General features: G+C 42.8%; 2 protein-coding genes and 1 pseudogene across 3 annotated transcripts; all 3 read left to right on the forward strand.

The window, feature by feature from the left end:
• Positions 1-19374: 19374 nt before the first annotated feature.
• Positions 19375-24213, forward strand: Tmed9 (transmembrane p24 trafficking protein 9). The gene is made up of 5 exons (XM_046468106.2): positions 19375-19590; positions 19761-19861; positions 20577-20702; positions 21933-22079; positions 23354-24213. Exons 1-5 carry the CDS (start codon positions 19407-19409, stop codon positions 23501-23503), a joined length of 708 nt encoding a protein of 235 aa, XP_046324062.1. The 5' UTR covers positions 19375-19406; the 3' UTR covers positions 23504-24213.
• A 4806-nt stretch (positions 24214-29019) lies between these two features.
• B4galt7 (beta-1,4-galactosyltransferase 7) lies at positions 29020-38969 on the forward strand. Of its 2 annotated transcripts, none has more exons than XM_046468070.2 (6): positions 29020-29164; positions 32625-32987; positions 35610-35835; positions 36918-37001; positions 37326-37430; positions 38096-38969. In XM_046468070.2, the coding sequence occupies exons 1-6, from the start codon at positions 29115-29117 to the stop codon at positions 38249-38251; spliced, it is 984 nt and encodes a 327-aa protein (XP_046324026.1). In that variant the 5' UTR covers positions 29020-29114; the 3' UTR covers positions 38252-38969. The 2 variants fall into 2 exon arrangements, with proteins under 2 accessions (XP_046324026.1, XP_058442621.1); XM_058586638.1 differs by lacking the exon at positions 29020-29164 and adding an exon at positions 30118-30962.
• A 9481-nt stretch (positions 38970-48450) lies between these two features.
• LOC124109385 (barrier-to-autointegration factor-like) lies at positions 48451-48716 on the forward strand (annotated as a pseudogene).
• The last annotated feature ends 22865 nt before the right edge of the window (positions 48717-71581 follow it).

Here is a 71581-nt window from a genome sequence, read left to right on the forward strand (position 1 = left end):
TTGCCTTTTAGCATGTGATTACATTGTCTGTTAATCATTTCCAACTGAAGGTTAGGTGGAAATTTCTCAAATGCACAATTAAATGGATTTAGAAATACAGAAATTTCCTTTGCACTTTCGTCCAGGTCCCCAAAAATGCTGCTTTTTACTGTATTTGAACTTGGAAAATATATCCCGAAAATTTGTGTGGAACAAGAGAGATCTCACTTCTTTAACCTTTGGTACCAGGTGAAGTGAACAAAGTAGCTTGGCATTGTGATTCAAACAATGTAACTTGTCAGAGAAATTACTTTACTGAAATGTAATTTTCTAGGCAGTAAAGATTTAGCCCTGCAGGTATAGGATGTCCAAATCCTGCATATTTCAAAGAAATTGGCCCTTTGGAGACAACTTAGTCTGGGAGATAATTTCTAGCCTTTAGAATATCATACCTAAAGAAGTACAGCTGTCTGGGCTGGGGATATAGCTCAGTTGGTAGAATGCTTGCCTTGCACGCATGAAGGCCCTGGCACCACACACACACACACACACACACACACACACAAAAGTACATCTGTCCCTCAGTATCTGCACAGGGTTGGTTCATGGAGAAATCAGCAGATGCTCAGCTCAAGTCTCTTACATCATCAAATGGTGTAGTATTTGTATATAATCTATGCAATCATACTGAACAGTTACAATTCCTTACTAGATTATTGGTAATCCCTAATACAATATAAATTCTATATAAGTAGTTGTTATACTGTATTATTTAGGGAATAATGACAAGAACAAAAAGCTTGCACATGTTTAGTACAGATGCATTTATTTTTAGATCCACAGTTGCTTAAATCTGTAAATGCAAAATCTGTGGATATGGAGAACTGACAATATATTTCTCTACCTGGGCTCTTGGGCCATGTGACATAATTTGTGGTGCTAACAGTCTCATTTATGGTGGGGGCCGCAGGCCACATTGCTTCCGTTTTGGTCTCTGGAGAGATCAACCACATGGACTCACCATGCCCAAATCCCTGGACACCAAACCTCTAGTGAGCTTCCTTGGCTGAGAATATTTTGTGTGCCAAATGTCATTGCTGAGAGAATTAAACCCTGTTTGTTGAACTCCAATGGGCGAGGCCAACTGGACGTTTGCATTCAATCTCTCCTAGACTCACTTTTTCTTGATTTTAATATGTATTGTTTTGGTGTAATAAACTATAACTATGAATATAATAGCTTTTTGGAATTCTGTGAATACTTCTAGTGAATCATTGAAGCTGAATGTGGTCTTAGAAACCCCTAATATAGTTTCAAAGAGAAGAGATATTTTGCCTTCTAATCTTAGGTTGAATTAATGAAGAAGCTTTATCTAGTGAAAAGTAAAAGCTGATTTCCAGGTAACAGTAGTTGAGAACAGTTCTTCTCACTTCTAACAATTTTAATTTGTATCTGAGCTCAAAAAGTCACAGTAAAACCTTACCAGTGCCAAACCATTAACTTTTATAGTAGAGCAAGACAGCACATTCAGCCTTGCAGCCCACACTCATGCATTCATTGCACTATATGTTAGTCATCTTTCTGTTATGGTGACGAAATACCTGAGATAGTCAACTTAAAGGAGGAAGGTGTATTTTGGCTCACAATTTTGGAGGTTTCAGTATATGGTTTGTTGGCTTGTGGTTTGGGAGCACATGGCAGGAGAAACTGCTCGCTTCACTGCAGCTGGGAAGCAAAGAGAGAGAGGAAAGAACTGAGATCCCACTCCCCCTTCAATGGCCCATCCCAGGGTCTTAACTTCCTTCTATTAGGCCCACCTCTGTGGTTCCACACCTCCCAATAGAGCCAAGCTGAGGACCAAGCCTTCAACACATAAGCCTTTAGGTGACACTCTAGATCCAAACAATAGCACATTGTATGTCAGAAATTAAAAACTCTCTTGATTCTAGCTTCTCTTATCTGAGGTTGAATACAGAAAGGGCCAGCATCTTCTGTTTAATCTGGAGAGAAGTTACCCTTGAGGGAAGAAGTTCTCCACTAAAAATCACCCTGCCTGGGGACAGGAAGGAAGGTTTCTGTAAGGACCAGTAGAATATGATTTTTTTGCGGGGGATGTTGGGGATTGAACTCAGGGGCACTTGACCTCTGAGCCACATCCCCAGCCCTATTTTATATTTTACTTAAAGATAGTCAGCCACGCGACCAGCACGCTAGCTTCATACTAGAGGTTTGAAACATAGAAATTAACTAGTGAGTTCAAATTAAAGAAACACAACTCTCAATTACCTTTTTTGCCCAGCTCAGAGACAGCTCCTCCCAGCTCCTGCCTCTAGCCACCTGATGCAGTAGTGAGGTTTACACAAGAGGCCAGCAAGAGAGAGAAACAAGCCAGGGAGTGAGCTTTTATTGGGGAACAAAAAATTCAGGGGAAAATTCCATCCAATGAAGGTCAAGGGGGGCAGCATTCCAAGGTCAGGGTCAGTGATTGGTTTTCAGGTCAGTGGTCAGGCACACCCCCACAGGGACAAGTCCTCGAACCTGGGGAAGGGTGGGGAAGGCTCTGACACAGCTGGTCTAAGCACCTCACACCCAGCCAGGGAGGTAGCTCAAATCACGTGTGAGAACTGCTTCCCACAAGACAGGGTCTCATTGAGTTGCTTAGCACCTCACTAAGTTGTTGAGGCTGGTTTTGAACTTGTGATCCTCCTGTCTCAGCCTCATGAGCTGCTGGGATTACAGATGTATGTCACTGTGCCTGGTAGAATGTGATTTAAATATGGTTTATCCCCTCTGAAACTCATGTTGAAATTTGGCCCCCAATGTAACAGGGTTGAGAAGTGATGGGACGTTTAAGAGCTAATTAGGTCATTAAGAGAGATAAAATACAGTTCTCTTGGAACTAGACTAGTTACTGTGAGAGTGGGTTGTTATAAAGCAAGGTTTCCCCTTGTGTCTTGGCTTTTCCACACAAGCCTACCTGCCATTCTGCTTTTCAGCTATGCTATAGTGCAGCATGAGGCCCTCACCTGATACAATTACCCACTCTAGGACTTCCGGCCTCTGGAGCTGTCAGGGAAATAAACTTTTTTACTTTATAAAGTGTCCACTCTTGGATATTGTTTTATACAGTAACAGAAAACAGACCAATATAGGTTCTAGACATAGTCGGGAGTCTGGCTTTATACTTACTACCTCAAGTCTTTGCAGAGACATTTCTTGAAATACAAGGGACAGAAACTTAAGGTAGGTTCTGTCTTTCTGATATGATTTTATATAAGATCTATCTGTAAGACTTGGAATATCCAAAGACTGGTTTATACTTTTTTACAAGAGTCATTGATAATTTGATTTTTTTTTCTGTGTGAATATGGTACTGTGGATTGACCCCATAGCCTTGTACATGCTAGGCAAATGCCATAACACTAAGCCATATCCCAATGCCTTTAAAATTTTTTTTTTTAGTTGTAGATGGACAGCATGGTTTTATTTTGTTTTTTAATTATATGGTGCTGAGGATCAAACCCTGTCTCACACGTGCTAGGCAAGCGCTCTGCCACTGAGCTACAGCCCAGCCCCAATACCTATGCCTTTTTAACATTTTATTTTGAGACAAGGTCTTGCTAAGTTGCTCGCTGGTCTCAAACTTGATTTTGTGGGGTGTGTGTGTGTGTGATTGAACCCTGGGGTATTTAACCTCTGAGTCACACCCCCAGCCCTTTTTATTTTTTATTTTGAGACAGTGTCTCTCTAAGTTGCTTAGGGTCTTGCTGAGTTGTTGAGGCTGGCTTTGAACTTCCAATCTTCCTGCCTCAGCCTCCTGACGCTGGGATTACAGGCATGCACCACCACCGTGCCCTACTTCAACCTCCCAAGTAGCTGAGATTATAGGCATGCAATATTGCACCTGCTGATAATTTGATTTTCAAAACTTTAATTTTATTTTCATTGAAAATATAAAAGATGTACATGGAAAAATATTTAAAGAGCAGAAACAAGTATATAATTCAAAGCAAAGTCTTCTTGATCTGCTATCATACTTTCCTCTAATTTGATTTTGAGGTCACTCTCTGAAGATTGACTAAAAATTCCAGCTTTGCCCTGATGGAGCTCCAGGGGAGGTGTTTACAGAGTGCCTTTCATAGGATAGTTCCTTATCCTTGCAGAGAATCTAATTCCTAATTGTGTAGCCTATGACCAGTAGTCCCTTTCAGGAAAGTTTTTTATGTGGCTCTTGTCTAACCTGTGTCCTGTTTATTCCTACCAAGGCAGTCACTCTCTAAGGGAGTCCTGATCAGGAAGACAGTTAGATTTGTGTGTGCTGATTGGGTGATGAAGGCAGCTGACAAGACACACGAAATAACAGAAGCAGTGAATCACTCACAGATCCACAAGAGAAGCAGGGTGCCTGTGAGGTGCATGTCTAGAAACAGCAGAGCACTCAACCAGTGGGGTAGGGAGGGAGAGAGACTGGATTTATGGGACTTGTGGTATGGTCCATCAGACTTTCCCTTAGGGGTTGCAGATTGGTTAGTTTAAAGAAAAGACACATGAAAGTGGAAACTTATTTACATGACTCTGGCATTAATCACTATGTTCTTTTTTTTTAAAAAAATAATGTTACTGTACTTTTAACACATTTATTTTATTTATTTGTAGGTGGTGCTGAGGATTGAACCCAGTGTCTTGCTTGCTAGGCAAGTGCTCCACCACTGAGCCACAGCCGTAGCCCCTTCGTTTATGTTACATATGATTTCAGAAATATTCTTTTTGTATGTAAGTACATATGTGTACATATGTGTTTTATTGTGGGGTATGTTGAGTTTTAAGTCAGAGAGATGAGGAATAAGCTTGGCTGTATCACAAACCACCACACGTGGAGCGGACGTTCTCACTAGGCCAAAGGTGTCTGAGTATGACTGGGTTTCAAATAACTTATGTTAGACCTAAAATAGATGCTGAGGCAATGACTGTATTAAACCAACTGATGACATCTGGTGTTGCTCATGTGGGTGTATTCAGATTGTGAAAATTCACCAAAATATAAATGTTTAATTTATACACTTTTCTGCATGTGTTTTATGCTTTAATAAAAATTTAAAAATAATTTTATTTCCTACCACAGATCCAGATCCCTATCTCTTGCCCATCCTTTTCTTTTTTTTTTTCTAAGTGCTGAGGATTGAACCCAGGGACGCTTAATCACTGACCTACATCCCCAGCCCTTTTTATTTTATTTTATTTTTTTATTTTGAGACAGGGTCTTGCTAAGTTGCTGATGCTGTCCTGGATTTTTTTCAGCTTCCAGAGTTCTGGGATTACAGGCATGCACCACTGCACCCAACCCCATTTATCTTCTATATAAGCAAGCAATAGAATATAAGCAAGATACCAGTATATTACATATGATTTCAGAAATATTTTTTCTGTATATAAGTACATACATGTACATGTATCTACCTCTGTTTACACAAATGAAACTGTTTTATGCACTGTGTGTGGGTGTGTGTGTTCAGAAATACATATACATTTTGCTTTTGGTTTTTTAGGATTTTTTTCTCTTAAGTTATAATTATTAAGTCATATTAATTGCATGCAATAATGGGTTTCACTGTGACATTTCCATTCATGCATATATGGTATTTTAATCACATCCACCTCACTACGGCTCTCTTCTGCCCTCCTTTTTCTCCCCCACTCTCTCATGTCTTTTTCCCTTTCCCTGACAGTACTGCTACTTTCAGAAAGTTCATTGTTTTTTGGTTTTGTTTCAGCTACATTTAAAGCTACATTCTTCATATGATATCTACAGACCTACCACTTTCTTTGTCATGGCTAAATAATAGTTGATTATAGGAATAAACTAAAATTTCTTTTAAAAATATTTATTAATAGAAAAAATATAATAGCTGCATCTGGGGAGGGGAAAAAGGAGGGAATAAAGATTCAACTTTGTTTATAACAGCTTCAATCTTTATTTCCAGGAAGCTGAAATAGAAATACTTTCTCCCATTCCTCCTATTAAGTACAATAAAAATCCCATCAGAAAGTCTTTTGGTGTGTGTGTGTGCTAGGGATTGAACACAAGGGTGTTTAACCACTGAGCCACATCCCTTTTTTATTTTTTATTTAGAGACAGGGTCTCACTGAGTTGCTTAGAGCCTTGCTAAGTTGCTGAGGTTGGTGTTGAACTTGTGATCCTCCTGCCTCAGGCTCCCAAGCTGTTGGGATTACCAGCGTGTGCTACTGTGCCCTGCCCAACAGAAAAAAAAAATCTTAAATTAAGAATCTTGGACTGGGATTGTGGGTCAGTGGTAGAGCACTTGCCTCACATGTATAGGCACTGGGTTTGATTCTCAGCACTACATAAAAATAAATAATAAGATAAGGTCTATCAACAACTAAAATTTTAAAAAAAAGAATCTAAACTGCCACTTTAAGAAATTAGGAAGAAAAGTAACCAAGCAAGCAGAAGAAAGGGAAAAGTAAAGAACAGAAATCAATGAAATTGAAAACAGAAAATAGTGAAAATGAATGAAACAAAGATCTGATTCTTTGAAAACTGACAAATCTCTAACAAGGCTCACATTAAAACATGCAAAAGCAACTTAACAGAGGAAAGATAGCCTTTTTTAAAAAAGGAATAAACGTAGCCTGTGTGGTGGTTCACACCTATAGTCCCAGTTACTTGGGAGGCTGAGGGCTGGAGGATCACTTGAACCCAGGAATTTGAGGCCAGACTGGGCAACATAGCAAGACCTATGAAAGAGAAGGAGGGGTGGGGCAAGGAAGGAAGGAAAGGAAAAGAAAAGAAGAGGAAGAGAGAGACTACTTTTTAGGGCAGTTTTAGGTTCACAGTAAAATTGAGTGGAAAGTACAGATAGTTCCCATATAATGCCCCCTCTCCCCACACACCAACAACCCCCCTGATATTAACATCCCTCAAGAGAGTTGTAGATTTGTTACATCGACACATCATTATCACCCAAACTTCTTAGTTTACTTTAGGGTCACTCTTAATGTTGTATATTCTATAAGCTTTGGCAAATGTATGGTGACATGTATCTGTCAGATCACTCGGGGCAGGCAATGGCCAAAGGAGGCAGATTTAAAAGGACCGCTGAACAGGCTTTATTGAGATATCACTCTCTGGTGGAACTAGATCAGACCCACAGAGAGGACAGGAGAAGGGTCTGAGGAGAAACCGCGTGGAAGCTCCACAGGACTGGACTTTTTTGGGGCTTACAGCAGGAAGGGAAGGGCTTGGGACAGGAAAAGGTGTTTCTAGGGTCCCTTGCCCCCTTGAAGTTGGTCAGGGGAGTTGGCTGAACTCCAGGATTGGCCAGGGGGGTCCTGTTGATTGACAGGCGTTTGTCAGGAGATCTGGCTGATTGACAGGCGTTTCCGCTGGCATCTGATTGATGTTCTTTTTCGGTGCGGGCTGCTTTGTTCTAAGTTGCCACTAAGTCGCCACCAAGTCGCCGCCACTGACCTAACAGTATCCGCCATTATATCATCATATATGTCATATAACATGTAAAATCATTACAGAATCTTATAATATAGTGTCACTGCCCTAAAAATCCTGTGCTCTGTCCATTCATTCCTTCCTCTCCTCAACTCCTGGAAACGTCTGATCTTTTATCATGTCTGTAGTTTTGCCTTTTCCAGAAAATCATCTAATTAGACTCATACAGTACATAGCTTTTCCAGATTGGCTTCTTTCACTATTTATATTCACTTCTTTCATTACTACATGCAATAAAGTTTTTGCTGTGTGTTTTGTGTTTGTATGATTTGATAGGTTGCATTCAGAGGTTTTTTTAATATTTATTTTTTAGTTGTAGCTGGATACAATACCTTTATTTTATTTATTTATTTATTTATTTATTTTTTAAATATCTTTATTTTGTTTTTTCATTTTTATGTGGTGCTGAGGATGGAACCCAGTGCCTCACATGTGTGAGGCAAGCACTATGCCACTGAGCCACAACCCCAGCCCCTATTTTATTTATTTTTATGTGGTGCTGAGGATTGAACCCAGGGGCACTTTACCACTGAGCTACATTCTTATCCCTTTTTATTTTGAGACAGGGTCTCACAAAGTTGCTGAGGCTGCCCTCAAACTTGCAATCCTCCTGCCTCAGCCTCCCAAGTTGCTAGGATAACAGGCATATACTACTGCATCTGGCTTCATGCAGGTTTTTGTGTACACATAGTTTTCAATCATTTGGGTAAATACCAAGGACTGTAATTGCTGGATCATACAGTAAGAATATGTTTAGTTTTGTAAGAAACTGCCAAAATGTCTTCCAAAGTAGATATACCAATTTGCATTCCCACAAGCAATGAAGAGTTCTTTTTGCTCCACATCGTTGTCAGTGTTCTGGAGTTTGGCTGTTCTCATAGATTTGTAGTGGTTGTTATCTTCATTTACAATCTTTCATGACATGAAATGAACATGTTTTCATAAGCTTATCTGTCATCTGTATATTCTTTTTTTCTTTATTAAATTATTTATTTATTCTAATTTGTTATATGTGATGGAAGAATGCAATTCATTTCATATTACACATATAGAGCACAATTTTTCAAGTCACTGGTTATACACAAAGTAGTTTTACACCATTCGTGTCTTCATACATGTACTTAGGGTAATGATGTCTATCTCATTCCACCATCATTCCTACCCCTTTGCCCCCTCCCTTCCCCTCCCTCCCCTTTGGCCTATCTCAAGTTCCTCTATTCTTCCCACACACATCCCATCGCCATTATGAGTCAACATCCTCATATCAAAGAAAACATTTGACCTTTGGTTTTTTGGGACTTACTTACTTCACTTAGCTTTATATTCTCCAACTCCCTCCATTTACCTGCAAATACCATGATTTTATTCTTTTTTTAATGCTGAGTAACGTTCCATTGTGTGTATATACCAAAGTTTCCCTATCCATTCATCTACTGAAGGGCATCTGGGTTGGTTCCACAATTTAGCTATTGTGAATTGTGCTGCTATAAACATTGATATGGCTGTGTCCCTGTAGTATGCTTTTGGGTATAAACCAAGGAGTGGGATAGCTGGGTCAAATGGTGGATTCATTCCAAGTTTTCCAAGAAATCTCCATACTATTTTCCAGATTGGCTGTACCAATTTACATTTCCACTGGCAATGTATGAGTGTGCCCTTTTCCCCACATTTTCACCAACACTTATTGTTGTTTGTATGTAAGGGTCCGGCGAATGTCAGAGGAAGAGACCACCAAGGGACCTTGACTCATGCAACAGCAAAAGGGGTTTATTGAGATTCCAGCATGCTGGGGCTCCGTGCCCACTCGAGAAATGAGAGCAGCCCAGAGCCCAGAGCAGGGGTTGTGCAATGCTTAAGTACACTTTTTGGGAAGGGCGGGACTTTACATACATCACAGTCTCCTTTAACAAATCACCATACACCGCGGGAAAGTCAAACAACAACTCCCAAACATGATTAGTTCATTCATTGGCGGGAACAGGTCGGGCGGGGATGATAGGTCATTCTTAAGGAGGGGGTTACATTCAAACTGATTGGTCCAGGCCGTGCGATGCCTACGTGCAAGATCGCACAGGGCCCTTAAGTTATTAAACAACCAGGCGGTCAGGGGAAATATTTACTGGGCGGTTCCAAGCATTGTCTTAACAGCTACAGGAATTTCAGGTTTTGCATGTAGCATAGGAACTTAACAATACCTAGTCCTTCACTTTTTAACTCAGGCCTTGCAGCTTAGGAACTTTACAATGCCCGGTCTTTTACACTTTAACTTCAATTTCTTTTACCCTTACATGTATTCCTAATAGCTGCCATTCTGACTAGAGTGAGATAATATCTTACAGTAGTTTTGATTTGCATTTCTCTAATTGCTAGAGATGTTGAACATTTTTTCATATATTTGTTGATTGATTGTATATCCTCTTCTGAGAAGTGTCTGTTCAGTTCCTTGGCCCATTTATTGATTGGGTTATTTGTTTTTTTGGTGTTAAGGTTTTTGAGTGCTTTATATATCCTCGAGATTAGTGTTCTATCTGATGTGCTATGGTAAAGATTTGCTCCCATTCTCTAGGCTCTGTATTCACCTCACTGATTGTTTATTTTGCTGAGAATAGTTTTTTATTTTGAATCCATCCCATTTATTGATTCTTGGTTTTAATTCTTATGCTATAGGAGTCTTATTAAGGAAGTTGGGGCCTAATCTGATATGATGGAGATTTGGGCCTGATAGACCCAACCTGATCTTTTCTTAAAATTGGGAGCCATTGAAAGGTTAAAGAAATTGAAATGTAAAAGATAAGATTTGTTTCAAGTTCTGTAAAGTTTTTAAGTTCTGTTAAGTTGTATTTGGAACCTGAAATTCATGTGGAAGTTTAAAACAACTCCCGGAAAAGCCACTGAAATATATGTTGAAATCTCCCCTGACCATCTGGTTGCTCTGTAAAAACAACCCCCTCCCCACCCAGAAACTGTGCAGTCCGGCACGTACACACCTCAGGACTTAAGCCAATCAGTTCAAATGTATACCCTCCTTTGTGCTGACCATCACCCCTACCCGACTTGTTCCTGCCAGTGAATGTACTAATCATGGTTAAGAGTTGTTGTTTGATTTTCCCGCTGTGTGTGATGATTTGCTATGCTGTATGTGAAGTCCCTGCCCTTTCCAAAGAATGTATATAAGCTCTGCTCAAGCTATTCTGGGGGCTCTTGGCTCTTTACCCCTTCGAGGTGAGCTTGGAACCCCAGCATGCTGGACCCCCAATAAACCCTTTGCTGTTGCATGAGACAGTCTCTTGGTGGTCTTTTCCTCCGACGTTCGCCCGACCTTTACACCGTCTTGCCACAAAGCCATGAAAAGATAATTTTGGCTTTACTATAAATTACTGCAAATTCTGAACCTGCTTGGAATGCCTGCCCGTGCCTTGAACTCACCCATGCCTGGCTCTCTGGCCAGATATCAGCCCTCTCTGAAACTTAGTGACACCTCATAAATATTGGCCTTCCCTGGCCAGACAACGACCCTCTCTGAGGCTCTAATGGTCCTCATAAATTCTGATGTTAGGGCCAGCAAAAAATGTAAACTACCATTAGTGTGATGCTTGTCAGAGTTTTGTTATCTGTAACCCCCCTTTGTGTAACTTTCTGGGCTATAAAGCTGGGCTGCAGAAAAGCTGGGGTTGCTGTCTTGTTCCCGCCGTTTTGGGAGGGAGAGGCAGCCCGGCCGGTTGAAATAATAAGCTTGCTTTAATTTGATTTTAATTGGAGTCAGTGGTCTTTTCTTGCATCCTGGTCTAACAGGCCTACTTTTTTTTCCATTAGGCACAAGGTCTCTGGTATAATTCCTAGGTTCTTGATCCACTTTGAGTTGAGTTTTGTGCATGGTGAGAGATACAGATTTAATTTCATTTTGTTACATGTAGATTTCCAGTTTTCCCAGCACCATTTTTGAAGAGGCTATCTTTTCTCCAATATAAGTTTTTGGTGCCTTTGTCTAATATAAGATAACTGTAGTTATGTGGGTTAGTCTCTGTGTCCTCTATTCTGAACCATTGGTCTACAGGTCTATTTTGGTGCCAATACAATGCTGTTTTTGTTACTATTACTCTGTAGTATAGTTTAAGGTCTGGAATAGTAATGCACAAGCTTCACTCCTTTTGCTAAGGATTGCTTTGGCTATTCTGGGTCTCTTATTTTTCCAGATGAATTTCATGATTGCTTTTTCTATTTCTATGAGGAATGTCATTGGGATTTTGGTTGGAATTGCTTTTAATCTGTATAGTGCTTTTGGTAGTATAGTCATTTTGACAATATTAATTCTGCCTATCCAAGAGCAAGGTAGATCTTTTCATCTTCTAAGGTCTTCTTTAATTTCTTTCTTTAGCATGCTGTAGTTTTCATATAGAGGTGTTTCACTTCTTTTGTTAAGTTGATTCCCAAGTATTTTATTTTATTTTTTAGGCTATTATAAATAGGGTGGTTTTCCTAGTTTCTCTTTCTGAGGATTTGTCACTGATATACAGAAATGTCTTAGATTTATGAGTGTTTATATCCAGCTACTTTGATGAATTCATTTATTAATTCTAGAAGATTTCTGATGGAATGTTTTGTGTCTTCTAGGTATAGAATCATATTGTCTTCAAATAGTGATAATTTGAGTTTTTCTTTTCCTATCCATATCCCTTTAATTTCTTTCATCTGTCTGATTGCTCTGGTAGAGTTTCAAGAACTATGTTAAATAGAAGTGGTGAAAGAGGACATTTTTGTCTTATTCGAGTTTTTAGAGAAAATGCTTTCGATTTTTTTCCATTTAGAACAATGTTGGCCTGGGGCTTAGCATAGATAGCCTTTACAATGTTGAGGTATGTTCCTGATATCCCTAATTTTTCTAGCATTTTGAAAATGAAGGGGTGCTTTATTTTGTCAAATGCTTTCTCTGTATCTATTGAGGTGATCATATAATTCTTATCTTTGAGTCTATTGATGTGATAAATTTCATTTATTGACTTCTTTTTTCTTCTTTTTTTTTTTTTTTTTGGTGATACTGGGGATTAAACCCAGGGCCTTGTGCAAGCACTCTACCAACTGGGCTATGTCCCCAGCCCTACATTTATTGATTTCCGTATGTTGAACCAACCTTGCATCCCTGGGATGAACCCTATTTGATCATGGTGCACTATCTTTTTGATAAGTTTTCATATTCGATTTGCCAGAATTTTACTGAGAATTTTTGCATCTATATTCATTAGAGATATTGGTCTGAAGTTTTCTTTCTTTGAAGTGTCTTTGTCTGGTTTTGGAATCAGAGTGATGTTGGCCTCATAGAATGTGTTTGGAAGTGCTCCCTCTTTTTTTATTTCATTAAATAGTTTGAGAAGTATTGGTATTAATTCTTCTTTAAAGTTCTTGTAGAACTCAGCTGTGTATCCATCTGGTCCTGGGCTTTTCTTGGTAGGCTTTTGATGGCGTCCTCTATTTCTTTGCTTGAAATTGATGTTCATAATTGGAGTTTTCTCTCTCCTCTTCATTAGCATTGCTAATGGTTTATCAATTTTATTTATTTTTTCAAAGAACTACCTTTTTTGTCAATTTTCTCAGTTGTTTCTTTTGTTTCGATTTCATCTTTGATTTTTAATTATTTCCTTTCTTCTACTGCTTTTGGTGTTGATCTGTTCTTTTTTTTTTTTCTAGGGCTTTGAGATATAATTTTAGGTCATTTATTTGTTGACTTTTTCTTCTTAGAAGGAATGAACTCCACGCAATGAACTTTTCTCTTAGAACTGCCTTCATAGTGTCCCAGAGATTTTGATATGTTATACCAGTGTTCTCATTTACCTTTAAAAATTTTGTAATCTATTCCTTGATATCTTTTGCAACCCATTGTCCATTCAATAGCATATTATTTAGTCTCCAGGTTTGGAGTAGCTTTTATTTTTTATTTTATCATTGATTTCTAATTTCATTCCATTGTGGTCTGATAGAATGCAGGGTAGTATCTCTACTTTTCTGTTTGCTAAGAGTTGCTTTATGGCACAATATATGGTCTATTTTAGAGAAGGATCCATGTGCTGCTGAGAAAAAATATGTATTCGCTCATTGAAGGATGAAATATTCTATGTATGTCAGTTAAGTCTAACTTATTGATTGTATTGTTGAGTTCTATAGTTTCTTTGTTTAGCTTTTGTTTGGAAGATCTATCCAGTGGTGAAAGAGGTGTGTTAAAGTCACCCAGAATTATTGTGTTGTGATCTATTTGACTCTTGAATTTGAGAAGAGTTTGATTGATGAATGTAGATGCTCCATTGTTTGGGGCATATAATAACTGTTATGTCTTGTTGATGTATGGTTCCCTGAAACAGTATGAAATGTCCATCTTTATCCCTTTTGATTAACTTTGGCTTTGTTTGATATGAAGTCTGTTTTATTTGATATGTATATGTAGACCATGTGAATGATATAGTTTATCCCAACCTTTCACCTTCAATCTCTGGGCATCTTTTTTTTTTTTTTTTAAATAAGATGAGTCTCTTGAAGGCAGCATATTGTTGGGTCTTTTTTTTTTTTTTAATCCAATCTACCAGCCTATGTCATTTGATTGGTAAGTTTAGGGTTAACATTCAGGGTTATTATTGAGGCATGATTTGTATTACTGGTCATTTTTGTTTATTTTTGGTATTTAGCTTGACTTGGTTTCGCGTTTGGTTGGCTTTTCCTTTATTGTAGTTCTTCCCTTTGCAGATTTTCATATTTTGCCGAGAATGTTCTGTAGTACAGGCTTTCTTGCTGTAAACTCTGTTAGCTTTTGTTTATCATGGAAGGTTTTTATTTCATCATCATGAAAGACCCGCCGATTCCCTGTCCAAGAAAGACACACGAGGCACTGGCTGCAAAAGCAAGAGGCGATTTATTGCTACACAGGCGCCTGCGGGTGCTCAGCGAGACCTCAGCCGGAGCTGCGGCGAACTGGCACACCGGGCTCTAGGGCACAGATTTTTTATAGGGAGCAGGGGGTTAGTTTTTAGCTTAGCACAGTAACAGTTATTCTATTGGTTCCTCTGAATTCAGCCTTTAGGTCCGGGGTTATCTATATGGAACATCTTGTGGTAACATTGTGCGAGACTTGAAGTGCTACGTGCAGCTGGTGGGGTTTTGACATGGGGGTTGGGTAAGGGAACATCTTGCAGCTTCAGGGCACAGGGGTTAGTTTTCCTAATGTTGGGCCTGGGGCCTTGGGGTCCTTCAATCAAGTCTGAAACTTAATTTTGCTGGATATAAGATTCTTGGTTAGCATCCATTATCTTTTAGAGCTTGATATATGTTGTTCCAGGATCTTCTGGCTTTGAGGGTCTGGGTTGAAAAATCTGCTGAGATCTGAATTGGTCTTCCCTTATAGGTAATCTGATTTTTCTCTCTTATAGCCTTTAAAATTCTATCCTTATTCTGATGCTTAGGCATTTTCATTATAATGTGTTTTGGTGTAGATCTGGTGTAATTTTGTACATTTGGTGTCCTATAGGCTTCTTGTATTTGATTTTCCAATTCATTCTTCATGCTTGGGAAATTTTTTGATATCATTTCATTGAAGAGATTGTGCAACCCTTTGATTTGAATCTCTGAACCTTCATCTATCCCAATAAGTCTTAAATTTGGTCTTTTGATGGTATCCCATAATTCTTGGGTATTCTTTTCATGGTTTCTTACCATTTCACTGTGAGGTCAACTTTATTTTCAAGATTGTATATTTTGTCTTCATTGTCTGAGGTTCTGTATTCCAAGTGATTTAGTCTGTTGGTGATGTTATCTATTGAGGTTTTTAATTGGCTTATTGTTTCTTTCACTTCAAGGATTTCTGGGGGGTTTTTGTTGTTGTTGTTGTTGTTTGTTTGTTTGTTTCAGAATCTCTCTCTTTCTTGAAGCAATCTCTTGCAACCTATATTTGGTCTCTTATTTCTTTGTTGGTGTGATTGATGGTTGCCTGTATTTGTTCTCTTATCTCTTTGTTGGGAGTGTTCGATTTTTGCCTGTATCTGCTCACTTAGGTTTTCCTTAATTCCCAAATTATTTTAGTTATGTATATTCTGAACTCTTTCTCTGACATTTCACCTACTGCACTATCTATGGATTCTATTGTTGTAGTATCTTGGTTTGTCTGGGGCACTTTCCTCGCTTGTTTTTTCATGATATCTATGTGCCTTCCTCTCTTGCAGTGTAGATCCAAGGTATTACAGCTTTTGCCCTATTGTCTTATAGTGTCCCTACAGGTTACCAATACCTCACTTTTAAGGGAGAGATCAATATTACAGCACTCAATGTACCCAACATGCAGCCATATATTAGTTAGCTTTTATTCTTACATTTACAGTTTTGTCAGTATAATGAGAAATGATGAGTTTGGTTATCTTCTACTATACAGTCAATAGGTTTGTGTAATGGTTTACAGTTTCTAATGGTAGAAGAGGGTCTGGAGGGTTGGCTGAGATGTTTATGAGGTAGAATATGAGAATATATAGGTATTAGATTATATGACTAGTGAGAAGGTAATTATAAGAAGTTGGCTATTAGTAAGAGAAATAAGAGATAGGCAACCCCATACGAGACTCTCTGTTACCTCAGCAAAAGGATAAATGTTAGCACCCCTAGTAGAGAAACCTCTCGTGTAGCCAGGCCCTCAGAGTCCTAGGTGACATCTTACTAGTCCTTATTGTTGTCCCTTGAGAGAAGTACAATATCCCAGTTTCCTGCGATCCTCCTACTTCAGCCTCCGGAGCCTCTGGGATTACCGGCATGTGCTATTATGCTTGACCTTTCTCCCACTCTTTGGATAACAAATATCTTAGTGATATCTCCTTGAAGTTTTGGTTTGCTTTTCTCTAATAATTAGTAAGGTTGAGAATTTTTTCATATGCTTATTGGACATTTGTTGATCTTTGAAGAAATGTCTGTGTCTTTTGCTCATTTTAAAATTAGACTTTTGTTGTTATTGTTGAGTTTTAGGAATATGTACATTTGGATATTAATCTCTTATAAGATATATGATGTGCTAATATTTTCTTCCATTCTTTAGGTTGCCTTTTCACTCTGCTCAAAGTGTCTTTTGATACACAAAATGTTGTAATTTTCACGAAGTTTAATTTGTCTGTTTTTTCTTCTGTTGTGGTGTCATACTCAGGAAATCATTGGCAGATCTAATGCAGTAAAGCTTTTGCCCTATGTTTTCTAGAAATTTTGTGGTTTTAGTTCTTTAGTCCATTTTGAGGTAATTTCTGTATATGGCATTAGGGAAGAATACAACTTCATTCTTTTGCATATGAATGTCAGTTTTTCTCAGCACCATTTGTTGGAAAGATTGTCTTCCCCCTCCTATTGAAAAGTCTTGGCACACTTATTGAAACTTATTCGACCATATATGGGAAGATTTATTTCTGGACTCTATTCCAGAGTCTATATGTTTTTATCCCATGAACACTGTCTTTGTTACAGTATTTTTGTAGTAAGTTTTGAAATCAGGAAGAGTGAATCCTCCAGCTTTACTTTTCTTTTTCAGAACTGTTTTGGCTATTAGGGGTCCCTTGAGTTTCTATATGAATTTTAGAATGAGCTTTTCTATTTCTACAAAAAAAAAGTATCACTGGAATTTAGATGGGGATTGCATTAAATCTGTAGATTGCTTTGGGTAATATTGACATCTTTTTTTAGTTGTAGTTGGACACAATACCTTTATTTATTTACTTAGTTATATGTGGAGATGAGGATTGAACCCAGCACCTTGTGAGTGCTAGGTGAGCACTCTACTGCTGTGCCACAATTCCAGCCCCTACACTGACATCTTAACAGTATTTAAGTCTTCAATCCATGTACATGACATATACTTCCACTTAAGTCTTCAATTTCTTTCAGAAATATTTTGTATTTTCCTTGTACCTCCTTGGTTATTCTTTTTGGTACTATTTTTAAATTTTTTTAAAAGTTGTAGATAGACATAATATCTTTATTTATTTTTATATGGTGTTAAGGATCGAACCCAGTACCTCACAGGTGAGAGGCAAGTGCTCTACCACTGAGCCACAACCTCAGCCCTCTTTTTAGTACTATTATAAAGGGAATTGTTTTTGTAATTGTTTTTCAGATTGTTCATTGTTAGTGTTAAGAAATGCAACTGTTTTTTTTTTGTTGTTGTTGTTGTTGTTTGTTTGTTTGTTTTGTTTTTGTGGCACTGGGGATTGAACCTCAAGGCTTTGGGCATGGGAGGCAAGCACTCTACCAACTGAGCTATATACCCAGCCCTGCAAGTGGTTCTTGTATGTTGACTTTGTGTTCTGCTGTTTTGCTGAATTTATTAGTTCCAACAGTATCAATGTTAATCCTGGTTATAATATGCTTCTACAAAATGTTACCATTGAGGGAAACTGAGTAATGGATCTTTGTGCATTATTTCTTACAACTGCATGTAAATCTATATCTCAGTTTTAAAGTTTAATATAAAAATACCCCAACCTAGTATTACAAAATATTATTCTGTATTAATTCTGAATAGTAGTTGCACCAGCAGTAATAGCATGTAGATATAATGGTACTAAGAAAAACAAACCAGAAGAAATACAAATGGGGGGAAATACATTCGGTAACCAAAGAAATGGAAATTTAAAAAGTTAATGAAATGCAATTTTTCTGCTATTTTCATAAAAAACTAAAAATATTGAGAACATTTTGATAAAGGCATGGGAAAGGAAACACTACTGGTGGGCTTGTAAATTGGTACAAAATAATTTGGAAGGGCAATTTTGTGATTTCCTACCAACAAAGCGATGTCATACAAAAATGTGTTTTTTTAGAAAATTTATAAGTTTTCATTATACCCCAATTACAAGGAAAGAACTCTTAATGATCTTTCATGAGAGGAACGGATCATAATAAAGTACATTTGTACTACCGTTATATTGTTACTGTTCAGAAAAAAACGAGGTAAAAACTTTCTTTGAAGAGGAAACATGAACGCTTTTCCACTCAAGTTCTCAGCTTAGGGCCAAATGTGAATGAAGAGAACCAAAAGTAAAGAGAAAAATCTCCATTTTCTAAGAAACCGCGAGGCAGTCACAACCATAAACCGCTAACTCCTAAGAATTGCGGAAACATGCTGAAATTTGGGTAAAATTCAGACAAACGCAGTGATTCTAGTCTGGGAGACTCGGTTTCAACCTGCCTACGAAAACCTTTTACCCACCAGCCTCTGGGGCCCAAAACCCGGCCGGAGACCAGCCGTCGCAGCGGGCAGCGTATCCGCAGTGTGTGTTTTGACCCTATTTCGGAGTGGACGTGGTCCGGGGACAAAAGAAAGAGGTGGGCTTTTTTCTTTTTTGAGAATTCGTACATTGTTTCTGCCATTTTTAAGAAAGTCTCGTCCCGTCCTGTCCCCCCACCCCGTCCCCCATCCACCACCCCTGGTGCTGGGGCTGGACCCAAGGCCTCATGCATGGTAGGTATGCACTCTGCCACTGAGGTACATATCCAGGCCCTAAAATTTCATTACAAAGAAATAAATAGAGGTAAACAGTGGCAGATGCTGTGCTGAGGAACGTCAGGAATCCTCGGTTCGAATCCTACTTCTGCTCGTAATTCGTTCCGCGTTCTCAAACAATCTTACGCGGTTTCATCTCTGTAGAATGCCAACAATCACCACCAATCGTCCAGTTGCTTAAAGAGAATCAAAGGAAAGAAACTTTCTATTTAGGGGGTTCCAATTCGCTACAAGGTAGAAACGATGCCCCAATCAGGTGCTGCCGCGCCGAGGCCGCTGAGCATCTCGGGACTTGTAGTCCACTCTGCCGAACTCGTGGTCCCGGCAGGCACCGCGGTGGCAGCAGCAGGGCTACGTGGCTCGGCAGGCTGCGCCTGCGCGGGCAGGTGGGGCAAGATGGTTGCGGAGGTTGGCATGCGGGTCTTTGGGATCCGACCCGGAACCGGGCTGGTTAGCATGATGCGGACCCTTCTACTGCTGCTGTGGTTTGCGGCCCGCGGGAGTACGCTCTACTTCCACATCGGGGAGACAGAGAAGAAGTGCTTTATTGAGGAGATCCCGGACGAGACAATGGTTATAGGTGCGGGGATGAAGGGGAGAGTTTGGGATGTGACCGTGGTCTTGGGGCGGGGGATGTGGAACTGTCGGCTCTTGGGAGCTGGGAGGAGCTGGCTTTGCCGTGTCCTATCGGCCGCGGACCCAGTGCCATCTCGCGCTCTTCTGACATGGGCTCGCCTCACTTGTCTCCAGGAAATTACCGAACACAGCTGTATGATAAGCAGCGCGAGGAGTATCAGCCGGCCACCCCGGGGCTTGGCATGTTTGTGGAGGTGAAGGATCCAGAGGACAAGGTGAGCCGGCCCCTTACCTCGGCGAGACCTCCACCAAGCAGGCTCTAGTACTGCCCCTCTTAGTTTCCGGATCTGCTGAAATGGGAAAGAGTTATGGGAAATCCTGGGTTTTCTCTGCAGGCTAAACTTGGGCTGCTGGGATCCTAGCCGCTCCTTCAACTTCCTACTGACAGATGCACGACTCTGCCAAGTCACTTATCTTCTGTGTTATTTCCCTGGTCTATGAAATGGAAATTCACTTATTTTATAGGTGTGATGGGTAAATTAACTACGATGATGAAAATCAGTGAGTTTTATTGACCCTAAAACTGTAGTATCTAGTTACAGAACTGAGCACTTAAAAAAAAAATCAGCAACTTTTAATTTTGACAAATAAGGACATTAAAAAGAAAAACAAAACTCTTGCTGTCACCCTAGGTCACCTTTCATTTAAAAAGAGAAGAAAAAAATCTCACAAGGTTGAAAAGGCATTAGCTATGAGTATAGGGAAGCCCTTGCCAAGAATCATCACTTGCCAGACTGATGTCAGACCCTTCAACCCTGCCCCAAATAGTTCTCCGCAAGCATTTGGCAATTGCTACTGAGCAGCTTTGGATCTTTTGAGGTCCTTAAGACTCTGCTTGTCAACTTTTGTGGTACTTATAGCTTTAAGCACCATTTCCTTTCAGCGTCATCCCTACCATAACACTGACTAAAGCCTCTCTTCTTTCTCCAGGTCATCCTGGCCCGTCAGTATGGCTCCGAGGGAAGGTTCACTTTCACCTCACATACCCCTGGTGAACACCAGATTTGTCTTCACTCCAATTCCACCAAGTTCTCCCTCTTTGCTGGAGGCATGCTGGTAAGTGGACTCATGTGAGACTCAAAAGCATTCAGCCTTTATCCTTTGGTCAGGATTGGGAATTTTTTTTTTTTTTTTTAGTTATTGGTGGAGGACATAAATCTTTATTTTTATGTGGTGCTGATCGAACCCAGTGCCTCACGCATGCTAGGCGAGCACTGTACCTCTGAGCCACAACCCCAGCCCTCCGACTGGGAATTTTTGGTACTGTAGGTGAGGGATAAGTATGTTGCATTTTGCATCTCCTGATAATACTGGGCTTCCATTGGACATTATGGGCACAGTAACTGGGCCTTTTGTATAGTCATCCTTCAGTTCTAGGGCCCCTTTTGGAAACTAAAATCCCTGGATGTTCAAGTCCCTTAGGTAAAATGGGTAGTGTTTTCATAAAACTTATGCCTACCTTGAAGTCATCTCTAGATTATTATAATTCCTAATATAATGTAAATACTTTGTAAATAGTTGTCATACTGTATTATTTGGAGAATAATGACCCAAAAAAATCTGTACAAGTTTGTACATACTCACTATGCACATATTTTATTTTATTATCTTTTTTTAAAGAGAGAGAGAATTTTTTTTAATACTTTTTTTTTTTTTAGTTTTTGGTGGACACAACATCTTTATTTTATTTTTATGCGGTGCTGAGGATTGAACCCAGCGCCCCGCGCATGCCAGGCGAGCTCACTACTGCTTGAGCCACATCCCCAGCCCACATGTTTTATTTTTAATCTTTTTTTTTTTTTTTTTTTTTTGGTACAGAGGATTGAATTCAGGGGTGCTTAACCACTAAGCCATGTGCTCAACACTTTTTTATATTTTATTTTGAGACAGGGTCTTGCTGAGTTGCTAAGTGTCTTTCCAAGTTGCTGAGGCTGGCTTTGAACTTACAATCCTCCTACCTCAGCCTCCAAACTGCTGGGATTACAGGCAGGCACCACTATGCCTGGACTAATTTTTTAAAAATAGTTTTGATCTGCAGTTGTTTATATCTGTGGATGGGGAACCCACAGATACAGAGATCAGACTGTATATGCCTTGGTTAGAGCACCAGCCCTGGCTTAATTTTCTTACTTGTGTACCCAGAGGCCCATAGGGCTGGACACTGAAGAAGCCTGTCTGTTGGTTAAATGAACAAATGAAGGAAAGTTAGGGGATCAGCTGTCAGGCTCTGGCAGGAAGATGGAGCTGTGCTGCCTGATTCCCTTTCTCTCCCTTGTCTGTCCCCAGAGAGTTCATCTTGACATTCAGGTGGGTGAACATGCCAACGACTATGCAGAAATTGCTGCCAAAGACAAGCTGAGTGAGTTACAGCTGCGTGTGCGACAGCTGGTAGAACAAGTGGAGCAGATTCAGAAAGAGCAGAACTACCAGCGGGTAAGTGCTTCATCCAGGCCTGGTGGGTGCCCACTGGCTCAGCCAGGTGTTGCCTGGCAATGAGACTCTCAAGAAACTTACCTATGCTGGCTGCATTGCAGTTCTAAAAGGTGGGATGGGTATTACTAAATCCATCTTGTGATTGAGAATATAGACTCTTAAAAAATTTTTTTTAATTATAGATGGACATAATACCTTTATTTTATTTGTTTATTTTTATGTGGTGCTGAAGCTCAAACCCAGTGCCTAACATATGCTAGGCAAGCTCTACCACTGAGCTATACCCCCAGCCCTGAGGATAACCTCTTTAAGAGGCTGTCAAATCAGTGCACTGAATCACAGTTTCTCACAGAATGACAGGATGAGAGTTGATAACAACTCCTTGGGTGCTGTTTCAGTGACTCTAGGTTCTCCTAGGACCAAGAGCCTTAAGTTCATTTGTGACCAGAAACCAGATGTACCATGAAAAAATCTGTGACCATAAGGAGTAGTAGATGGTGACCCATCTTAATAGGAATAGCTACGTTCAGTGACAACTAGAGGCCCCTTTGCAGAAATGTGGGCCTTGAGTTTTCAGATATTCCATTTTTTCTCAAGAGCAACTAGAGATCTAGGTTTGTTTTTTTTTTTTTAGAGAGAGAGAGAGAGAGAATTTTTTGATATTTATTTTTTAGTTTTCGGTGGACACAACATTTTTGTATGTGGTACTGAGGATTGAACCCAGGCTGCACGCATGCCAGGCGAGCACGCTACCACTTGAGCCACATCCCCAGCCCAAATTTTCCTTAGTTTTAAATGTTGGCAAAACACTGTGTGAGCCAAACCAAACATGTATAAAGACCAGAACCAGCTCCGCAGGCCACCAATTTGTAACTTGTACCCAAAATCTTCAAGGAGCAATGTGAGAGACCTGGACAGAGGGCTTAGAGCAAGCCCACTCCTTAGTAATTCAGGCTACCTCTATCCCATGGGGTGATACCACCACCACCTTATTACTTCTCCAAGTACCAGGGCAGGACCAGGACTAGCACCAGGACCAGGTGAGGACTATACCTGACAGAGAGAGACAGTCTTAGGAGAAATGATTGTATTGACTGAAGCCATTGACTGCTGAAGGTAAAGAATCCCCAGATAGAGTGTCTCTTTGTTTGCAGGCACTTGGCTGGAACTTAGGCAGAGGAGGCAAGCCATGGGTAATCCTTGCAGGCTAGAACCCCAACCATTCTAGCAACCTCAGCCAACTCACACTCGCTGTTTTTTTTTTTCCCCCACAGTGGAGAGAGGAGCGCTTCAGGCAGACCAGTGAAAGCACCAACCAGCGGGTGCTGTGGTGGTCCATTTTGCAGACCCTCATCCTCGTGGCCATTGGTGTCTGGCAGATGAGGCACCTCAAGAGCTTCTTTGAAGCCAAGAAGCTGGTGTAGCTGTCCCATGCCTCACAGGCTATCTTTCCTCTTAAGAGGGAGGGGAAAGGACCTCCTGGAACTGATTCCTCTCTGGCAGGAGGACTGGTTCTCAGCCGTAGATGTTCTGGAGGGGAGAGGGGCCGCAAATATCCCCAGGTACAAGCTAAAGGCAACAGCTTGGCTGGCTAATACTGAGCAGGTGTTGGGGCACATGCCTGCCCCCTCCCCCTGGCCTCTGGACCTTTTGCAGTAATCATCAGGGGTTGGTAAAGCCACTGGGAAACCCATTGGCACCTTAGAATCACAGTGTTACTGATCAGGGATCTGAGGCTGCTGTCTGGGATAGATAGGGGGAGGGAAATGGGTGGGCAGGCAAGCCTTTTGTCTTCCTTTGCTAAGTTGAGATTTTGAGCAGGCTGGGATGTGACTGTGACTTCTTGCCCCAGAAACCTTGTCAATTCTCTCCTTTGGCCTAGACCGAGCCTGCTGATCCAGGGTGTGCATTATTGAGGGTGGGGTAGAGGGGGCTACATTGCAAGGAACTGGCTGTGAGGTTGACTCTGGCTTTGTCACATGGTTGCCCTTTCTGGGGCATGAGGAACTAGTGTCAGGCCAAGCAGAGGCCTTGGTGCTGGTTGGGGACAGGGCCTGCAGAATCTTAGTTACTGATTTCATTTTCAACAAGTCTAGGTTTGTTACATTGGTTTCCCAATAAAAGAAAAAATTGATTTCCTGTCCAGTGTAAAGTTAATCTTGGTGTACACGACACTGCAAAGTATGCAGAAAAGGTCATTTCTTCCAATGGACAAAGCATATTCCAAGGTGAATCCCCAGCTGTGAACTTTATTCTTTTCAACCTTTCCATATCTTCCTGTGGCAGGGGAAATTGGGTTTGTTCAAGTGTGGAGATGGATGGAGTCTGTCACTTGGGTTGTGAGGAAGCAGGAAAGGATTTGAACTGGAAGAGCCTTGATCCCCAAGTAGGAGATTTGGACATCTCTCATCTGCCAACAAGGTTCTAAGTAGAAGAATCACCTGAGGATAAATTTGAGGAAGGTGAATCCAATGTGTGAAAAAGATGGAATGAGGAGACAAGTTTGGGGGTTAACTGAATCCACTGGGAGTATGAAATCTGAGCCCATGTTGTTATCTAGGCTTCCACATTTAATTTTTTTATTGGTGCATATTCTCTGTATAATAGAAGGTTTAATTGTGGCATACTTATATATACATAAAACAATTTGATCAATTCTACTCCCCAACCTCTTCTCCCAATCTCCCACCCTCACCACCCCCCTTCCTTTACCCGGTCTCTGTCTGAATGCGGTCTCTGTCCGCATTCTTGGCACTCCCCCCCCCCACATTCCTTTTTATTTCTATTTTTCCTCCATCTAGCTTCCACATATGAGAAAATACACAGTACCTTGAGTCCAGCTTATTTTGCTCAAAATCATTATTTCAGCTTGGTGTGGTGGCATATACCTATCATTCCACTAGACTTGGGCAGCTGAGGCAGGAGGATCTAAATTTTAAGGCCAGCCTCAGCAACTTTGTAGAATCCTGCCTTGAAATAAGAAAACAAAAAGGGCTGGGGTTATAGCTTACTGCTAAAGCGCCCCTGGGTTCAATCCCCAGTACCAAAAAAAAAAAAAAAAAAAAGCAAAGCCATGGTCTCTAGGCTAGGTAAATTTTCTTGCAAATGATAATTTTGATTTTTTATAATCGAATAAAACTCCATTGTGTATACTTTCTTTATCCATTCATCTGTTGATGGACACCTAGGCTAATTCCATAACTTGGTTGTTATGAACTGTGCTGCAATAAACATGGGCATATGAAGCCAGACATGGTGGCACAGGCCTGTAATCCCAGTGGCTCAGGAGGCTGAGGCAGGAGAATCTCAAGTTCAAAGCCAGCATCAGCAACCTAGCTAGGCTCTAAACAACTCAGTGAGACCCTGTCTCAAAATATAAAAAAGGGCTGGGGATGTGGTTCAGTGGTTAAGGATCCCTGGGTTCAATCCCCAGCCCCCTGCAAAAGAATGGGTGTATGGTAAAGTATGCAGACCTTTTTGTTGTTGTTGTTGTTATAGAGGGACACAATTTCTTTATTTTGTTTATTTATTTTTATGTGGTGCTGAGGATCAAACCCAGTGCTCACATGTGCAAGGCAAGTGCTTTGCCACTGAGCCACAACCCCAGCCCCAAGTATGCAGACTTTTAATTCTGTGTGTGTGTGGTGCTGGGAATTGAACCCAGGGTCCTGTGCACTCGAAGCAAGCACTCTACCAACTGAGCTATATCCTCAGCCCTCTGACTTCGTTTTGATAAATACCAAGGAGTGATATAGTTGGATCATAGGGAAATTCCATTTCTAGCTTTCTGAGAAAACTATACCGATTTCCATCGTGGCTACAGTAATTTACATTCCCACTAAACGTGTATAAGAGTTTTTATTTCCCTTTGCATCCTGGCCAGCATTTATTGTTATCTGTATTCTTGATTATCCTAACTGGAGTAAGATAGAATCTCAGTGTAGTTTTGATTTGCATTTTCTGGATGGTTAAAGATGTTGTAGAGTTTTCTGTAGGTGTTGGTCATTTGTATTTCTTTTGAGGAGTGTCTGCAGTTCATTTGTCCATTTATTGATTGTTTTTAAGAAATATTTTTTAGTTATAGATGGACACAATACATTTATTTATTTATTTATTTGCTTGTTTATTATTTTTATGTGGTCCTAAAGATCAAACCCAGTGCCTCACACATGCCAGGCAAGGGCTCTATCACTGAGCCACAACCCCAGCCCTTGATGAGTTTTTCTTTAGTGTTGAGTTTTTTGAGTTAAAAAAAAGAGTAAAGTGCTCAATGGTAGAGCACTTGCCTTGCATATGTGAGGCCCTGGGTTTGATCTTCAGCACCACATAAAAATAAATAAATAAAAATAAAGCTACTATGTCCATCTATACTAAAAAAATATTTAAAAAATAAATTCCAGCTTCAGAATTACAGAAAAACCTGAACATAGTTCTTGCTATTAACATGCACTAGAATGGTACATTTGTTAAAATTAATAAGCTAATATTGATGCATTATTTTAAACTAAAGTTTGTGCCTCATGCAAATTTCCTTACCTGATGTTCTTTTTGTGTCCCAGGAAACTACCCAGAATTCTACATCACATTCAGTCACCAGTCTCCTTAGACTTCTCTTGACTGACAATTTCTCAGATATTACTTGTTTTTTGATCATTTCTTGACAGTTTGGGGAGGTCAAGTATTTTGTAGAATTTCCCTCAACATGGATTTATCCCATTTTTCTCATGATTAGATGGGGTTATATCTTCCTTCCTTCCCTCCCTCCCTCCCTTTCTTTTAAACCCAGGGCTTCATGTGTGCTAGGCAAGCTCTCCAACATTGAGCTACAGTCTCTGCCCCTCCCCCCACTTTATTTTGTTTTTTGGTGGCAGGGATTGGATCCAGAGGCCCTCTACTACTGAGTCACACCCCAAGTCTTTTGTATTTTGAGACAGGTCTCACCAAGTTGCTGAGGCTGGCCTCAAACTTGTGACCCCCTTGCCTTAAACTCTGGAGTCATTGGGATTATAGGCATTGGCCACCATGCCTGGCTCTCATTCCTTTTTAAAATTTTTACTTTGAGGCTGGGCGTGTTGGCGCAGCCTGTAGTCCCAGCGGTTTGGGAGGCTGAGACAGGAGGATTGCCAAGTTCAAAGCCAGCTTCAGCAAAAAGTGAGGTGCTAAGCAACTCAGTGAGACCCTGTCTCTAAATAAAATACAAAATGGGGCTGGGAATGTGCCTTAGGAGTCGAGTGCCCCTGAGTTCGATCCCCAATACCAAAAAAAAAAAAAATTTTTTTTTTTTTTTACTTTGAGATAGGGTCTCACTAAATTACCCAAGCTGCACTTGAACTTTTGATCCTCTTGTCTTCCCCAGTATCTGGAATTACAGGTGTGCACCATCATGCTGGGCTCTAGTTATAATTATTGATACATTCTAATTATTCATAATAGTGGGGTTCATTATGCCACATTAGTACTACTGCACCCAAGAAAATTTGATTCTCCAAGATGGTTATAGGTTTTTGAAAGGAAAACTACAAAGAAGTGTCATTTTCAGCATATCAAGGATACTTATTATCAACTTGACTTATAACTAGATGTTACATCTTAAAATTAGTTTATTTACATTTTTATATAAAATTTATTTCTTGAGAGTGAAACCTGACACTAATGGGACTTCATCCTGATGTGCCAATAACTAGCAGGATGCAGTGATTCCTGTCCCCTTTAGGAGGGTCCAGACTCTATAAATTCCATATTCCTGCTTCCATCATTGATTGACCTTAACTGGTCTCTGCAGGTCAGTCAAATCTAGGCTGAATTTGCCAAGGTTCTGATGTAGGATGCAGTGTTCTGGCAAAGTCACAGGATGGGGAAGGTTGGATTGTATGCCTTGGGATTTGAGAGGGAAAGGTATTGCTGGGAATGATTAATTTCCTACCCATAGTAAAGTTCTCTCTGAGGCAGTGTGCTTAAGATCACAGATTGTGTTTCAGGTGTGTGTGTGTGTGTTGCGGGGGGATAGATTATGCAACTAGACTACTTGATTTAGTTCTCTGTTCTTCAGTTCCCTTACCTTTTAAGTGGTGATAGTGAATACCTACTCAAGAACAGAATGAGATTCCAATAGTAAAAAATTCATAGCAATAACTACCATATATAGTTAAGAATTTATTAGATGTTAGCTATTTATTAGGAAACAGTTTGCTTGGAAGAGCAGAAGAGATAAGTCTCACAACTCTACTGCTCTATTTTTCCAGGTAGGAGGGGTGGGGGAGACAGCTTAATTCCACATTCTCTCATTCCCTTTTTCAGTTCTTAACTGCACCGAAGTACCCCTTTACTGGATGACAGCTATTAGTTACATAGCGTTGACTGTATACCCACCGCTGTACCAAATGGATTGCATTTTCTTCTTAACCCTTACAACCACCACAGAGAATAGGAACCCTTTATATGCCCAGATGAGGAAAGTCACAAAGAGATTATGGTTTGCCCCCAAGCACAGCTGAATTGGTAGAGAGGGGTTTCAAACATATTCAGTCTCGATTCAGAATCCAGTCCCTAACTACTACTTGGGAAGCCGATATAACCCAACACCGAATACTGAGCTGGGCCTTGTGTGCCGGAAGAACCTAACCTCCTAGACTGACAGCACACGAGCCACGACAATCCACGCCTATATTCGGGAAGAGGAAGATGCACATTATCCTAAAGCGCCGGTTTGTAAGTCTGGAGCCTAAATCCAGTCCCAGACCAGTGACTTGTTGGGTAGGGTTTTGGCTTCTGGGGCCTCCGTTTCTCCCGGCGTCAAGGGGATTCCTGGAGCTAGTTGCCAGCGCAACGGCGGAAGCGCCCAGTTTCTCTGCCAGCAGAACCTTGGAGGCAGCGACTCCGGAGAGCAGACGGCGCGGCCGGAGTGTCGGACCCGGCGGACCGGGAGGCGGGGCAGGCGGGAGGGCGGGGCGGGAGGCGGAGGCGCCGCGTAGGACCCGGAGGCCGGGTCCGCGGGGCTGCGAGCTCGAGCCCCATGTGCAGCCGCCTCCCCACACGATGTTCCCCTCCCGGAGGAAAGCGGTGCAGCTGCCCTGGGAGGATGGCAGGTGAGCGGCGGCGGCCGACTCGGGCCGCGTCCTGCCGGGTGCTACCCCTTTCCGGGCCACCCCGCGGAATCTAGGGGGCTGAGGCCATCAGGTCTAGTTCTCTGCGGCTGTCTCTGAGGGTCTGTGGCTCTCCCAATGGGTCTCTCTCTTTCCCTCTGTCGCTGACTCTCCCACTGTCTTTCTTCATTGACCTCCCTTTGTGAATTTGTTTCCCTCCTTGAGAGTCTCTCATGTCTTTTCGTGTTTTTCTCCACTGGCCCATCTCCCAGTTCGTGTGCGTCTCAGACTCGGTGGACTTCTTGTAGTGGATCTCAGTCTCTTTGTTTTTCTTGGCCTCCTAGGACCTTAATCCGTTTCTTTGGTCTTGCCACCCCTATTACAGCCCCATAGCTTCAGGCCCTACCCTCTTTTCTTCGTGCTTCCCCATACTTTGCCCAGAAGAACATACCAGACAGAAGCTTCGTATGCACTGCCTGGTTGGCCACTGCCTGGCTTGTACTAGACACTTCTCACACAACCGTTAGTTCATTTCCTGTGCAGCTATACTTGCATGGGGCCTGCTCCAAGTGTTAGGTGTGAGCGTGTCCCAGATCTTAGCTAATGATGTTTCCCATTAAGCAGAATGGAGAGAGCCATTTGACTGCCTACATTTTGTGGGGATGTCCACAGTTCAGGCTTGAGATCCCCTCCAGAACACATGCTAGTGGATCTTTGCACAGTGAGTGATACTTCATTCCCTTTCTGTCTTAAATTTGTTAGGTGCCATAAGACTCTAGAATTTAGTGGCCAAGGTTCTTTTCTTTTTTTCCCCAAACTTGGTGCTGAAATGAATAGGAATATAATAGAAGGCATGGCCTATGGAGTCAGACCTGAGCTGGAACCCTGTTTAGTAGACAGGTGACCAGAAACAGATCACTTAATCTTCCTGATTTAGTCTTCCATCTCTGAAATGGGGATCATAATATCTACTGTAGGAGGATTAAAGATCATATGTGTAAAACCCTTGTTACTATGCCTTACACAGTGAGGATAACAGTTCTAGTTACCTTTCACTTTTGAGGTGCTGTAGTTAGAGCAGCTGAGTATTCAAATATTGACCACCAACGTTTGTAGGAGAGAAGAAAGGAAAAGGAAAGAAGGAGTATTTCCATTTCTGGATTCCTTTCTATAACTGTGTCTAACCCCCTCCCCCACAGTTTCCTGATACAGTCTGTGCTTTTGACACAGGAGTGTAAGGATCCATGCAGCAAATTTAGGATAGTGTAGCAATTGAGTGTTGAGTTTGAAGTCATCTCTTAGTCTTGGGCAATGACTGATGGAGACAAAGTGTCATCTGAATTGCTCATCAGAGCCAGAGTGGTCTGGGCCTGGGAAGCATCTGGGATTGCAGTTCTGGATCTTGCCACCAGGTGGCATCAGCAATGACTTTGGGTTTCCATTGCTCTGAGGATATGGGATTCTGGGCTCAATTTAGTTGCTAGTAGTTTGGGCCCTTAGAACACAGGAGGAAAGCACCACGAGAATGTGATCCTGGTAGAATGAGCAAGCTGGATAGAAGAAACAGCATGGGAAAGTGTGTGGAATGCCCAATCTATGACATACGCCTGGGTAATGGTCACTGCTTCTTCTCCAAAAGGAGGGATACTATCCCAAGTCTGCCTTCCCAGACTCCACCTCGCCCCCAGAGAAAGCCCAGAGGGCAAGAGAGAATCTGTAGAGATTCCAGCCTTCTCAGGCCACTTGCAAGACTGGGCTCTGTTCCTCCCCAGCGGAAACTACCTCCGCAGGACAATGGTGGGTAAGTCAGAAGCCCTGTGAGGATGTCCAACTGGTCCATCTCTCAGCTGCATGTGGGACCTGGGCCTGGCTTCAGGGCTGCTGGCTTCCAGGTTGGCAATTTTGCCTCTAGAGAAAGGTAGGCATTGGTCTAGCTCTGGTGTGTGACTTAAAGCATGCCAGAACTGCTCTATCCCTTCCTTTAACTCAAATAGCAAACCTTTGCTCTCTGACCTGTGTTGGGTCCACAGATATGAATCCTAACCTGGTTTGACAAGTAGGGTCTCAAGTCATTACAAGTGAGTGCTTTAAACAGAAGTACTAGATGGCATGGGAAGACAAAAGAGGGAACCTTATAGGGTGGGGGTAAGATGGTAGGTGGCTATGTTGGAGTTTGTCCTTGAAGAATCAGCTTGGGACTTCTAGATAGATAAATGAAGAAGGGCATGTCAGGTAGGAGGAACGGTGGGGTGAGGAAAGTCTGGAGCAGAAAGGAATGTGAGCAATGGAGAGACCCTAAGTTATCCAGGGTGAGAGTGAATGGTTGGGAGCAACTGAAGGTTGGATTGATTCACAAAAGGCTTTGACTGTGAGAGGGCTTTTCTGTTAGGCCAAGCAGTTTGTCTTTTATCTTGTGAATAAAGGAAGATCATCCATAAAATTGAAGTGACCTGAGCAGGACAAGGACCAGATAGGTGAGAAGGATCACAAGGTAGACTTTACAAGGCCTGGTAGCTAATTCCTGATTCTTAGGTTATAAAGCAGATCCCATTGTAGATATTGGAGTGGAGGCCACAGGAATTATAGAAGCAGCTTCTTTCTTGGATTTCTCGGTTCCTTTCCTAGCATCCTCAGGATATTTCAGAGGAAGAATAAAGGAATCAAGTGAATTCAACTTTTTTTTTTATACCTCCTAACCTAAAGGACAGTCTTCCAGCATTATCCAGTGTCTAAGATATTCAGCTGTTTGTCCAGTTTCTGAAATGAGCCTGAGTGCACCCAATCCTAATCTTTCTTTCCCTCTCTGTCTCTCTTGTTTCATGGGCTGACACTGGGACTGAAGATTTGAGACTCACCCAGTGAACTGCCACTGTCCATTTGGGCCTTGTATTGCTTTAGGGGAAGGTCTGATCTTACTAGAGTAAATATTGGTTGTTTCACATGGGATTCATGCCAGCATACATTGCTATCTTGGGGGACTTTCTGGTTAGCTCAAGAAACAGGACAAAGCCAGGGTTTCTCCTGGGGTGAATGTACAGGGGACCAGGTTTGGAAGGCAGTGGGTTGCATCTCTTAAGTGGGACTCTTGCCATTGGCTTATGACATCAAACCACTGTCCTGAAAGGGCATATAAGAGAGGCAGGGATTCCTGTCCCTGCCCTTAAGCTCATGGTCTGACTGGGATTCACTCACAGAGCAGAAAAGCATTGAGGAACTGAGGCAACTTTGTGACTTAGGAGTGGTTGGAGAGTGTCCCAGAGGTTGGGTGGCAGAAACTGGTCCTAGAGAGTTAAGCAGATTCTGATGTGTCGTACTACCATGAGCAAAACATTTAAGTTGCTTCTGTACTAATTCCCAGGTGCTTGGAATGTGTGCCCTGTGCATGGGGAGGCCAGAAAAAGGGTATGTCAGAGGGCCCCATGTTGGCCCTGCCCTTCTGACCTCATCCCTGCTCTTGTCCCAGGTCTAGGTTGCTCCCCAGCGGCCTCCCCAGGAAATGCTCCGTCTTCCACCTCTTCGTTGCCTGTCTCTTATTGGGCTTCTTCTCCCTACTCTGGCTGCAGCTCAGCTGCTCTGGTGATGTGGCTCGGGCAGCCAGAGGACAAGGGCAGGAGACCCCGGGTCCATCCCGGGCCTGTCCTCCAGAGATGCCCCCTGAACACTGGGAAGAAGATGCGTCATGGGGCCCCCACCGCCTGGCAGTGCTGGTACCCTTCCGTGAACGCTTTGAAGAGCTCCTGGTCTTTGTGCCCCACATGCACCGCTTCCTGAGCAGGAAAAAGATCCAGCACCATATCTATGTGCTCAACCAGGTGGATCATTTCAGGTAGGAATCCCCCTCCTGACACAGTTCCCCATCACCTGGTGCTTCCCCTTGCCCAGGCCTCTCAGGACTCATTCCTAATCCATTGGGGTTAGGGGTAGAGGATGGGAGCTGATGGACCCCCATTATTGGGTGTGGCAGGATTCTTTGGGGTGGGCTTTGATCTACTTTCCATTTTGGAAAGATCACTGTGGCTGTATGACAAGAGAAGCAGCTGTATACCAGTCATCAGAGGTGATGATAGCTTGGCCAGTATGGTACAAGGGGGTAGAGAAGTGATGTGGAGGAAGTGCAGACAGGACTTGCTGGTGATAGGCTAGGGGAATTATGGAAAGGGAGGATCCCTCCATTTCTCACAGACTATCCTTATCCTAAAATTCTTGACCTTATCCAGCCTTCTCCCCTCCATGACCACCATCCATGCATCTCACATTCCAACCCCTACCTCATTTCCTTTCAACTTACTCCCACTGTAAGACGAACTCCAGTGATTCCTGGACCCCACCCACCCCATGAATTCATAGATATTTCTACCTTTTCACTGCCCACTCTCCTTGTCTCTACTTTCTCTTATCCAATCCTCCCTCATGTCCACCCTTAATATCTAGCCCCTAAACAGTGACATGCATGGCCATGCTGCTCATCTTCCTAACAAGAAGTCCTTGTGTCCTTCTGGAAGCCTTGCATTCTTGCAGTCCATCCATGGCAGCCTTCCAAAACTCCTTTTCTTACTCCTTCCTCATCCTCACTCTTGGCTGATGAATTTTCTTCCAGTTTGAGAAAATGGGAATAATTGAAAGAGACCTTTTCTGTTCTGGCCACCTCCACTCATCTTCCAGCTTCCTGCCTATTACTTGGGATGACTGTCACAGTCCTCTGTGGGGCCAGCTCTCCCACTGTAATACCGGGTCCCTCTTCTTCCTCCCACTTGAGGACAACACTCCAGTGGATGGCCCCTTTTTCTCCTGCATAATCAGTTTTTCTTCTCTCTTGGAACATTCACACCAGCATGCACACATACTAAGATAGCTCCTCTCTAAAAGGAAAAGAGGGAAAAAGAGAGTCCCTTCATCCCACATCCCCTACAGCTGTTACCCTACTTCTCTGCTCTCCTTTGTAACAGAACTCCTTCCCCTTCTCTTTCCTCATTTTCCTTTGAACCTGTTTCACTTAGACACCTCCATTGTGACACTGAAACTGCCCTCCTTGAAATCACCAATGACCTCCACTTCATTAATCCCAAGCCTTTGTCCTGTGACCCAGCAGCATCTGCCAAGTGAATTATTTTTTCCTTCTTCATATGCCTCTGCTTGACTTCTGGGACAGTGCTCTCTGATTCTCCTCTGTCCCTGCCGGTGAACCTTACTTATCTTCTTTGCCAGTTCTTCCTCATTTCTGTGATGCCTCACCAGCAGTATTCCTTGGGAATCAGTGCTTGGATCTTCTTGCTCTCCTTGCTACAGTCTCTCCCTGAGGATCTCATTCAGTCTTATAGCATTAAATTCCTGCTGACTCTGAAATCTGCATTCCCAGCCTAGACTCCAGACTTTTCCCCTGAACTTCAAACTCCCACATCCAGACACTTATGCTCCCTCTCCAATTGCTGACTCAGAGGCAGTTTGAACTTAACATAATCACAACTGAGTTCCTGATTATACATCCCAGACCTGTTGCCCCTGCCTCTTCCCCTTTTCAGGAAATGGAAACTCAGTGCTCTAACTGCTCAAGTGAAAAAGCCTTGGAGTCATGCTCACCTACTTTTTCTTAATCACATAGCATTCAATCCATCAAAAATGCACCTCACCACCTCCTCTGCTCCCTTCAAGCAAAGCCACCTTCATCACCTCTTGCTTCCCGTCTGGTCTGCCTTCCTCTGCACTGCTCTTACAGTCTCTTCCCAATACGCTGACTGTAATGATCCCGCTAAAACAAGTCACAGCTCTTCACACCTCTGCTCCAAGACCTCTAGTAGCTCCCCATCTCACCAATGTCGATGCCCCAGTCCTTGAGTAACCTGTAGGCCCCATCCCCATCAACCCCTGCTTCATCCCTTTTCCAACTTCATTCTGCCCACATTGGTGTCTGCTCTTGCCTCTGGCCTTGGAAGTTACTTTCTCCTTTCCTTGGAGTCCTGTTCCCCCAGCTTTCATATGGCTCATTTTCTCAGACCTTTAGGTTTTTACTCAAATGTTGCCTGGTCACCCTGGCCCTCCCCAACAGCCCTAAGAGAATAACTGTCCCTGCCCCTTCACCCAGCAAGTTTCATCCTCCTCACCCTGCTTGACTCTTCCCACAGGTCTTATCTCTGTCTGCCTCCTTATGTATATACTTCTTGGTTTCCTCCCACTGGATTGTCAGCTCTTAAGAGGGGGCTTTATTTTCTCACTGCTGTATCTTCCAGTACGGTTTTGAGCAGTTTTAGCACACTGCAGGTGCTCAGTAAACACTTGTGCCCCAAATGGGGGGTTCAGCCCCATGTAGTGAAGTCAGTGCAGGGCTGAGGGTAGCAGAGGCCCCCCTGGGGTGGGGTGTGTGTGGGGAAGAGGCTTTCATGCAGAGCTGGGGGCAGGACCAGGTGGTACGCAAGCCTGCTGTCCCTTGCCCAGCCTCAACCTCCCTACACAGGTTCAACCGAGCAGCACTCATCAACGTGGGCTTCCTGGAGAGCAGCAACAGCACAGACTACATTGCCATGCATGATGTGGACCTGCTCCCTCTCAACGAGGAGCTGGACTATGGCTTCCCTGAGGCGGGGCCCTTCCATGTGGCCTCGCCGGAGCTCCACCCACTGTACCACTACAAGACCTACGTGGGCGGCATCCTGTTGCTCTCCAAGCAGCACTACCAGCTGGTGAGGCCTGGCCCAGCCTGCTTTGCTTAGAACTCGCCCCACCCTGGGGTGGAAGCAGTTGGCAGGACAGAGCAGCCTCCTGGGCCCAGCAGATGGAGACCTGCACAGGCCTAGCAGGGGACTCAGCAGTAGCCAGAGACATGAGAGAGGATGAGGAATGAGCAAGTCAGCTAGTGGAGAGCGAGGGCTTTGCTGTAGCAACAGAAACCCCCACGCCATCTGACTTCAGTAAACTGGGGATGTGCTGGCTCTCGCGTTTGAAAAGTGGGGGTGGGTGAGGGTCTGTCTTCAGGTGCATTTTGCCCACCTCTCAGCCAGTCACTGGGACTCTGTGTCTTTCTCTCTCAGCTTTGCCTTTCAGGCATTAGAGTGCAGTTCTGCAAGGAGGTTGTTGTAGCTGCAACCAGTGTTCCTTTAGGACCCAAGCTCGTGGGAGATGGACCTGCTCCTTCCCGAAAAGCCCAGATAAGAGTCCCCAAGCACAACCTCACTGGCTTTTGATTAGTCTGTTCCTGAGTCTGTCACTGTGGTTGGGGGCACAGATGGGTGAGAAGAACTGAGTGGCTTGGGGCTAGGGCTCCCAGTCTTGTCTTTAAGCCATGGACAAAGCCAACTTTATGCCCCTGAGCCAAATGCAAAAAATAGGTGTAATCACAGACCCCAACTGTCCCTCTCACACAGAGGAAGAGATTAGGTCAGAGCCATTTCAGGAGAAACGAGAGTAGGAGGGAATTGCAGAAATCAGTACAAGCTGGCATCTCTGCCCATCAGCAACCTCCCAGAGGTGTCTCCTCTGGCTAGTAAGACATTTTTGAGACTAACCTTCTCATCACACAAGTTCAGGGCCCTTTTAGAATGTTACAGGGACTGGAATGTACTGACTCCTCCTTTCCACCCTCCCAATACCACAGGGGTGGAGGGACCTGGAAGCCCTGGTGTTCATTCAGAACAGTCAGGGGAGGAAGAGGAAGGGGGAGCCTGGCTTCTTAGGCTTGGGCTGGGGTTTTTCTAAGTGGTAGGGAACCAAAGTATACCCCTGGAAGGAGGCAGCAGGTGACAGATGCTCCCTGTCTCTGTGTCAGTGCAACGGGATGTCCAACCGCTTCTGGGGCTGGGGCCGCGAGGATGATGAATTCTACCGGCGCATCAAAGGAGCTGGGCTCCAGGTAAGACTTCCTCCAGGGCCCTGCCACCTCCTCAGCTACTGTGGCTGCCCTAAGGTTTCCTTTTCTTTCTGAGGGGAGTTCCTGCAGTTTGGAGATTCCACACACACTGCCCTCCCTACCCCCAGTTCTGATGCCTGCCCTGAGTCGCAGTGGTCATTTTATCAGTCCTTTGTCCTCTGTACCTCAGTCTCCTCTCCTGCGAAATAGGAATACAAGCCCCTGCCTGTGGCCTCCTGGCAGGCAGTAGGAATCCAGAGGAACTAGTGGGGAGGGTCAAGGCTCCAGGAGGAGTGGCCTGACCCCCACTTCCTTTGGTCTCCTTAGCTTTTCCGCCCCTCAGGAATCACAACTGGATACAAAACATTTCACCACCTGCATGACCCAGCCTGGCGGAAGAGGGACCAGAAGCGCATTGCGGCTCAAAAACAGGTGCTGACTAGTCTCCTCATCAGGACAGATAAGTAGTAATGTGGGGAGCCAACAGGCCCAAGCATTTCACCAAGTTCTGCTTGGGCCCCAATGGCCTATCCTCCCCTGCTTGGCCCAGTCAGTCGGTGGACATTCTGCTTACAACCGTGTCCTGCCCTGGTAGCTGCCATGAGCATCCTGGACACTGGGCTGCCTATCCATTCATGTAGGCTAGGGGTTGGGGGAGGCTTAGCTGAAGATACTGGAATCTGCTGAGTTCAGTAGTGCACCCCTGTAATCCCAGATTGAGGAGGCTGTAGCAGAAGGATCATAAGTTTGAGGCCAGTCTCAGCAACTTAGTGATGTCCTAGCTCAAAATAATACAAAGGGTTGGAGATGTAAATCAGTGGTAAAGTACCCTGGGTTCAATCCTTAGTATAAAAAAGAAAAAAAAAAGGGGAGGGGGGTGGTATGCCAGAATCCCTGTTCCTCACACAGCCTCTTCCCTCAGAGGCATAATCATCCAATAGAAAAGTCCCAGGGTATAGCTGTGAGTAAGAGAGCTCACTTTCTGAACCTGTCTTACTGGGAATCACAGGATCTTTATTATTGAGGCTCTGTGAGATCATGGACAGCTATCACTCATGAAGCCCTGAATCTGAGCCCTTTTCTCCTTTCCTTTCCAGGAGCAATTCAAGGTGGACCGGGAGGGAGGCCTGAACACTGTGAAGTACCGCGTGGATTCCCGCACAGCCCTGTCTGTGGGTGGGGCCCCCTGTACTGTGCTCAACATCATGTTGGACTGTGACAAGACGGCTACCCCCTGGTGTACATTTGGCTGAGTTGGCTAGATACTAAGGAAGCACATGCCTACTGGCCACATTGCTACTCAGGCTCAGGACAAAACCTCAGGCCTCGGGCCCAGTTCCGATGAGATGTGGAGTGGCCTGAAGAAACAGGCAGCAAGCTCTGTGTTTGTAGCAGCTACCCCCAGAGGCAGGCCTGCACCAGGAGAGGACAAATGCAGAGCCTGGATGCTGCTGCAATAAACAGTGATCAGAGAGAGACTAAAAAGTGGCTCCCAACTGGGACTCTCCACCCTGCCTCTCTGCTAACCCTGCTCTGCCTCCTTCATGTGCTGAGGCCTGTGGGCAGTGGGAGGGTTGTACAGGACAACCTCTAATCAGCCTTGAGTTTGTTCCTTCCTGCTGGACTGCCTCCTGCAGAGATACAATTTAGAAGCCAAGCAGCTGATGTAGATGGTAATTGTGATTGGGAGGCTTAGAACTTCAGAAACCAGAGCACAAGCACACAGAAAGCAACAATGGATACCAGCTCCCACTGGTTGTCACCATGCAGGAATGTGGGCCTGCTGCAAACAGATACTCTGATTTTTCAAAAGAACCTAGAATGCTGGACTCTTAAGCGAAATCTCCTGATTTTTAAATGATAACAGCTAATTGAAACTTGCAAAACGTGTGACAGGCCAAACAAAATGTGTTGTGGACCACTGGTTTGTCACCTTTGGCTGAGGGGAAGGGAAAGAAGCAAAAGATGACACCTCTCAGTTGTCGAGGAATTGCTGGCAAGAAATTGGGGTAGGGGTTGGGGGTGGCAGGTCCAGGTGAGAAGAAAAGCAGAAGGCATGAGTTTCTTGTGCCACCCTTACCTCTAGGCTTTTGGGCTGCTTCCTTGATGCCCATCTGGGCACTTTCACCCACCTCCAGGCTCCATCTGGTTGGGCTCTGACTCTGGGAGGGTGCTTTATTCTGTCTCACAGAGAAAGAGCAACTAAAGAAGTAGAACCACAGGACTGGACTTAAGGTAGACAGGATCAGGGAGTGGTGTCTCAGGTTGAAGCTTGAAGGTGGGAGGATCATGATTCTGAGTTGGGAGGAAGAAGGTGGGGAGTGGAATGATCCCTGCAGTGTTCATAGCATGAAGGGAAATTTCCAGCAGTCTCCAAGGATCATTGACAAGGAGAGATGAAGATAGGAGCCGGGGGATATGGAATTGGGGACTGGAATTGTGGAGTGACCTGGGAGGAAGCATTTGGAGGGAAGCCTGGTGCCACAAGGTGGGTATGAAGGGCCTTGCAAGGTAAATTGTTCATTCCAAACATTTGACCACCAAAAATTTGGGGCACAAATGAGAGACTTGGAACCGTTAACATTGGTTTGTGTAACATTGGGACATGTCAAGTGCTGCAGAACAGATTGAGGTCCCAGAGTTGAAAAAGGTAGAATCAACAGTGCTGATCAAAAAAGACTCCTCCTCTGAGGATGATGTCAGGGGTGTTGGGTGCAGTTGTATGGATTACGTACCATACAACCTGTATGTAAGTTGAGAGATTTAAGCAGAGGTGTTTGGAGTAGAGCTTGAGGTTCTGAGACCTAGCTCAGAGCTGTGATGCTAGACTGATATTGTCCAGTGATTCGGCCTCACCTACTGTATTGAGCAAACAGGCCTGGACTCCAGGGCAAGCACGAAGTTAGGGATGAGGTGCTGTGTGCCCCAGTATCCCAGCATCCCTCATCTTGGACTTGTATATAACATAGGCAGTGACACGTGGCTCATGGAATTAGTGGGAACGAATGTGATATCAAAGCCCCCAGCTCCCAATTTGGGGAGGCCTTCCTTTCCACTTGCACTGGAGGAGTGGAATGAGCAGAAAGAACAAAAAGATGCCTTCACCTTGTGGGATCAGTCAACAGCACACATCCCCAGCAGGTGTGGTAGCACACACCTGTAATCCCAGTGGCTTGGGAGGCTGAGGCAGGAGGATCACAAGTTCAAAAGCCTTAGCAACTTAGTGAGGCCCTAGCAACTTAGCAAGACACTGCCTCTAAATAAAATATTTAAAAAGGGCTGAGGATGTGGCTCAGTGGTTAAATGTCCCTGGGTTCAATCCTTGGTAACAAAAAAAAAAAAGAAAGTACACACCTCCAATCCTGCACCTCTACACTCCCCCGTGGCTGCTGCCATTAGCCCCCCAGGCCAGGTCTGATGTGGCCCAAATCTGCAGCCTTCCCTCACTTCCCATCCTAGGCCTCCAGCACTCTCCAGATGGGGAGAGGGCCAAGTTGTAGTGAACCAAGGAGAGATGGCTCTGTCTTCCTCAGCACCTTGTTGGCCTGTTTTCTGGAGTGGAATCAACTAGTGACCCTGCCTTGCTGGCTGGGGTGTGGGTGCAATGCAGTAGGACGTAGTTGGCCAACATGGGTATTATAATAATACTATTACTTTTTGAGCATTCATCACATACAAAATATATTGCATTATTTCACTGAGGCCTCTAAGCTAGGTCCTATTTATTAACCTGTTTTATAGATGATAAGGACAAAAAAGTACCTTGCCTAGGGTCACAGAGCTGATAAGTGGTGAACTTGTGGACATCTCTAGAATCTGCCTCCAGAAAGAGATTTCACCCTTTTCCCTGCACAGCAGGAGCCCATGCACAGGGGTTTCTTCCCCTGCAGACCCTCCTCAGCCTGAGAGGTCCAGCATTCAGGGCTTCACCTCTGGGAAGAAAGCAGACCACAGGGAGATTCAGAGTATCTGTCCCATGACTCCTCTACCTCAAGGAAGTTGTGGATTTTACTGATAGGAAGGGCCCTCAGAGCTGAAGAGTCCTGATGGCACTTCAGTGGGACCCAAAGGTGGCACCATGACTGAGGGTTGTACAGACTACTCAGGGAAGGCTTGCTGGTGGATAAGAGTCAGTCAGAACAGGAAAGATTTCCAGAGGAATTTGCATATGGAAGGCAGAGGCTGGAGAGAGCTTGTTAGGTTTAGGAACTTGCAAAGAGTTTAGTGTGTTCCTGGCACCCCAGTACTGTGCAGGAGTTGGGGAGGTGGGCAGCAGAGGGAAAGTTAGGGTGAATCCTGAGGATCTGTGAACACCACATTAGGCAACTTACACTTAACTCAAGGGGCTCAGGGTTTTCAAATGGGAGAGTTTGAGGGCAAGGGTTAGATCCATGTTGTAGAAAGATCCTTCCATGACAGAACCTAGTGTGAACTGTAGGATGGGGTCTAAGAAACGAGCCTGGCCAAAATGAGACATGATGAAGCCAGAAGGAGGCAGTGAAGCAAGGGGTGGTGGGGGAGGTCTGCTCAGCCCCCAGAGTCTGTAGAGCTGTTGATTCCCCAGCTGTTGGCTGGCCAGGATCAGCTGTACCACTGGGTCTTTCTTCGCAGAGGGTCCACTGCCCTGCAGGTTGTTTAGTCAGATGGATACATGCACACAGCCTTTTTGTCATCTCAGCCCTCATTCCTTGGGAGCATTTTTTTTAAAGCAACAATAACAAAGGGAAAAGCCATTTCTGGTTCCAGCATCAACAGGTACAGAACTTGGAAGTCATCTTTTCCATGATTACAACAAGAAAATAGCTCAACAGACTGAAAAGTGATCACTTATTTTGGACCCATCCAAGAAATGAGTTCACAGGGCAAACTGCCACCCTGAAATTTAGAGAGACAAGCAAATTCACTCCACAAGCAGCTTATCTAGAGAAGTTTCTGGAGCCACAAACCAGTAGTAATACTTAAACAGTAACTTTGACAAATGGGTGGAGGCTAAGTGTGGGCTCATGGTGAAGAGCCAAGAAAAATTCCTTCTTGTCTCAGGGAAGAGAAAATTAAACTTAAAAATATGCCCTAAACTGGATGGGGTGGGGTGTGCCTGTAGTCCCAGCTACTTGGAAGGCTGAGGTCGGGGATCACTTGAGTCTAGGACTTCAGGGTCAGCCTGGATAACATAGCAGATTTCATCTTAAAAATAAGAAAGTGAGCCCAGCACAGTCTCCATACCAGAGGCCTGTGCTCCAGGACCCCCTCCCCCCAGAAGATAAAAATCCGTCAGAGCTTGTCTCACCAAGGGTTAGGACAAATCTGCAGTGGAACAGTGGTGGATTGCCTCTGAAGGAGCTTCGAAGACGGACTGGATTGAAGAAGTTCTGAGGGAAACCCAAAGACAACAGAGATAAAACCAAGGACGTTAGAGGAATTAAAAACTTCTGGCAGTTACAGTAGACAGACATTAATCTTCATCCAACTCCTAAACAGATTAACATTGAACCTCACACTAGAGGTCTAAGTCAGTTTCTTTACCTGAGAGTTACATGTGAATCATGTAACAAGGCATCCTAAGAGGCAAGGAAAAAAACAGACTAAAGAGACAAAGTATACCTCAGAACTAAATCCATAGAGGATACACATTTTGTAATTATCAGGAAATTTTAAATAACTGTGACTAATATGTCAAGGACTCTAGCCTGCGATGGGCTCATCAGTAGACGGGACACACTAAGGAAAGAATCAGTGATCTTGAAGATCTGGTAATAGCAATATCGAAACTGAAATGCAAAGAGGAAAAAGAATGGAAAGAGAGGGAACAGAACATATGAGAATTGTGGAAGAATTTCAAAAGAATGGCACAACTGGAACACCAGAGCAGAAGGAACTGTTCAAGTAGTCATAAATTGTCTCATGAGACAATTAATTTAATGAGACACCGAATTACAAGTCTAAGAAGCGTAGAGAACACCAACTAGGATAAATACACAGAACAAAACAAACAAATGAAAAATGACACCTAGACACAGCTAGTCAAAGCTAAGATCAAAACCAAAAAATATTGAAAGAAGCCTTAGAAAATGCCTCCAGCTTATGTATGGAGAAAATGGGTAAGAATTACAGCCTACTTCTTGTCAGATCCAATACAAACAAGAAGAAAGGAAAATGAAAAATATATTTTTTTCCTCTTGTACTGGGATGGAGCCCAGAGCTTCACACATGCCAGGCAAATGCTCTACCGGTGACACCTCCAGGCCTGGGAGTGAAATGTTTTAAGGGTTGAAAGAATAAAACCTCATCAACCTAGAATTCTATATCCAGCCAAAGCATCTTTTAAGAGCATATGTAGTAAGGTCAATAAGCCATACACTTTAAAAAGGTTTAAATGGTGAAATTTATACAATTAAAAAAAATTTTAGGTACTGGTGATTGAACCAGAGGTGCTTAACCACTGAGCCATACCCGCATCCCTTTTTATATTTTTAAAATTTTGAGACAGTCTTGCTAAGTTGTTTAGGGTCTCACTAAGCTGCTGAGGCTGGCTTTGAACTCCCAATCCTCCTACCTCAGCATCCTGAGCTGCTAGGATTACAGGCATGTGCCACTAAGCCCAGCTTGTTATACAAATTTTATCTCAAAATATGAAAAAGAAAAAACTTAAGCAAACAAAAGAGGTTTATTGCTAGCAGAGTTGCACTGCAAGAAACCTAAGGAGTTCTTTAATGAGAAGGAAAATATCATAGGTCAGAAACTCAGATCTACTCAAAAGGAAGCATGTCAGAAAAGGAATAAATTAAGATAACATGTATGTCTTCTTATTTATTTATTTATTTATTTATTTGTACTGGGGATTGAACCCAGGGGCATTTAACCATTGAGCCACATTCCCAGCCTTTTAAAAATATATTTTATTAAGAGACAGGGTCTCACTGAGTTGCTAGGGCCTTGATAAATTGCTGAGACTGGCTTTGAACTCGAAATCTTCCTGTCTCCACCTCCTGAGCCACTGGGATTACAGGTGTGTGCCATGACACCCAGTTTGTATTTCTTCTTCTTAATTGATCTAATAGGTAATTATCTGTTTAAAGTAATAAGAGAAACAGTGTATTGGGGGACTATAGTACAAGCATAAGATGAACAACAGATGTTATAAGAATGAGGAGAGAGGCATTGGGAATACTCTATTGTAAGGTACCTACCCTGCCCTTGAAGTAGTAGAGTGTAATTTTTAAAATGGGCTTAGATTCATTGTAAGTATATATTACATCTCTAGGGTAATGAGTTAAAATATTTTAAAAGAAGTATAACTGACATGATAAGAAAGGTAAGAAAATGCAATCAAATTCTTAATTAAACCAGAGAAGACAGAAAAGGAGGGGAAGAAAAGCAGACAAATGTGGTGAACAGAAAACACATTGTAGACATTAATCTAAATCTATCAACAATCAGTTTAAAGGTAAATGGCCCTAAATATATCAATTAAAAGACAAAGACTATCAGTAGATTAAAAAATAAAAGGACTCAACAATATGTTGTTTACAAGAGATCTACCATAAATATAATTAAACAAATAGATTTAAAATAAAGGGATGGAGGGACTGGGATGTAGCTTGGTGATACAGTGCTTATCCAGCATGCACAAAGCCCTGTATTTAATCTCCAGTACCACAAAAATGAATAAATAAAAGGGAGAATGATATGCTATGCTAACAATTATCAAAAGAAAGATGGAGTAGTGATATTAATATCAGACAAAGCAGACTTTGGAGGAAAAAAATTATCAGGGAGAGAGGGATATTATGTAATGATAGTGTGGTCACTTCTAAGAAGACATTCTCAAATCCTTAATGTGTATGTACCCAACAAGAGAGCATCAAAATATACAAGGCAAAAATGTATAGAGTTACAAGAGAAATAGACAAGTCCATTATTATAATTAGAAACTAAAACACCCCTCTTATCAGTAATTGACAGATCCAGCAGACAAATATTTAGTAAGGATATAGCTGTAGTGACCAAGACCAACAATCCACTGAATCTAGTTGACATTTTTAGAATACTTCATCCAAAAATGGATATACATTCTTCCCAAGTTCACATGGAACATTCACCAGATAGGTTACAAACTTGGCCATAAATCAGAGAGGGCTCTTGATGAAATTAAACTAGAAATCAACAACAGCATTGTGTCTGGAACAGGGATAGTTCCAACTTTTTTTTTTTTTTTTTGTACTGGGAATTGAACCCAGGGGCACTTAACCACTAAGCCACATCCCCACCCTTTTTATTTTTTATTTTGAGACAGGGTCTGCTAAGTTCTTGAGGCTGGCTTTGAACTCACAACCCCCCTGCCTCAGCCTCTCAAGTCACTGGGATTTTAGATGTGGATTGTGCCTGGCAGTTCCAACCTTTATTGAGATTAAAGAATCTTTAGGAAGGTTATCCAGGCAGCTTGGGGTGACAGAATCCCTCAAATCATACAAGATGGTGGGTCTCTATTCTTGAGTATTAGGTTTGTTGCTTTCACTGGAGAGCCAGCTGTCAGCTGGAGGGTTTCACTGATGCCATTTCCATGGCCCTAAGGTCACAGCTGTTGAAGTAACAGATCTCCTACCCACCCAGAAGTACGATGGAGGCTTGGCCCACTGGCTTAACTGCTTGTTTGGGACTTTTTATTTCCCCTGTGCTATTTTGGCACAATTCTTAGTCCAATGTATGGTTCAGATGTGCAGGGAGTTTGATGGCAAAAGAGAAAAAGGAGCCATATTAGATACTGAAGCACTAGCCAGCCTTGACATTGAGTAAACTAGATGTGTTAGGGTTCTGTAGAGAACAGAAGCAATGGGAGATTGTGTGTGTGTGTGTGTGTGTGTGTGTGTGTGTGTGAATTGAAAGATTGAGATTAAGATTTATCATAAAGAAGTGGCTCATGACATTATGGAAGCTGGATAATGCCAAGATCTGAAAGGTGAGTCAGCAAGCTAAAAGCCCAGGAAGGCTGAGGGTTTTGTTCCAATCCAAATTGGAAAGCCTGAGAATCAGAAGCATCAGTGGCATGTGCCATTCTAAAAGCTGTCAAAGTCAAGACCCAGGAAGAGCCGGTGTTTCAGTTTAAGTCTGAAGGCAGGGGAAAAAAGCCTTTTTGTTCTACTCAGGCCTTCAATTGATTGGATGAGGCCTATTCATGTAATGGAGGGCAATTTGATTTAACTAGTCTACGGATGTAAACAACAACCTCATCTAAAAACACACTCATGGACACACCCATAATAGTGTTTGACCAAATGCCTTGGCACCCTATGGTCAAGTTGACACATCAAATTAAGCATCACACTGGGCAATAAACTGGGAATCCTGAACTCTGGGTTCCTCTAGGGAGTCAGATAATCTGGTAAGGGAAGGATTCTTCACTTGCTCACCTCCTTGGCTCTTATCCTTTTGATTGGGCCCTCTCTTCCATACCAGAAAAGAAACTACAAAAATTCCTGCATTAACTGACTGCGGTGGCCATGAGACTACACACCTTGTTAAACTACTACTGCCCAGATCCTTCCCTGGCTGAGGGCCCCAGCCGCTGCTCTGCATTTTACTGAGACCAGACTCCTCAGCTCAGATGAGACTCCCTTGTTGACATGGTGGGCGATGCTGCCACCTAAATCCCTCTCTTCCATTCACTCAGGGTCAAACTTGCACTGAACTCCCACAATTCTCTCCCTCTCCTATCTCCCTCCCTACTTCAGGCACTTTCTCTAATAAAATCCTTACACGGTTAATCCTGGTTTAATCATGTCTCGGTGGCTACTTCTGTGAGGACCTGGACTAACACACTGATTTTTTTTCTCCTTTAAAGAGACATCATTATACACAAAGAACACATGTTCAGAGAAAGGTCTGGATTGCAATTTGAATTTTGTCACTAGCTGTATCATCTTATTCAAGTCACAAGTTCTTTAGCCAGGGCTGCTGGAGGGAGGATTCCTAGCATATTAAAAGATAATTGCTTGGGCTGGGGATGTGGCTCAAGCGGTAGCGCGCTCACCTGGCATGCGAGCGGCCGGGTTCGATCCTCAGCACCACATACAAACAAAGATGTTGTGTCCACCGAAAACTGAAAAATAAATATTAAAATTCTCTCTCTCTCTCCCTCCCTCTCTCTCTCTCTCTCTTTAAAAAAAATAAATTAAAAAAAAGATAATTGCTATATTGGAATGTGCTTTGTCCCTTAAGGGTTCGTATGTTGGGATCTTGGTCCCCAGAGTGGTGATATAAGAGATGGTGGATAGGACCTTTAAAAACTGGGTCCAGTGGGAAATAATTAGGTTATTGAGGGTATTGCCCTCCAAAGGAATTCTGTCATTCTTATGAGAGGGTTGTTATAAAAGAGTGAGACTGACCCTATCCCCATCTGGTTCCCTTTCTTTCCATGTGATTTCTCCCTCATCCATGTGCTCCTGCCATGATGCTGTCACCATGAGGTGATGTAGCCAGCAAGTCCTTGTCAGATTCAGCACCATACCCTTTGGATTTTTCAGCTAACAAAACTGTGAGCACAATAATCGTCTTTTCTTTATAAGTTACACAACTTCAGGTATTTTGTTATAGTTACAGAATATGAATTAATAAAACAAGAATTGTCAAATCCAAAAAAAGTCCATAGTTTAGGTAATAGTACTAGATCATTGTCAGTTTTATAGTTTTGACAAATACACTATAGTTACGTAAGATGTTGGAAAGCTGAGTAATGGGTACTGGGGATTGAACCCATGGGTCTCCTGCATTCAAGGCAAGTGTCCTGTCACTGAGCTACATCCCTGACTCTTTTTATTTTATTGTGAGACAGGGTCTTGGGGCTGGAGCTATATCTTGTGGTACAGCATTTGCCTAGCATGTACAAGGCCCTGGGTTTGATCCCCAGCACTTTAAAAAAAAAAAAAATTCACTGCTCTGCCTTTTGGCTAAGACCAAGTGGAGACAGGGTCTTGCTAACTTGCCCAGGTTGCCATCTTCCTGCCTCAGCCTCCTGAGTAGCAGGGATCACAGTCATATGCCACCATACCCGGTTTACAGGAACTTTCTATTGTATTTAAATATTTAAAAAGATGGAATCGTGGCTCAGTGGTAGAGCACTTGCCTAGCACGGTCAGGCACTGGGTTCAATTCTCAGCACTGCATATAAACAAAATAAAGGTCCATCAACAATTAAAAATTTTTTTAAATAAATATTTTAAAAGCTTGCAATTTTGAGTAGCAAGAGCAACCGTTACAGGAGCCGGAGCTGCCTATTAAGCTCAATCAAGATGACAACCTTGGACTGGGGCTGGGGCTCAAGTGGTAGCGCGCTCGCCTGTCATGCGTGCGGCCCGGGTTCGATCCTCAGCACCACATACAAACAAAGATGTTGTGTCCGCCGAGAACTGAAAAAATAAATAAATATTTTTTAAAAAAAGTTAAAAAAAAAAAAAAGATGACAACCTTCCCAAAGCATCAAGACTTCGTGGCAGAGCCTATGGGGGAAAAGCCAGTGGGGAGCCTGGCTGGGATTGGTGAAGTCCTGGGCAAGAAGCTGGAGGAAAGGGGCTTTGACAAGGCATAGTCGTCCTCGGTCAGTTTCTGATGCTAAAGAAAGATGAAGACCTCTTCCAGAATGGCTGAAGGACACATGGTGCCAATGCCAAGCAGTCCCGGGACTGCCTTGGGTGCCTTTGAGAATGGTGTGATGCCTTCTTGTGAGGTTCTCTGGGGAGCCCTCAATCCCTAGCCCCATTATCAAGTCTCCAGAGTCTGCAGCTGAGTGGGGGCTCCTTGTCCTCTGTAAAGGAAGAGATTGCTGTTGTCATACTCCAGGGTCTTTGGAGTTCTCTCCCCTCACCATTTCAATCTTTTTGGAATTTTTGCTCTTGCATGCAACTCCCTTTCTCTTTCCCCTGCCAGTTCCATGGAAACCATTAACCAGCTTTTCCGATTAGATTCCTGGCCCCTTCCTTCACCCCCACCTTCACCTCTGGTCTGTTTGATGCCATTTGGCACTTTTTTTTGGATAACAGCCACTGTCCTTGTAAAGGTTTTTAGATCAATAAAGGTAGTGGCCTTCAAAAAAAAAAGTTTGCAATTTTATTATAAATGTAAAATAGTCCCAAATAAAAAGTTCTTAACAATAAGGTACATATGAGCAACATAGTAGTTCTTCAATACATGATAGAATCCTGTCCTTCCTTTCAGACTGACAGAAATTGTGAGGTGTCTCTGTTACAGCTTCTATGTGAGCCATGCCCCCTTACCACAAACAGGGGTTAGCGTGTGAACTTCCCAGGCTGTGATATTGGATTAGGAAGAAGCACTGTTTTGTTTAGTGGAAAAGGTAACTATTTTCTTGTCTGATAACTCAGCATTGGGTATTTCCTTCACATAGAAAGGAAGTGTCTGAGTCTGTTTTCTGTTACTGTAACAGAATATCTCTGACTGTAATTTATAAAGAAAAGAGGTTTATTTTTGCTCACAGCTCCCAAAAGTGGAAAGTCCATGATTGGGTAGCTACATCCAGTGAGGGCTTTCTTGTTGGTGGGACTCTGCAGAGTCTGGAGGCAGCGCAGAATGTCACATGGCAAAAGAAAGAGCCAAATTGCCTCTTATACCAGAAGCACTTGGAGATAGCCCATTAATCCATGAATAGGTTAATCCATGCAAGAGGGCAAAGGTCCCACCTCTGTATACCTCACAAGGGCATTACATTTCAATGTGAGTTTTGGTGAGGAGGAAGATGTTTGTCCTTAATGACTATTCCCTAGGATCTACTCCCTCATAGGGGCCTCCCTCACTACCCATTCTAAAATAGTTCCCCAGAACCCACACAATCACCTTGGTTTTTTTCCTTTCCCTCTCTCCCTCCAACCCTCCATCACATCCTCTCTCTCTCTCTCTTTCTTTCCAATACTGGGGCGATTGGACCCAGGGGTGCTCTATCACTAAGCAACATCCCCCAGCCCTTTCTAGTTTTTATTTGAGACAGGTTCTCACTAAATTGCTGAGGCTGGCCTCAAATTTGTGATCCTCCTGCCTCAACCTCCCAAGTAGCTGGGATTGTAGACGTGAGCCCACGGTGTCTGGTCATAATCACCTTGTTTTATTGCCCTTACAGTTACTACCACTGACTTAAATCTTCTTTATCCTCTCTTCCCTACCTCCATCCCAGTTGGCTATCAACCCCATTCCCAGTTCAGGGCCTAGATATCTTGTTCACTGCTGTGTCCCCAGTGCCTGTGTCCAGTAAACACTTCCTTGTGATGAACTGAGTTGATGTTGCCCTGGTGGCATGTTCCAGATCCCATCTCTGCTGTTCTTGATTAGGCCTCCTCTGCTCCAAAAGATGCTATTCAGTTTTCCCATCCTTCCCTGAAGATCTGGCTCCACGCCTCAGCCTACTCCTGGGCTCTACCTTCCTGTTCACTATTTGTCCTTTCTACCTGTCTCCCTGTCTGCCACCAGCTGCCATGCTCTCTGCCAGCCTTTATTCTGCCTCATTTAAGCTCATTTGTACTAGTTCCCTTTTTATGAGCAACCCCTGAAGCGCTGCACCTGTTCTGGGTGGCTCGGGTTCCCTTTTCCTAATTAGTACACTCAGCAGAGTAAAGGTGCTCCCCTAATGGCTACCTCCTTCCCTTTGGAAACTCGCTGGAGCCGAGCCCAGCTCACAGGCCCAGTGGCAGCTATTTCTTGGCAAGCCCCTTTACCATCACAGGAGGATGCCTAGAGCAACTCAGAGACGCTCAACTCTTATAGGGCAAAAAGTCAGAGGAACACACTGTGAAAATTCTGTATTTTAAGGGGTTATAAAGCCCAAGTGCTTGTTGTCATTTGGATATGGTCTGGATGTGATTTGGCCCCCAAAGGTTCATGTGTTGGGAGATGGCCCCTAGTGTGGCAGTGCTGGAGGGTGGAGAGACCTCTTGGCTTCCTGCTCTCACTGTGTGATTTCTCCCTCCCTCCCTCCCACCATGTGGTGATGCAGGCAGTGGGGCTCCTTGCAGAGATGACTCAGTGTCCTTTAGACTTTAGGCCTCCAAAACTGTGAGCCAAATATACCTCTTTTCTTTTTAAGTATCCAGCCTCAGGTATTTCATTATAGCAATGCAAAACTGACAATACAGTGCTTTGGGGCTGACCTACCTTCCCAGGTGACTTGTCTTTCTTCTTGCTGTGACCCACCCTGTCCTCATTACAGGCAGAGCTTTAGACCTCAGTCTTGGAGGCTACAACCCAGGAGAGGGTCTGATGGGTTCTCTTGAAATTTGAATGAGAAAGAGATTTAGGAACATTTTTTTCACTCTTATAGTTCAAAATCAGAAGGCAGCATTAAGATAAAATTGCCCAACTGGAACAATCGCCTAGAACCTCACCCAGGATGGAAGACACACTTTGCCAACAGACTCAACACACATCATCACATCCACCTTTCACTTTCTGCTGCTGCAGGAGCACATCATTAAATCATCCTGCTTTTCATAAAATTGAAGCCAAGGTAGAAATAGACGAGTGAGGAACTAACTGAAGGGTCAGTGAGAATTATTTAGGGAGGGGAGAGATTCCTGGAGCTGGTCAGCTAAAGTTGTAGAACTGGGACTTTTGAATTCAGCTGTGTCAATCCCACCTCCACCAATAACTCACCATGCAACCTCTAAAGCAAGTCACTAAATATCTCTGATCCTTGCTTTCCCCATCTGTAAAGTAGAACTATTAATGCCTGTGTAAGTATCTGATACAGTGTATGGCACCTTACACCAGAGTACCCAATAAGGGTAGCTTTTATTACCACCGAAAGACTAAAACAATGAATGAAACCATATTTCTCCTGCTTCAGAGAGTCACATTACCTCATCATGCCAACAATTCTAATTTAAAAGTCTACTTGAGCTTGCTGGGGACTTTGAGGGACTTGAAATTCTGTCTTGCAAAGAGATGCAAGCCATTCCCACAGTAACAGCTATTAAGGGTAATCACTCATGAGGAAATAAAAGTCATAGATGAAAAGACAGATAACAGACAAAGCGAGTCCACAGTTTAGAACTGAAATTAATAGAAGCAAACTGGAAAATATATTTAAAAGAATAAATATATTCTAATGATGAGTCCAGGCACAGTGGCACATGCTTGTGATCCCAATGGCTTAGGAGGCTGAAGCAGGAAGATTCTGAGTTCAGAGGCAGCCTCAGCAACTTACTGAGTCCCTAAGTAACTTAGTGAGACCCTGACTGAAAATAAAAAAATAAAAAGGGCTGGGGATGTGGCTCAGTGGTTAAGTGTCCTTGGATTCAATCCCTGGTACCAAAAAAAAAAAAAGAAGAAAGAAAAGAACAGAAAAAGAAAGAAAGAAGATGAGTTTGTAGGAAAAAAAACAAGAAAAATATTTAAAATGATAGCAGTTTGACAAAGATGCTGTTAATTTAATGGCAAATGTAGTCTTATAAATAAATGGTGCTGGGATAATTGGATGCAAAAAAGCTAGACTGTTATCTCAAAAGTTTAATTTAAAATCTATCATAGGCCTAAATGTAAGAGCTAAACTATAAACTTTTAGAAGGAAATGCAGGTGATAATCTTCATGACCTTGATTAGGCAAAGAGTTCTTAGATATGACATCAAAAACATGATCCATAAAGGGAAAAGATGATAAATTTGACTTCCTCAAAATAACTTTTGCACTTCAAAAGAGACTGTTAAGATGGAAAAATAAATCATACGCTGGGAGAGAATATTTGTATATCATTTGACAAAAGACTCATATTCAGAATAAAGAACTCTTACAAGTCAATCAGAAGACAACCCAATTTAAAAATGGGCAATCAGCTTTTTGTTGTTGTGACAAAATACCCAAGAAAAACAACTTAGAGGAGGAAAGATTTATTGTGGCTCACTGTAAGGTCAAGTGGCACAGTCTAAGGTCAACTGGCTCCATTTCTTTGGGCCTGAAGTGAGGCAGAATATCACAGCAGAAGGGTACAGTGGAGGAGTGCTGCTTCACTTATGGTGGCCAGAAAGCTGTGGGTAGGGGAGCAGGAGAGGGAGGGAGGGAGAGAGGGAGAGAAAGAGAGGGAGAGAGAGGGAAAAGGAAGAGGTTTTGGGAAGATGAACCCTTTCAGGGCATGCACCCAGTGACCTACCTCCTGTAGCCGCACGTCACCTGCCCACACTTACCACCTCAGTCCTTTTAAACTAGGATGGACTGATTAGGTTGCAGCTCTCACGATCCCATCATTTTACCTCGGAACATTCCTGCATTAACACAGGAGCTTTGGGGGGATACCTTATATCTAAATCATAATACCCTTCCAAGGCATGCCCCCAGTGACCTACTCACCCCAACTAGGCCCCACCTCCTACAGTTTCCACCACCTTTAACAATGCCATCAAATTATGAATCCATCAGTGGATTTAATCCTGATGAGATCAGAGCCCTAATGATCCAATCACTTTCCAAAAGCCCTACCTCTGGACTTCACTGTATTCAGGACCACGCTTTCAACACGTGAGTTTTGGAGGGACGTTCTAGACCCAAACTATATGAAGCTGTAACCAACTGACTGACTGACTACGCTGTAGCCAACTAAGTTGTTTTCAATGCCTCACTTCTGTTTTCTGGGAATGCTTTCCTATCACCTGGTTGTATGCAGATCTCATGATCTGCTCTAGTTCTGGGAGTTGGCCAATTTGTGAATCATTTTTGTTTTGTTCTTCCCAAACAAAATCTACTCGATTTAACTGATCTTTCAGCACTAAAAGTTCCCTTTTGCTCTCTGTGCATCATCCTTCCTGCTGCAGGGGGTTACATATGCCTCAACCAGAACTTCTTTGACTCTCCCTCTTTCCCTGCATATCTGCTGTTCTCCTTCAGATGTCCACCCCAAGTGTTGCTTCCTCAAGAAACCTTATCCAGATCCCCTTACTAGACCCCTACCCCAACTGCCCCAGAATCACTGCTTGCCAACACTTGTTACTGTTACAGTCTTACAGCTGTTTATATATATACATATATATATATATATATATATATATATATATATATATATATATATATATATATATATATATATATTTATATCTGACTGTAGGCTTGGAGATGACAAGAGATTGTGCCCGTACTGGCTTACCGCTGTCTCCCCAATGTCTGGCACTAGTAAATATTTGTACGTAAATCTCTTAGGAGGCCTCCACTTAAAATAGCAATTCACTCTCCACGCCAAAGGAAAGAGGGACTGATTTATGGAAGGTTAATCTGCTCCAAGCAGGTGTCTTTCATTGTCAACTGATATGTCTATTTCCTAGAATACCATGAGCCTTTCTAGTAGAGAGACGATAAAACCAGAGATTATCGCAGTGATATAAATCTCTCCAAGGACTGGAAACTAAGACCTGGACATAGGGCAGCCAGGGCTCAAGGCAGACCCTGAGCTCAGAGTGGACCAGCATCCAGGAGACGTAGTCTAGTCCTGGCCCTACCAATATCTAATTGAATGGCCTCAGGCAAGTGTTTAGCTTCTCAGGATCTCTGGTTCCTTATCTGTACAGAAGCCACTGAACAAGATTCGTGCTGTGACTGCTAATCTGTTCCTACTGCTGTTTCCTCTTGCGTAACAGCCGTTCTTTGGGTCAATTCCTCTCTTCCTTTTCTTTTTCTTTTTCTTTTTTTGAAGGGGGCATAGTGGGGATTGAACTCAGGGGCACTTGACCACTGAGCCACATCCCCAGCCCTATTTTGTATTGTATTTAGAGACAGGGTCTCACTGAGTTGCTTAGTGCCTTACTGTTGCTGAGGCTGGCTTTGAACTCGCAATCCTCCTGTCTCAGCCTCCCAAGACACTGGGATTAGAGGCATGCACCATCGTGCCCAGCTCCTCTCCCCTTCTTTATAACTAGGGTTAACCACTGATCATTTAAGTTATTCATCCATAAAAATGATACTTGGGGCTAGGGGACAGGGACTTAATGATTCCTAATATCTGCAACAGCTATAAAGATGCAATAATCTATACAATCTCACATGACCTGGCCAATTCTTGACATTCGCATTTCAATTCAAAATGTCACTTCTTTAAAACTATTTCTGAACATCTTAAAATATTGCCCTCTTCCACCCACTTTCTCAGTTTCATTCTACGTCATTTGCCTACAACTCTCTGCAGACATCTTGTTTTTATGCCTGGTTTCCCACGCTAGTGTGAGTCCCATGGGAGCTGGTTTTGTGGTCTAGCATATAGATTCTTCCAGAGAAGGTCCCAAGTGTGCTTAAAAAATGTGGATTCTGACTGTTCTGTGATTATGTCATATTTATTGACAGAATGAGGGGGGGGGGCTTTTTGGACACATTTTTTGAAATTAATGTTTCCATGAATTAATTTCACCCTTCCACACATTTATGAATGACAAGGCTCACCAATCATACAAAGAATCTCCAAGGTGTATGATAAAAAGAGAAGAATCCCTGCTCAAAAAGTCTTAAAATGTACCTTTGCGGATTATCCAACTATAATTGAGATATGTAGATATCTCTTACTGGGTGGGTTCTAACATACACTACAGGTTTTTGGATCTTGAGTGGATTTCTTAATTTCCATCCTGAATTTCCTTATCTCAAAAATGAGAATAAGGTGCTGGGGGTATAGTTCAGTAGGATAGCACTTGCCTAGCATGCATGAGGCCCTGGGTTTCATCCCCAGAACCTCAAAAAATTCAAATTATAGCGCTTTTCAGCTTTTCTTTGAAGACTATAAACACTGCCTAAATCACCCATCTCTATCTTAATATTTGGTATGTGGTAATTCTCAATAGACAGAAATTATAATTATGATTAGTCTATTTATGTGCAAAAACCCCACTATTTTGTCTAGTTTAATATATAACACCATGAGCTAAATATATTAAATAATTGATGTTATTTAATCTTATTTTCTTCCTTCATGAATTAAACATTATTGGAAAAACCGAGACTTAAGTTAAACGGCTTAAATCATTTACCCAGATACTAAATGGCAGAGATTGAAATTGAACGTTGTCTATTTGATTGAAGACCCAGTTTTCCTACCACTGTTCTGAAGCCATTTTCTTCTGGCATTTCTTTTGCGTTTGGAGTTTAAGGATGGACAGAGAAGAGGTGTGGGGATGTAGCTCAGGGGTGGAGCACTTGCCTAGCTTGCATGAAGCCCTGGGCATGATATCCAGTAGCACAAACAACACAAGAAGAGTGGATAGAGGAGAAACCTGCATCAGGTCAAGTTGAATTCCAGGTAAGAAGAAAAAGCAGAGCCCCCATGTTTTTGTCTAAGTGTTAGAGCCTCTTTTCATTTCAAAGGCCTTCAAAGGCCATTATAACTGCAACTAGCCTTAGTACAGATTTAAAATAGCAGGTGGTCATTACTTATCCTCAGTAATAAGCAAAGGCACTTCAGTAATTAGGTCAGCATGTAAAGATGAATTACCAAAAGAAGGGATTTCCATGAGGTTCTCTCACTTCCGGGAATTCTTCACCTATCTGGAGATCCACTAGCATTGACCTTGCCCAGAGGACTCCAAGCCCACCCCTGTGAAGCCACTTTTTGTAATCTGTTGGTGATGTTGGCTTTCCTTATGGATAGAGACCAGTGATTCTCAACTGGGGGATTTGTTCCCCTAAGCACACTTGGCAATGTCTGAACACACTTTTGGTTTCAAAACTGAGGGGATGCTACTGCCATCTAGTGGTATATGCCAGGGATGCAGCTAAGCATCCTATAATGCACAGCACAGTCTCTACAATCGCCCATTCTGAGATGTTGGTAGTATTGACGTTGAGAAATTCTGGTGTAGACCTCTGTTCACTAGTTGTGTAACTTTGAGCAAGTTACTTTCCCTCTCTGATGTTAAGTTTCATTGTCTACAGAGTTATAGAACATGATGTACCTTGCACAGATACTAAGTGCTCAAACTTAATTAGTCCTCTGTATCTGTGTGCTCTTCATCTGTGGACTCAACAAATTATGGATCAAAAATATTTGGAAAAAATTGCATCTGTACTGACCATGTACAGACTTTTCTTTGTCATTATTCCCTAAACAGCAGAGTAGATCAAGTATTTATATAGCACATACTTGTAATGCAATATGGCCCAATCTCCCCAATTTCCTGAGAACCAATATTCCTCCACCCCAGCTTCCTCATACTGATAATGGAAACTGAAAGGCTGCACCTGGCCCAGGAAGGCACCAAGGAAACTGGAATTGTAAGGTATTTATGTTACAATTAGTAACATAAATCAGCACAGTCTAGCTAAATCTACAAATGCATATTTCCTGGCTTTTGTTTCTATTAATTGTAACTGCTTCTATAGGACCAGCAGAGAGATTAGCTGATTTTCCCTGATTTGGGCCAAACTGTAATTAAATTCATTTTTCTTTTTACATGGTTTATTTCTTACATGGGCAGGTGACCAAATCTAGTTAGCCAGGATCTAGGCAGGTTTCTTGGCTTGGCTGCCAGTAACAATAGGGATTTTGAATAATCTACAGATAATTTGGAGTGTGCAGGAGGTGTTTGTAGGTAACATGAAGTACTAAGCCATTTTATATAAGGGACTTGAACAGTGTTTGCTTTGGGATCTGCAGGGAGGTCTGGAACCAATCCCCCACAGATTCCAAGGGATATTTAGCTTTTGGCATGCTTTGGGTGGAGGGAGCTTGCTCCTGAATAGTAAGAAGGCATTTTTTTTTTTGAGATGTCTTTTTTGTCATTGTTGTTTTCATCCCCAACTTTCACTAGTTGAGGTATCATCACAGTTTTTGAGAATTAAAGTATGTTGACACTTCTTTTTTCTCACCCAGAAGAGCTCAGAGCCAAACACTCTCACACTGCTTCTTAAAGACTTATGCAATTTGGGTGAGCTAAGCACAAAAGAAAGACATTGCTAAGTTTGATCTAGATGACAGATAAATTCTGAGATTAGATCAAAAGATGTTTCTGTTTTTTAGGTCTAAATTCAGGCCTCTATCTTTAGCAGGTTTTTCTCATACATTCTCATGAGTAATAACAATAACTATCACGTTTCACTAACTAGGTATATTAGCTTTGCATCACTGTGACAAATACCTGAGAAAAATCAACTCAAAGGAGTAAAGATTTATTTTGGCTAATGGTTTCAGAGTCACTTGGCCCCATCACTTTGGGCCTATTGCAAGGCAGTACATCATGGCAGGACCTCATGGCAGAGGAAACTGCTCACCTTACAGTGTTTGGGAAGCAAAGAGAGAGAAAGGAAGGCCCTAGGGTCCCAATAGCTTTTTTAAGGGCATGCCCCCAATGACCTAACTTCCTTCCATTAAGCCCCACCTCCTAAAAGTTCAACAACTTCCCAATAGTTCCACAGGTTGGCAACCAAACCTTTAGCATATGTGCTTTTAGGGGACATTTAAGAGCTAAATCCTAACAATAGCCCCCTGTACCCCAAAGGCCCATGTCCATTTCACAAAGTGCATTTAGTCCATCTCCAAGAGGTTCCAAAGTCTTAACAGTGTCATCATTGCTCAAAATTTCAAGTCCAGATACTCTCTGAGACTCAGGCAAACTCAGATGTGATTCTCTGTAAAAAAAGAACAAATTACATATATCCAAGATACAATGGAACTGGGTAAACATTCCCCTTCCCAAAGGAAGGAATAGGGAAATAAAGAGAGATCAAGAGCAACACAGAAGCAGGAATCAAAGAAACACAGAAATCTGGGGATGCAAACATTAAACCCTCTAGCTCCGTGTCTGGCACACATGGCATGAGCTCTGAAGTGTAACAGAGTTCACTTCATGTTTTGAAGTCAAAACCTCGCTGCTTGACCACTAGTGACTTGTGAAACCGACATTATTTTCTCTTCCTCTTCCCCTTCTTCCTTTCCTAATCATGGGGGAAGCAAGACCATCATTCTTCCTGCCCTAAACCAAGTTATGTGTGATCACATTCACTGCTGAGAATAATAAAGGAACCCCAGGGGGAGGGAAGAGTAGAAGTTCAGTAGACAAAGGGGAATGAAGGGAAGGGAGGGGTGAAAACAGGAAAGACAGTGGAATGAATCAGTAACCTTCCTGTGTTCACATATGAACACTCGACTAGCGTAACTCCACACCGTGAGAACCACAAGAATGGGAAGTTAGACTCCATGTACGTACGATATGTCAAAATACACCCTACTGGCATGTTTATCTAAAAAGAACAACAACAGAGAAAAGAATAAAGAAATCCCAGACCTGGAAACTGGAACAACAGATTTCTCAAGTACATAAGTTGAACATTAATTAGATCTACTGATAATGATACTTGAAAAACAGCCCTTGTATCCACTTTTTAAAGTTCTCTGTTCCTCTTGGCAGTGAGAATGGCAGCTTCTGTGATGTCAGTCTCCTCCCTTCCTATCTACTAGCAATATAATTAAGGTTTTTCTCAAACCCTGTTCTTGTTATTGGATTGGCAACAGGAATAAGGACCAAGCTTTAGTATCAAAAGGGCTTGGTCAGCTGGGCACAGTGGTGCTCGCTTGTAATCCCAACAGCTCCGGAGGCTGAGGTGGGAGGATTGCAAGTTCAAAGCCAGTCTCAGCATAAGTGAGGTGTTAGGCAACTCAGTGAGACCCTGTCTCTAAATAAAATACAAAATAGGGCTGGGGATGGGGCTCAGAGGTAGAATGCCCTTGAGTTCAATACCTGGCACCCCCTCTCCCCAAAAAAAGACTTGGGCAGACCTGCCTTTATAGCCTTGCTGGTTGCGGTGTACACGGCCCCTCTCTTGGACTGGCTCCGCTCACTGCCTGCAGCTTCCCCTGGCAGGCATTCTCTGTTTTTGGCACCCTCCACTTCACTCTCACAGCTTCACATCTCACCCTGTCAGGAACAGCTTACAGGGAATCTAACTCTGTCACACACTAGCTTCCCGGGCTTTCCTTTGAAATATTGATGGGAGCCTCTGTGACCCCATAACTCTTGCATGCTCTGTGCCCTCAAAACCATGCCAAGGTCTGCTGCCTGCAGGAGCTGTACCTAGGACTTTTTTTTAACCATGACTGCAGCAGCCTCTCAGAACCCTAATGACTGAATTTGGGGAAACAAATTCCAGGGAAACAATTCCCTAGGCAGCGCTGTGCAAGCAGGCACCCCCACGCATACACACACTGTCTTCTCAAAGGAAAGTCCTTGAAAAGAATTTATATTTTTATACCTATGAACCTACAATTGGTGGAATCTAGCCAATTCTTTAGATGTCCTCAAGGTATCTCTCCTGGTGAAAAGTACTTGGCTTCTTTCTAACCGTGTTAATCTCTTAAGCAACTACATGCTCCTTGGCGGACCTTTATACAGTGTCCTATTCTGGTCAAACCATAAGTTTTATGAGCTTTTCTGCTCTGCTTTTTACTCTTGATTCTTGTTGTATTTCTGGATTAAAGCACCCATCAATACCTGCTAGGGTTTGGAAATGAGGAATCCCCTCAAAGCTCCTGTAATAATGCAGGAATGTTTGTAGATTGAATTATTAGATCATGAGAGCTGTAACCTAATAAGTCCATCCTGGTTAGAATGGACTGACTGGGTGGTAAGTATAGGCAGATGGGGTGTGACTGGAGGAGGTGAGTCACTGGAGACATCCCTTGGAAAGGTGCTTCTTCCCTGTGGACCCTTCTCCCATTCCTCTGTCTCTTTGCTTCCTAACCCCACCATGATCTGAGCAGCTTTCCTCTGCTGGGTCCTCCGCCATGATTAGCTGCTTTACCTTAGTCCCAGATCAATGGAGTCAGCCATCTATGGACTAAGACCTCTGAAACTACGTGCCCCCGATAAATGTTCCATTCTCTAAGTTGTTCTTGTCAGGTATTTTAGTCACAGTAATGAAAAACTTAAACAATAACCATGCCACTGCCTGAATGTTATACTGCCATGAAATTTTTTCTGCCAGATTCATTAGTCCATCATCTTTAAACATATCCTCTCACAAAGTCTCAGGGCACAGACAAAATGTAAACAAGTTCTTTGCCCAAATATAACGTGAGCAGCCTCTAGGCCAATTCCCAATAGAGTATTCATTTCCATTTGAAATCTCATGAGCACAATCTTTACTGTCTGTTCCTATAAGCCGTCTGGTCTTCTGATCCCCAATCAGAATTGCCCATTAAGCTCCACTTACAGCATTCAAATATTTCTCTAGCTTGTGATTATGGTTTGGATTTGTTTTTTTTTTTTTTTTTACAAGTGATTGAACCCAGGGGCACTTAATCACCGAGCCATACTCCCAGCCCTTTTTTTGAAAATATATATTTTATTTTGAGACAAGGTCTTGCTAAGTTGCTCAGGGCTTTGCTAAATTGCTGAGGCTGGCCTCAAACTTGCCATCCTCCTGCCCCAGCCTCCTGAGCCACTGGGATTACAGGTGTGTGCCACCACACCTGGCTTATGGTTTGGATTTTAAGAGCTCATGTGTTGAGACTTTTGTCCCCATTGCATCAGAGGTGGGGCTTTGGGAAGACAATTGAATCATGAGGGTTTTGATCTCATTAATGGGCTAATTAATTTATAGATTCATAACCTACAGGCTATTGGGAGATGGTGGAAACTTTAGGATAAGGAACCTAGTTGGAGGAATTAGGTGCATGCCCTTGGAGGGTGCATTTTGTCCCTTGTTTCTGTCTCTGTCTCTGTTTCTTGGCTGCCATGAGGTGAACATCCTTGCTCCACCTCATGCTCTCCACCTTGATGTTCTGCCTTGCCAGAGGCCCAAAGTGATGGGGCCAAGTGACCATGAACTAAAACCTCTGGAACCATGAGCCAAAGAAGTCTTTTCTCCTTTTAAGTTCTTTTGTTCAGGTATTTTATCATAGCAATAGGAAGATGACTGACACTTTATTCTCCAAAAATTTCCATATTCCTCCTGCAAACCAATTCCAGGGTCCTCTATATCATCAGGTATAGTCACAACAATGGCCCCATTTCTCAGTACCAGTTTTCTAGGCATTTATCAATCCAATCAATGTACAACCATGACTAACCATCACACTGGGTGCAAAGAAAACATCCCTTTTGCACATGGGGAAACTGGTTCAGAGAGGCCAAGTTCTTTGTCCAAGGTCCCTAGCAATAGTAAGTGGTTCCATGCTGGGATTCCAACCCAGGCAGCCTACACTTACTCTCTGGTTGTATGTTATGTGTCTTTGCCAAAGACTTAGGCCCCAACTCACAGAGCTGGGGGACTTTCTCCCTCTAACAGGGCCCTATGTTGGCATTGTTCCCTCTTTTATAGACTTTCTCACTTTAGCTTTCCTTTTTACACCTGACGTCTTACAGACTATCTTCCTTCCTAGAGAAGATACTTGACGGGATTGAGTATGTTCCAGTAGGAGAAATTCTAGGGGATAGGTCTGAAGTGAGTCTCAGTTTTAGAGCACTTTCCTAGCATGTACGAGGCCCTGGTTGATCCCCAGCAACATGTGCACACACACACTGAGGCAAAAAAGAATAAAACTCTAGGGAAAGTTTATCTTCTGAAATAAATGAAAAAAAAAAAGACATTTGAAGTAAATTGGTCAAAATTAATTGTACGTACAAAGCCTTGGAATCCAGGCTTCCCCATGCCAAGTTCAACTAACTGTAGAGCGTACCAGGTGACAGAATGACAGCCTGTGCCAGAAGAAAAATGTCTCCTCTTGCTTTGGATCTTGATTGTCCCCCCAAAAGCTTGGTCCCCAGTTTGGCACTATTGAGAGATTGGTGGAAACTTTAAGCCCCTGGGACACAGAGGTGGGGGGTTAGGTCATTTGGGGCATGGCCTCTAAGGGAATAGAGTTCCCTGGCCCTTCTTCCTCTCTTTAGATTCCCGAACATGAGCTGAGTGGTTTTGCTCCACCACATGCTCCTGCCATGGTGCACTGCTTGGCCCCAGACCCAGAAGCAAAGGGATCCACTCAGTCGTGGGCCAGGATTTCCCAAACTGTAAACCAAAATAAATCTTTTCTCTTTATAAGTTGATTATCTCAGGACTTTGTTATAATGACAGAAAGCTAACTAACACTCCCAGAGACGTTACTTGCACCCAGGTGGTTGTTGTGTTTTGTTTTTAAATTGAAATCAACTGCCTTTGTGCAGGGCACTACCACTTCCTATTGTATAACCCAGCTCTTTAGATTCTAAAGGCATTTGAATTTTCAACTACTAATCTACCCGTTTTTCTGAAGAAGAATTAAATAAACTCTGCATCATTTCTTTTTTAAAACAAGTTTCAATTGTTATTTTTAGATATACACGACAGTAAAGTACATTTTGACATATCAAACGTACATGGAACATAACTTCCCATTTTTGTAGTTGTACATGATGTGGAGTTACTCTGGTTGTGTATTCGTATATAAACATAGGAAAGTTATATCCAGTTCATTCTACTCTCTTTCCTATTCCCATCTCCCATTCCTTCATTTCATTCCCCTTGGTCTAATCCAAAGTACTTCTATTCTTTCCTCTCCCACCCCACCCCTTATTGTTGTTAGCATGCACATATCAGACAGAACATTTGGCCCCCCTTTTTTTTTGCAGGGGGGATTGACTTATTTCATTTAGCATGATATTCTCCAGTTCCATCCATTTACCATCAAATGCCATAATTTCATTCTTTTTATGGCTGAGTAATATTCCATTGTGTATATTTACCATATCTATTCATCTGTTGAAGGGCACCTGGGTTTGTCCCATAGCTCAGCTATTGTGAATTGAGCTGCTATAAACATTGATGTGGCAGCATATGCTGATTTTAAGTCCTTTGAGTATACACTGTGGAGTGGGATAACTGGATCAAATGCTGGTTCCATTCCAAGTTTTCTGAGGAATCTCTATACTGCTTTCCAGGGTGGTTGCAGCAATTAGCCCTGCATCATTTCTGTAAGAGATTCAGAGTCACACCTGTTAGTTTTAGCAATTTCTTGCGAAAGTGAATTTTGATCAGTCCTGTAAAGCATGAGGCTCTGGGGGACAGCAGCATGTATTCTCTGGTTATGTGTTGTGGTTATCTTTTTGTCACTTAACCAAAACACCTGACAAGAACAACATAGAGGAGAGACCATTTATTTAGGCTCATGATTTCAGAGGTTTAGTCCCTGGTCAGCCAACTCCATACCTCTGGGCTCCAGTGAGACAGAACATCATGGCGGAAGGGCTTGGTGGAGAAGAGCAGCTCAGGACTTGGCAACTAGGAAGCAGAGAGCTCTACTCTCCAGAGACAAAATATAAGCCCCAAAGTCGTGCCCCCAGTGACCTACTTCCTCCAGTCACACCCTGCCTGCCTGCAGTTACCACCCAGTTAGTCCTATCAGTGGATTAATCCACCAGTTAAGTTACAACTCTCACGGTCTAATCATCCCACCTCTGAAAATTCTTGCACTGCCTCATGCAGGAGCTTTTGGAGGAGACCTTATATCTAAACCATAACAGATAATAAAGTAACTTATTTTTGTTGAATAATTCCTCAGGGCCACCCTCTGACCTGAGTGTCTTCAAAGAGAAAGATTTTCTTTCAGAAAGAACAAAGGAGTTCATTCTCTAGCTGGGAACTTCCTGTGGCTAATCTACGCCTCTGGACACATGGTGTGCTCCTGTTGCTTGCAATATTGTGTGTTTATTTCTGTGATCTACTTGACTTTTGGTGTTGGAATGCAGTGGAGATCCACTAGAACTAAGAGACTACAGAAAACTGATTAAGACCTCAACAGAACTCCATTTTACTCTCTTTAGGGAGAAAAAATAAGTGGTAAAAAGTGGAGGTTTTTTTTTTTGTTTGTTTGTTTGTTTGTTTTTGTGGTGCTAGGGATTGAACCCAGGCCTAGTGCACACAAGGCAAGCACTCTACCAACTGAGCTATATCCCCAGCCCAAAAGTAGAGGTTTTAATTGAGAAAATGAGAGGGTGCTGTTTGGAACAGGTCCTTATATGGAACAATAGGTGTACAACAAAAATACAAGGAAAAAAAAAAAAAAGCTCTCCTGGTGTCTCTGTGACTCTGTACCTTCCAACCAACCAAGATATTGACAGCAGGTTTCCCAGATAGTTTTATGTCCTTCCTATACCAGTTCTGGTCCTGATTGGATTTTAACAAGGTCTCACTAAATTGCTGACTGACTTTGAACTCGCGATCCTCCTGCTTCAGCCTCCCGAACTGCTAGGATTATAAGCATGCACCACCATAGCTCAGAATTTTAAAGATGATAAGTACAAATCAGGTGGGCCCCATGAGTTCAACCTCTGATGAGGGCCACCTTGGCTGCATCACAGTATGATATAAAAGTAGAAAAATAAAATAAGAATGTACAGAAGAGACTTTCTTCATCAGTGTACTAGCCCCAAATGGAGTTGGTACCTGAGCCACCAGATCAAGGATTGTGTTCTATTCAAAATACTATGGTTAGGACATAGTTGGAGTGTGTCCCCCAAAGGTTCATGTACTGACAGTTGTGTCCCCAGTGCAGTGATGGTGGGAGGTGGTGGGACCTTTAAAAGGTAGGACCGGGTGGGAGAGTATTAGGTCCCTGGAGGCAATGCATTGGAAGAGATTAATTTAGCTTTCACAGGATTTGGGTCATTGCATCTTCCTGGGTCTTGAGCTTGCCAGATGTCTTAGTCCTTTTTGTGTTGCTATGACAAAATATCTGCTACTGCATGTACTAGTCAGCTTTTCATCCCTATAATGAAATGCCTGACACAGTCTGCTTATGAAGAAAGGAGATTTATTTAGCTCAAAGTTTTGAGATTCAAGGTCCAAATGGCACAACCCAGGCTCTGGCAAGGGGCTCATGGCAGATGGTAGAGCATGGGTGGAGGAAGGATCACATGGAGAGCCAGTAAGCAGAGAGAACTAACTGGGGCCAGGCTTGCTCCTTTTATAAAACTCTGATGAGAATTCAAGTGGTTGAACAGGAGCTACCTTTCTATGACATGTCCCAGTGACCTAAGGACCTCCACAGGCCCCACTTCATAAGGTTCCACGATCTCCCAATAGTGCCACCCTGGAAAACAAGGCTCTCACACACGAACTTTTGGGGAAACATGATTAAACCACCTCCAAACCATAGCACTGTATTAGAAGCCATGTATGAATTATGGGTTTGTTTGAGCCATCATAAGGCAGGGAGGTTGCTTTTCTGGGAACTCCTGGGTGAAATTCCCCGGTTTGTGGAAGCCCAGTCATGCTGGAGCCCTGTCTTAGCTCATAGCCCTAAGTTCAAAGGCAGCCGTCCAGAGATGGGCATAACCTGCCAAACCCCAAACAACTTGTTTTCCCCACTTTCATCCTGTTTTCCTGAAGAAACTCGGCACTGAATCCCTTTGATGTATTTCACTATAAATAAATCATTCTTGGGCTTTTCCCTTTGTTAGAATGAGATCCATCAGGTCTCTTCCACCCATCAATGCCCCCCCACCCCTTTGAATAATATATCTCTTTATATTTCTTCTATATTGTATATTGCTTTTCTAGCTTTTTTGGGGGGGTGGGTACTGAGGATTGAACCCAGGGGTGCTCAACCCACTGAGCCACATCTCCAGCCCTTTTTAAATATTTTATTTAGAGACAGGGTCTTGCTGAGTTGTTGAGTGCCTCACTAAATTGCTGAGGCTGGCTTTAAACTGGCAATCCTCCTGCCTCAGGCCCCCAAGCTGCTAGGATTACAGGCATGGGCCACTACGCTTGGCCTTTCTAGCTTTTATTTCCAGCTGGCCCACACCTCCGAGGGTTACCTTTTCTCTCCCCGTGCAGGCCATGGACGAGAGCACTGGGTAACGTGTAAAGTAAAGAAGTTTATTTAGCTCACAGCTGTGGAGTCCAAGAGCCCAGAGCCAGCATCTGCTCAGCTCTGGTGAGAGGGCCTCTGGCTGCATCACACTCTGGTGGACGGCACCTTGTCAGGAGTGCAAGTGAGAGAAGAAATCAGGGGTGACACAGGCAGCAAGAAGGATTGATGGGCGAGGCCCACTCTTCATACCAACCCACTTTCACAGGAACTGACTGGAATCCTGCAAATGGAATTAATCTCTTCAAAGGCAGTGCCCCAATAACCTGATACCACTCCCACCTTTTGAAGGTCCCACCACTTCTCACCATCACTACACTTTCAATAAGTGACCAAACTTTCAATATGTGAATCTTTGGGGGGCCCACTCAAACCACATCCTAACCATAGCATCTCTTACAGAACACATGACCCCTGCTGGTGGCTCAGGTACCAACTCCATTCTAGGCCGACGCCCTGATGAATCCAGGCCTTTTGCAAGCTCCACTGGAGAATAGAGGAACGGGCACTAGTTATTCCAACAATAAATATCTGTTGAACCAAGCTCTGTATGTGGCACTGGGGGAGGAGAGTGACTCTGATCCACCTGATAGAGAGGACAGCCAGATGCGAACTACAGACATCAAACATGTCAAACAAGGGGGCAGTGGTTACAAAAGGGAAGTATAGGTCGTATGGGAACACAATGGGGGGCTGACCTCACCTGTGATGTAAGGTAAGGAAACCTTTCTCTCTGACTTTAGCTTACCCTTTATTGTCACTTGAAATATCTTCATATAAAGCAGACCCAATAAGGATCTTTCACAAGCTGAATTCTGAACCTTAAGCAAGTATATAACTCAGTTCCTTTAAAATAGTTCAAGATATGGCAAAGGTCACTATTGGGAGCCTTGAGTGTGTCCAGATTCAAAGACTGGGACATACCACAGCTATATTTGCATAAAGAGCCCCTGGACTTCTCAGTGGAAATAGTATTGTGTAGGTCTGTGAGCTGCCTTACAGCATCCACCTCACCATCCCCAGACACTATCCAGGTCTTCTCCTCCTACTCAGTTCTCAGTGATGTGGTTTGAGTTGAATTGACTCCACATCAGCTCTAGTGATAGGCCCTGATTTGGCCTAACCTAATTTCTACATATGGTATTTCACCACATAATCATCAAAGGTTTTATGCTATAATCATGTGAGATTTTTTTACACTGTGCTGGTATTACTTAAAGATATCTGGGAGCAGTTGTGCACACCTATAATCCCAGAGGCTCGGGAGGCTGAAGCAGGAGGATCGCGAGTTCAAAGCCAGCCTCAGCAAAATCAAGGTGCTAAGCAACTCAGTGAGACCCTGTCGCTAAATAAAATACAAAATAGGGCTGGGCATGTGGCTCAGTGGTCGAGTGCCCTGAGTTCAATCCCTGGTACTCCTCCACAAAAAAAAAAAAAATTGAGTAGTCCAAATTGATGCTGGTCATTTATTTGTGACAGATTAGCAAACATTCTTCTAGTCTGAAAAATTAATTGCTATTGGCAATTAATTAAACACTAATTGCTATTGGCTTGTGCGTTACAGTTGAAATATTAGACTTGATAAAATTTGCTACAGGATTGTGAAGTATGAACTTAAAAAATTTAGTTTTCTGTGTCTGAAGATTCTGTGCTGCTGTCATTGGTTTCATTATCTGACACGCTTTCCTCAGTGCCACTTATGTAAGAAGCATTTATTGTCAGTACTGCAGCACTAAACAGATCATTCAAGCCGCCACTCAGAAATATGCAAACAATATACAAGTGCCAAGAAGTCTAGGCTTGGGACTCAGAGTGCTCAAGAAGACAAATGTGCATCTCTATGCCACTCGCTGGTGAATACATTATAGCCCTGCTTACCTCTTAAGTGGCATGATGAACAAAATCATACCATGTGATGATTACATGCTAAAAGGCTACAAACCAATTCTGGGGCTGAAAAAAATTATGCTATAATTATGCAGTGGTGACAATTATGTGGGGACATACAATACTATTTACCTCGTCACAGTTATTAATTCAGATGTGGGCCATGTCTCAGCCTATTTTCTGATGGTCTAACAAAATACCTCAAACTGAGCAATTTGAAAATAAAAGAAATCCATTTCTTACAGTATTGGATACAGGGAAATCCAAAGTTTAGGGGCTGTATCTGGTGAGGGCCTTCTTGCTGGTGGGAACTCTGCAGAGTCCTGAAGTAGGACAGGGTCCCACATGACCAGGGGGCTCATGAGAGATGGTCAGCCTGTTTTTTTTAATAGGCTCATTCAAATGCTGACTAACTCATTCCCTCAATAACTGTGTCGGTCAGTTTTATGTTGCTATAATAAAATATGTGAGGGAATTAACTTATAAAGAGAAAATGTTCATTTTGGTTCAATGTTCTGAAGATTCCAGTCCAACAGTGGGTAGATCCATTGGTTTCTCAATGGTGAGAGCATATGGTGGAGCAAACTACTCACATCATGGCTAGGAAGAGAGAGAGAGAAAGAGAGAGAGAAGGGTCTACTATGAGGACCAAGCCTTTAATGTATCAACCTTTGGGGGACACTTATCCCAACTATAGCAATAACCCATTAATCCACACGTTGATTAATGCATTCCTGAGAGCCCTCATGACCCATTCACCTCCAAATACCACTGACCTATGAATTTGGGGATTAAGTTTTCAACACAGGAAATTGGGGGGACACATTCAAGCCATAGCAGGATATAACCTGGGGAAAATGACTTGTGAGATGTTTGTTCTTGGCTTTTGGGAAAGAATCTGCTGTTCCTGTGTCTAATAGTAGAGATAATTCTCTCTGCTTCTTGAAGGTGGAGTGTAAGGAAATGAGGCTCAGTCATGACTATGACGGTCCCTTTTTGCAGGCCTCTTCCAGACTCAGAACATTGTCGGTTGAGAGAGATGAAAGAGGCAACAACAGTCTGAAGGCTCTAGTGGCTAAGAAGCATATCAGAAGTCTCTCAGGACCCGGCTGGAAGTTCACTGGATTCCAGGGTCTAAAACAACCCAGGCACTTCACTTTGTTCAGCTATAATTATTCCCCAGGACCAGTGTGTAATTTGCAGAAATGAGGGTTCCAAATTTCAGTTGGTTCTTTAGTGGTTCCTCCGGAGCTTTGAAGAGCTTTGATTAACTCTCTGGAATTATCCTTGGATGAACCGATAGACTCTTCTGAACAAGTTGGAATGTGTCCCCAACTAGGTTTTAGCTTCCTAAGCCTTCATTCTTTTTTGTTGTGGTGGTGGTACTAGGGATTAAACCCAGAGGTGTTCTACCACTGAGCTACATCCCAAGCCCTTTTTATTTTTCATTTTGAGATAAGGTCTTATTCAATTGCTCAGGCTGGACTTGAACTTGCGATCCTCCTGCTTCAGCCTCCCGGACGGAGTCCCTGGATTACAGGTGTGCTCCATTGCACCTGGCCTTCAGAGACTTCTTAAGTCAGAATCTATGTTTACTGCCATAGCTCACAGGCATCCAGAAAAACATTTTTTGATTTTAATTGGATCTTTTGTTATAGTCCTACCTGTACATTATTTTTCAATATTTTTTTCCCTCTCAGAACAATAAAAAGTACCCAATCTTAACAATAGTGTTTAAGCTCACAAGTTTCCTTCCACTGTTCTGTTCATTTTTCCATGGAGTCTATACTATGAGTTTATTATTCATTAACATATAATCATATGTATTTATGGGGTACAGTATAGTAATTTGATACGTGTATATGTAAAATACATAATGATCAAATCAGGGTAGTTACCATTTTCATCCTCTTAAGCATTTGTCATTGCTCAGTGTTGAGAACCTTCAAAATTCTCTCTTCCCCATAAAATATAAAACTCATGACAGAGAATTTTGACTAGCTTGATGGTAGCCTGATTTGTTTAATTTTGAAAAATTATTCTCTCCAAGTTAAGAACATTCTGGAAGACAGTTTCTGCTTTAGGCAGTGTATGTTTTAAAACAGTTTGTTTTAATGGGAAGGGATGGGGGAATTTTGTATATGGATAATTTCAGTGATTATAAGTCTAGTCTTGGGGAGAAAGGAATTATGTTCATTCTCATGGATTTAGATACTGTCCATAAGCTGATGACCCTGATTTTTTTTTCCTACAGCCCAATTTTCTCCTCTGAGCTCTAAACCTACACATCCCATAGTTTATTTGGACTCCTCACTTGAGTATCTAACAGACATCTCAAATTCACTGTGTCAATAATTAAGCTCATAATCATCATTCTGCAAGTTTTCTTCCTCCAAGCCAGCAATAACTGAGACAGTGCAAAGTACCTCTCTCTGCCTCAACATCCACATCAAATCATCCATGACATTTCCTTCTCCCTTGTCTCCTGCAACCAGCCCATTCTGCCTCCTAAACTTCAGTTCCATCCACCTCTCCATTTCCATGTCTTGAGTTCAATTCTAAGCCACTTCAGTAACTTCAGTTGTCTCCCCACATATAAACCTCCACATAACAAAGGAATATTTAAATAACAGCTGAAAATTCAATTAAGCCACTTCCCTGCTTACAGCCCTTCATATAGTCCTATTGTACCTAGGATAAAATCCCAAACCCTTAATTAAGTTGCTTGACCAGACCCTGCTCCATCTGAAGCCCCCTCTTAGGTGAGGTTCCTCATTGCTCAGGTCACACTGCCTTACTGTTGGCTTGAACTCACCAGGTTTCTTCCAGTCTCTTCCTTTTGCCTGAAACTCTTCATTCTCTGATGAGCAATCCCTGTTATTGTTGAGACCC

This window comes from Marmota monax, unplaced genomic scaffold (genome assembly GCF_021218885.2).
Source record: "Marmota monax isolate L192 unplaced genomic scaffold, Marmota_monax_Labrador192_F-V1.1 WCK01_AAM20220418_F8-fsc00196, whole genome shotgun sequence".
NCBI lineage: Eukaryota > Metazoa > Chordata > Mammalia > Rodentia > Sciuridae > Marmota > Marmota monax.

Bases quoted from the DNA above. Each gene is read 5' to 3' on its own strand.
- Tmed9 (XM_046468106.2), top strand. From the start codon at position 19,407: ATGGTTGCGGAGGTTGGCATGCGGGTCTTTGGGATCCGACCCGGAACC. The intron at 20,703-21,932 runs GTAAGTGGACTC...GTCTGTCCCCAG, and splicing joins TCTTTGCTGGAGGCATGCTG to AGAGTTCATCTTGACATTCA. The intron at 22,080-23,353 runs GTAAGTGCTTCA...TTTCCCCCACAG, and splicing joins AAGAGCAGAACTACCAGCGG to TGGAGAGAGGAGCGCTTCAG.
- B4galt7 (XM_058586638.1), top strand. From the start codon at position 30,703: ATGAGCAAGCTGGATAGAAGAAACAGCATGGGAAAGTGTGTGGAATGC. The intron at 32,988-35,609 runs GTAGGAATCCCC...CTCCCTACACAG, and splicing joins AACCAGGTGGATCATTTCAG to GTTCAACCGAGCAGCACTCA. The intron at 37,002-37,325 runs GTAAGACTTCCT...TGGTCTCCTTAG, and splicing joins TCAAAGGAGCTGGGCTCCAG to CTTTTCCGCCCCTCAGGAAT.